Here is a 72089-nt window from a genome sequence, read left to right as displayed (position 1 = left end):
AACAAGTGGAAATTCCCGCTCCCCTCATCCAGCCAACAAAGCCATTAAGAACAGAGCTGGAGAAATAATGGGAAAACTTTAATGAATTGATCAACACGGAGGAGCAAAACATGGAGACACCAAGGAATCCAGCACAGACAATCACAGAAATGGTGATTGAAATAGTTGTCAATGCTCCAGAAACTAAGCACATTCCCATAGCTCCATCATTTGAAATTATACTAAAGATAGAGGAAATCCCTCCTCTAGATGTGTTTTACAGTCCGCAACACAAAGCTGTGGTCAGGAGACAGAGAAAGAAGCGAAAACTAGACAGCATGCTCTCACCTGAAGCAGAGCCGCTGGATGTCCTTTGGCAAGACCCTACCACTGATCTGACAAAGAACCTGACTAGATTATCCCAAATCGCAGGAGCTTATGCTTCTACTACTATTGACAAATCATTCGAAGTTCAACTATTGCTTAAATATAAAGAGGATAAAATCCTATTTTTGCAGCAACAGTTACAACAAGCCAGTGTTAGCTAGGAAGCAAAAGAAAAATTGGTAAAGTTACAACATGACTTCCAGCAAATGCAGTTGGCTTATCAAAGTAGTCTAGCTGAAAAAGAACAAAAAATATAGGCCACGTTAGAAATGCACAAAGATGACCCTAAAGTCATAGAATTTGTCACAGAAGCCCTTGCACTGAATGACCAACTCTTGCAACAGCAGGAAATGCTTTACCAAAGAATATCACATTGGAACTCTCACTCCGAAATGAGTGACAATATCACAAGTCAATTCATAGATTTGCGACTTGATTATGATTTAATTGATAAGAAAGTTTCTGACTATTTGGATTGGTAGGAATCAGAAGAAGGCAAGAAATCACGGTTGCCCAAGATCAATGAATCCCACAAAGAAATGTTGTTTAATAAATGGGATTCACAGATCAAAAAAGCAAAACAGGCAGCGGAAGAAGCAGCGCCAGCAGCAAGCAATATGATTGACTATGTCAATGAAAATCTGCACATAGCTAACCTAATATCATAAACCGCTCCAGGATTTCTCCCAAAAACGTAGCAACTGCAAACAAGTTGGAGACAGAAAGCTAAAGAAAGGGCAAAGCCAACCAAAAAGTTAACTAAGTTAAATTGGGACACTTACTGGAAATATTTGGTGAAACCACACAGTCAGTGTATGACTCTAAAGTGCCTTACAAATTCCGCCAAGAAGACAGCGACAACGCCTGTTGATTCTGTTTTCGTAGGACAATTAAAATTGGAGGTTGGCCAACCGACACTCCTGAAGCCAATGCTGGATACTTGCGACTTAAGAGAACAGATGCATAGTTGATCTTTAGATACAATTTCAATTTTATTTCAATTTATTTTTGCTTTAGATGAGGATGGTCATTTAAACCTCCTCCTATATTTTTTGTAATAACTATTTTTAGTCTTTAGTTAGTAGTATTTAACCCCTCTCATGTATTTAGAGAGGGGTCCAGAAATTTATCAAAAACAGTTCTTCAGAACATGCACTTTTGCCCCGCTAAGGAGGTTTTGATAAATGAATGGAACAAGATTTATTTATATCTGTGTTTAATGTCTGCTACTGAAATGCACTTCTGTACTCTTACTAGATAGTTAATTATGAGAAGATAAATCTATATTGCTTAAGCTCATGAGTAGGACTCATTATCAATGGTACTTTTATCTCTTAATTATTTATGCTTATGCATCAAATGATATGTTATTTTCAGTTGTTTATATATGAAGGCTTGAATGTTAAGTTATTATTTTTGCACTTTTGTACGGTGGTAACTATTCTTTTTATGCTGAGTGTGAATAACTTATTATGCGATATGCTTATCATAATTGTTTTGGCTAATTTGTTATACGAAACAATTTACTTTTAATGGATTATTTTCTCATAGCAATTGAATAATCTTTATTACCAATTGTTGTTGGAAACTATTTTAGATCGCATAAGTGAAGAGTTAATCCCAAGATAGTTTTTAGAATTAGATGTTTCCATTCATTAGAATAAAATTGCATGTATTAGATTAGATTTAGATTAAAATCATTCTCTTTAGAACCTTTTAGGAAGGAAAACATCATCCCTTAGCATCATCACAAACAAATTGGGAAACTGGTCCCATTATCCCCAGTCGGAGCCACTATCCCAAACGGAAAAGGAGCTGCTTTCAAGGTCTGGACCGGGTGGTTATCCCCCTTGTTGTAGACTTGATTTTCAGGGCTTCAACAAATAGACAGACTATCTTTCTGCAAGGAAAACACTGAAGCTTGTGTACTTGACTAAGCAAGACAAGGTGTTGTAAAAGGTTATTAGGGAGGCTCCAAAACAAATCTAAGGAAAAATTTTGGAGGGTGGTTGTAGTTGCTACAACACAAATATAAATTATAGGTGGAAAATCAAATATCGATATTTATTAGATTTCCATTAACGATTCATCTTCTCAAATTTAAACTCTAGATAAAAAATTATGATCATTAAAGTTTTGTTAGTCTAACCTACTTTTCCCCTAATTTCACTGGGCATTTTATGACCATAAGTAGAGGTCCTGAAATTATAGAAAAAAAATCAATTTTGGCTATTGTTGAAGCATGTGATGTATTAATCCAACTTTTAAATCTTTATACATACTTTATGTTAAACTAATTCCCTCAAATATGTTCTTGTTGGTGAGTTTTAATTGACTAATCATATAGAGAAGGTCACTAACTAAACTAATCAATTAAGCATTGTAGTATGTTGGTCAACTACAAATACCTCTTGAGTAAATATTTGATTTAGGCAACCTAAAATTTAGATTGGCCAAGTTATATGTCAATTGACCACAAAGATGAGTCAACCAAATGGTCAATTTCATTTATCGTTGAGTCGATTTGACCAAAGTAATATGTCATTCAATCATTAGTCAAGACAAGCAAACTGAGATGTTAGTTGAACATTAGTCAAGTAAACCAAAATAATATTGCAATCAACCATCAATCAAGTCAACCAAAATGATGCATTAATCAACTGTCGATTGGGTCATTTAGTCAACCACCAGTCTAGTCAACTGAACTAATACTCCATTCAATCATTTGTCAAGTTGACCAAAATAATATGTTAGTCTTCATTCAACCATCATTCACAGAAACCAAAATAATATGTCAAATGGTCATTAATCAGGTTAACAAAAATGATACACTAATTGGTGGTCAATCAAGTCAACCAAAATGATACATGAGTCGGTCAAAAATAAAAACCAACTAAAGCATCGACTCTGTCAGCTACTACTTTGGATTGACTAATGAAATGCACTAGTCATGTGCATAGTTAAGTTAGTCAACCACAAAATTAAATCGACTAAACAATGAATTTGATCTACCATTTAGTCAAAGTAACCAATAAAATATGATATTCGACTATATAGATGATTTGAAAATGTAGTTGAAATAGGCAATTATTGTAATAGTAAATTGACTAAATAGTCAATTCAGCTGACTAGTTAATCGATTCATTTGATCATACTTTTCCAATGTTTTTCGATTTCAACCCCACAATTTATAGTCTTTGGCCCACTGTAGGTCTAGTGTTTGAACCATTGATATCTAACACTAGTTTGTAACATACCCAAAACCCTATGCACACCATTGAGAGTGTGGGGTACTTCAAAAAACTCAATTTTTCAACTTCTTTTCACACCCACACCATTGTTTTCCTCTAGAAACTTGGCTCTAATATAAAATTTGTATTGAAATTCAAATTCATTTATTAGTCAACAAATTCAACCAGCATGTCAATGCTACACATGGTTCTTATATATGTCAATGATTCATCAAGTAATAGTCAACTACACTTTTTGATAACTACCATTTGACTACATAAATAGGTATATTTCACATTGATCATATTAATAATTTATTCCCACTCACTATGTAGTTGATTCTATTGTCCATCAAAATTGTATGTGGAAATGATATACATAGACTATACATAATACCAATTCTTCATATACCAATTTTGTTTAGCATTTTAATGGCCTTACCAAATATAATTCAGCTACCAAGATACTATGGAGCCTCAATAACATTGTTCACACATGTCTAATGTAATTACATGATATGTGAAAATAATTATGACCATAACAACAACATGATCATGCATAAAATAAAATTTACACTTTGTAATAATAGAACATTCAATACAAATAAAGTATAAATTTCATAGTTATCTAATGTAATTCATTGACTAGATATAAGCCTTAGATGGTCCACCCAGCCATATACCGCACTTCTCCAAATATCTCAGCAACAAATCGCTCCTGAAGTTGGGGATATAACTCCAAAAGGGAAAAGGTGCACTTTGATCCAACTAAAATCATGCAGATAGTACCAATCAAGTACTAGGCTGAGTACCAACTCCAGCAACTTCCCTACCTATAATATTACATGCCCCAGCCTACACAACCAAAGTTAGTGAACCCCTTCTTTCCCTCTGCGAGCTATATGGCTATGCCACTACTCTTCTTGGGATTTTAGCATAGACCATCCAAGAAGTCTCAAATTATTATAACTCCAGGAGTTCCCACTACCCTTAGGAGTCTTCTAGGCACCTATTGATGGGAAAAAATGTATCACCAACAGTAATGGGTTCTCCCTAATGTGAAGTCCCAATTAGACCTCACACCATTTGGAATAGGAGCCTCATCTGATATGTGGGACTGACTACGAACATGTTGGTTTTCCTCTTGGTGTTCAAATGAATACTTTGTCAATGCAAGGGAAAGTTTGAAATACCAAAGAATGGGGACAAAATCATCCCACAAATGAAAAACTTGCAAAACATAATTCAAGAATGTAACAACAACACAATAAGAATAAGTATGCCTCAAGAGGAGTGAGCTAAAACCATCTAAAACATATAGAAACAAAGTGCTAGAGATTAATTGCATATTAATTCACAATAGATTACTAGCATTAGCGTGGAATTAAAAGGAAAGATTCAGGAAAAAATGTGGCTGATAAGTTATGACTTAGTTCATAAACATATAACCCACATGAAATTACACATGCATACATGATTGGAGTATAGTTTATCCATTACAACCAGCAGAGGAATGGGCAAGAATCTATGCTGAAAATGAATAGATTCTCATTAATGTTATTACAATTCCAAGTACATGTTCCAAAATCCCATCAAAATCCAATAGTGGAATGGCGGCATCTCATGTCATCTCCAATACAACCAACTAGCCTGATCACAACTCAGCCTAATATCTTCCAAGAGCAATAGCACTCAAAGCTCTGAGTACTAATAGTTATCTCTATGCTAACTGGAGTCAAGTGCTAACCACCCCCCCCCCCATGCCTTAGAGGCATGAAAATACAATTATACAAATGGGGAAGTGACCTTTATAATTCCCCATGACTCATTGACTTCCTCATGACCTACTCAACTCCATTGAACTTTCTATGACCTTTAGTATTTTTTATTTTCCTAATTATGACAATAATATTTGTAACATAGCAAAGAGATACAAAGAGCTTAGATGATGTAGATCAGGAGGATAATATTTCATTTTGGAAGAGATCCTATGGTGTCTTAGCCAAACCTTAGGGCATTCTTCATGCTAGTTGAGCTAACCATCGATTGGTAATTACCATTTCATGTAACATTTCCCAAGATTTTGCATGTTTTAGGAGTTGATGGAGATTGTAGTGAACCTCTTTCTTTGTGTAGAGGTCTTCTACATTAATATTTTTTGTCCATGTAGCAAGATTTTACCCTTTTCTTCTTACAGAGTATCTTTGTAAGATTATTGCTCATATGCATATTGATTTCAAAGCTAGGCATGATAGAATTATCATGACCTTTCTTGATTTGATTGATCGACCCAAGACTGGTGCAAACCTTAAGACCACTTAGAAATATAGACTATTTGGTGTGTTTCACTAAGATACTTTTGTACTCTTCACTTTGTCCATTTGCAGATACCCTGTAGTATTTGCATTTCATGATACAAAAACTTACCCAAAATCCACACATACTACCACTTTGAAGACACAAATTCCATAAACATGTTTGGCACACTTTAGTGCAAACTCTTTATATCCCTTGATCGAGCTTGTAATGACCATAAAAAACCTTAAAGTGATACTTCTAAAGTTGCTTTACTATATTGTCTTCATGAAAATAAGTGATTTCATGTAAAATACTAGAATGTTGTACTTTGATAACAAATCATCTAAGGTTATAACAACATTTCACATTCTCCTTTAGGTAAAAGGTGCAATTAAGGTTTTACCTAGTTCATTCTGTTAGGGCCTAAATCTAGCTCAGGCTGAATAAGGTAGGATCTAGGGTAACATCAAACCACGCTTAAACTGGTAGCTAGCCCTACCAGGTCGGGAGAGGGCTCTCTCCTTGTCAATCTCAGAAAATATGGCCTATGAAGCTTGAGATAACTGATGTAATGACTGATTTTAGGCTAGGTATGTGTGCAAAAGAGCTTGATTGAATATAATGATGTTTTGTTGGCTCAAATGGAAAGGCAGATTTGGGTCTGGGAAATATGTCTCAGTTTTGCAGATATCTCTATGGGGCAAGGTAGGCAACAGATTTGGCACTTCAAATTGAATGAAATGGAGAGATTTAGATAGGTGAGGAGTTGAAGAGGGAAAGAAAACATCAGGGATACTCTTCAAACAGCTGAAAACATTAATAACTAATCAAACCCTAGGTAGAGCACTACAATTTCAATGGATTCTACCTTTATCCTTGTTTGTTTTAGTTAAGAAGAAGCAAGAGAAATAATGGCATACATAAACACATATAAAATTACAATTTACAGGAGGAAACACAATACCAAAGCAAGATGCCACATGAATCCCATAAAGTGTTGCAAACCCTAGTCTATTCCTTAGCCAAAACTGCTGAGATGAGTATACAATGAAGCTCCAAGCTTTCTCAAAAGTCCAACCATGCTAATGATTTAAAAAACATAAGATATAGGAAAACAAAAACTCATCCTAGACTCTAGGGGCCAAGCTCATGAGTTTAGGAGATGTTCCAACAAATTCTCAACTGAGAACTAAAAAGTAGGCAGTGGAACAACATGCCTCTAAAAACTAGGGAACTGATTCATTCAGTTGCAAACTACCTTTTCGTCGATGAATCTACCTCTATGAGTAAAAATTCAACATAATTACACCAATATCCATCAAATTACATTAAATTACATCATGAGTTTGACATTAAGAAGGATAAAAGTCAAACTGTCAAGAACCTAGGCGAAAAACAAAGTATTTTGGTCAAACTGAGCAAAATTTCTCCAATGCGTCGTGATGATTTCCCTATGCGTAATGCCTTTTTGCAGCTGCTTTTGGAGGCCTTCCTAGTGTCCACATCTGCTCCAAGTGTGCTTGTTGGAAAGGTATGCCTGTCTACTTTCTAGAACAAGTCGAATTTTTGACGTTAGCCTCCATTTTCCCATCCAAAACTGAGTTCTCCCAACACTGCTTCCTGTGTGTCCAAAAAGGGGCAGAAAGGTCATTTTGAGATGTTTTTGACCTTTTTGGAAGATCAAAACCTATCAAAATTTCTTGGCCATTTGTGGGCATGCATAATTTTCCATGAAAAATCTAAATATTCTAATTTTTCCTCAAAAGGAGGTCCCCATCAAAAGCGAGCGCCAGGTGGCGCGGCGCATTGGGCAGAAAAACCTGTGTTTTGGCCCAAAAATTTCAAAAATGCAAAAAGTGTCCCAAATTTTTTGAAATTTGGGTTGAGTGTTCTCCATCAAGTGTTGTGTTGGGCCAAGGAAGCCTCAACCAATATCTGAAGTCTATCTTGCTCCTTTCGCCTCCTCGATGCCCTCTTCAACTTTGCTTTCAAGCTTCTGATTCTTGCCTTGTAACTTTTATTTCTCACCATGCAATGATAGGCCATACGCCTCAACATTGTTTTATCCCTGTTGGCCTTCTCTAACAAATTTTCCAAGTGGATATTAGCTCTCTCAAGCCAAGACTCATGCTCAGCATTGATTTCTTGTTCAAGTGATGTGAGCTTCACCTTCCTCCTTTTGGCAGCTTGGCGGTTTTCTCGTATGTTTTGCAACTCCATAAAGGTTTTTTGATCCTCTAGTTGCTTGTTTCTTTGCTCCAAGTACTTTATTATCCACTTAGCTATTTCTAAGTTTAGGGACAAAGCATTGATGTCTGCCTGTTGCTCTTGGATGACCTCCTTGAGCTTTGAGCTTTGTGGGCCCAAATCAGTGTCATCATCCTGAATGAGAATGGAATTGGTCTCCTGCTCACTTGAAGGCCCCTCATCATGTAATGGCCTCTTGCCCTTGTCCTGAACCTACTCTGCTGATGGAGGAAGTGAGACCCCTTCCACCCCAGGTGGAGATAATACTCGCTTTGCTGCTGCAAACAACCCTCTAGTGCCCTTTTGATAGGTGACAAACACCGGCACACTAGCGGTTTGTGTCTCATGACCCTCCTGTTGATGTGAAGGTCCACCTGTCTCATGAAAAGCTTCTGGAGGTACCTGAGGAGCCATGAAGAACTCATGAGAAATGAAATCCTCCCATGAAATGTCCTGCAAACCAAGCTGATGCATGACCACAATTTTGATGAGTGCAAAATGATATATATTGTTATACTGCTGCTGAGGAGTTTTCTTTTGCACTAGGGTGGTCATCTTCTCAATATTTCGGCACATGAAGTAGGGGAGATTCATCATTCTCACCCTGGTAAAGTGCATCAACAATCTGATATGATAGGCATATAGGCAAGAAAACCGGCCCTCACAGCTGAAATACTTAATTATGAGTTTCATCAAGGGAGCATATGAGTCTTTCAGGTACCTGTTGTGGTCACCAACAACCCCCCTTCTTCACTTGACATTAGCAATAACGTCAAGCAAAGAGGGGACCCTGAACAAAAATCCCAAAAAATATTTTTCTAAAGTTTTTGTATTTCTCTCCCTAAGGCTTAAATCGCATCGCAAAGAAAGGCCGAAGCATTGCTCGAGCGCGAAAAGCAAGACTGCGAAGGAGCGATGCGAAGTTCATCGCGTCGCATACATCACACGCGCCCCTTTAAAAGAAGACCTTCGAGAAATGCCGATCGCCGATATGCGATATCGCAAATCGCAAGCATCGCGCTATACGACATAACCATTAAACAAAATTTGCGATATCTGCGATTTGCGATCTGCGATCTGAAAAGACTTATCACACGATAAACCCAGGATTAAGTGCGCGCCTTGAAGGAATTTAATGACCGCATGCTTGAGTATCTAGGAATGATTGCATTACATTTATCGAAGAGTCAAGTCATGATGAATGTCAGGGTTATGCATTCATTAGAGATTAATACTTTCACGTCAAATCTTTTCATTTCCCTTCTTCTTTGCGTAGACTGCAAGACACGCAACTAATATAAGTTTATATGCAGGAAACATTTGAGGGAAAGAGGAAAGCGCCAATCAGATAGTAAAGAGAGAATGCCTCCGCAAACGGATGCCGCATGCAGCAGAACTGCGGATTCCAGACTATCAGCCAACCGGCACTGATGAAATTAGACTATTCAGGACTCAGAGTCAAAGGCGCACAAAAGCAGCGTGTTCAGAAAAGATCCTGAAGCTCAGACTTGGTAAAGCAGAGAAAGAAGCGCATGAGAAGGAAGACACTTCAGGAAAACCTGGAACAAAGAACGGAAACAATTCTTAAAATAGGGGGATGTCCATACAGCACGACTCCTAACCCACTCAGTCATTCGCACGACCGGAAACCGAAAACAGCAACAGCAAAATCAGTTCGAGAAGAACCTGGGTTATGCTAAGTATACACGTGGCGAATACACCCAGCTAGAGAAAGGTTTTCGAAAATATCTTCTGGTCTGCCGGAAGGAAGTGCCAGCTCCTGTTATTTCCACTTTTATCTCCAGAGCGAAAGAAGAAAGCGGCCAGCCGACTCTTCCCAGGAAAACGTTGCACTGTTGACAGCACTAAAGAGAATATACAGAAACAGTCAGAAATTAGATTTTAAGTTTAGAAATAAAGTTTCTTTTAGTAAAAGGGCGGTCATTTGAAGCCGATTCCCTAATTTCATGTAATTAAGATTGATTAGTTAGTAGTATTTAACCCTTCTCATGGTTTTTGGAGAAGGGTCCGGAAATCTGTCAAAAAACTTATCCTCAGAACATGCACTTCTGCACCCTCAGAGGAGGTTTTTGATGAATAGATGGATCAAGATTTATTTATGTTTGCATTTTAATATCTGTTACTGATGTTGCACTTCTGTACTCTTAGCAGATGTTAGAACAAGTAGAAATAAATCATTATTACTTGAAGTTTATTGGTGAAGTTAGTCATAAATGGTACTTTTATCTCTTGACTAGATTCTGCTAGTATCCCTAAAGTGATATGTAGCTGAGTTCTTTATATGTTATTGTATGAATGTCTGCATTACCATTTGGCACTTCTGTACGGTGGGATCATTTAATCATGCTTAACATATAGAAGACTGATTATGCGATACGCTGTTCACAACTATTCTGCCTAACTTCTTATGCAGAATGGTTTATCTTTATTGGTTTATATTCTGATATCAGTTGAATGATCTTTATTACCAGCTGCTGTTAGAAATCTTTCTAGATCGCATAAACAAAAAAAAAAAACACCCCGGGTTAGCATAGATCAGATGTATTTCTCTTCATTAGATTACATTAGCATAGAGTTAGTTTAGCAGTTAGAATCGAGACTAGTTTAGAAAAACCTGTAGATTAATATCATCAGACTCTACGCACACACACACACCCATCACATTGGGAAACTGGTCCCATTACCCCCAGTCGGACCCGCTACTCCAAACGGGCAAGGAGCCGCCAACCAGGTTCCGGACCGGGTGGGTATCCCCCTTGTTGTTGACCCGACTTCGGGCCCCTCAACATTTTTGGCGCTAGAAGGAGGGCCTGAGCTATGAATGGCGCATAATTCAAAATTCAAATACCATTCTAAGAGCAAATCACCCTCACCAACTTCCCCGACTTCCCCGGTACGACTAAACTCGGAACTGGAAGTCGCTCGAACATCCACCGCTGTTATACATCCCGATACATCAGAACAACTTATTGTCGATCCCCCTGAAGTTCAAACCTTGATCCGTAAACTCCAGGGATTCTCTATTTTTAACCAGAAATCTGATAAATCTAAAGGCAGCTTGACTTCGCAATACAACCCTGCTCATCCCCTGACCCGATTGAAGAGTGAAAAGTTTGGCATTCAGCCAACTGAAATCCCTCTCCCCACTAGGAAAAGAGCAAGGAAAGCACTTCAAGAGTCTGACAGAGAGACTCTTTCATCCACCTCGTCCATTTCAACTCCCTCTTCGCGAAGTCAACCACCCACATCTCCACCTCAAATCACTCATCCATCTTCCGCAACCCTTCCTCCACAATCGTCAAAGATCGTAACATCTCTATCTTCTCAACCTCGAAGATCATCTTCTGCACTTTTATTAACCAGCAACTCAGCGATGGCACAATCTCCATGGAACAACCCTGGGGCGGTTTTAATGCCTCCACCCCTGAGTCCAATACCTGCCCATCCTGAGAAGTGGTTACCAAAGTTCAATCCAGAAACTGGAATGCTAGCTGAAGAACATATCAATAATTTCATGCTTTCTGTTAATCTCAATGGGGTCACCAACGAAGATTCCGTGGTCCGACTCTTCCCCTATACGATGCAAGGGACAGCCGGGTCATGGTACTTTTCGCTACCCTCCGGATCTATCACCAGCTGGGATATTTTTCAAAATCAATTTCTCACCAAATTCGGCGATGATAGATCGACAGCGACACTGATCAACGATCTGTCCAATCTTAAAGCTGAGGCTAGGGAACCCATTAAAGATTTTAACTTACGGTTCAACAAGATCCTCAATAAAATCCCCGCTGCTTCCCAGCCCAGCGAGGAAGTAAGATGCGAATGGTACATCACGGCCTTACCTTCAAACTTGGCCATCTTCGTAGATAGGGCAAGCAAGACAACCTTAGTCGAAAACTTGGCTGAGGCATTGGCAGTCGAAAGACGCGTAGTAGCCCTAGAAAAGAGATCTACAATCGAAGAGCGTAAATCTAAGAAAATCTCTTTCAAAGAAGAAACCAAGAAGAAGCAAACGAAGGATCCTTTCGACATGGAAGGATTACAAAAAGTCTTGAAAGCCATGTCTAATGAGATGATTGACATAAGAAAGCAAGTAGCATAATCGTCCCCAAGAAAGCCTTTTAGGAATTTCAAAAGAAATCCCCCTATGGAGACGAAGCCACCCAACATGGTCTCAAATGTGGAATCTGAAGAAGAAGAAGAAGAGAGCACCATCGAAACGCAGACCGACGACGAAGAAGTGGTGGAACTGCAAGGAATGTGGGATTTCATCCTCCCACAAGAGGAAGATCAAGAAGCACTTCTGGTTAGCACACGAAGCAGAAATCAACTTGATCCTCCCCAGACTACCCCAAAACAGAAGGGCGCAAGCCCTCCAGCGAAAGAAAAGGTCGCAACAAAGAAGACAACCCCTAAAGCGACCTCATTTAGTCCAGTCCAATCAGAGCAATCGCCTCCATCAAAGACACTAATAGTGTCGGATGAAATGGAGTATAACATCATCGACGACATGAAGAAGACTAGGGCTAATATCACCCTATACGAGTTGAGCAAATTGAAACACCAACAGAAGATCATGATGAAAGAGTTACACGCCGTACCTACTGCACCTCTACCTACAGCTATAGCTTCCCATAATATAGGAAGACCCCCAATCAACGCGATCAATAAAATCGATCCAAATGACATCGCTTTGATTGGAGGGAGGTCTAGATCTCACACTCCTCCTTTCCTCCTCACTTATGAGATCTTTAACAGAAACGTGCATAACTGCATGGTTGATTCTGGTGCTTCAACCAATATTCTACCCAAGTCAATATGTGCCAAACTTAATGTTCAACCGCAAAAATCCGCAGTGCGCATAGTTCAACTTGATCGATCACAAGTCGAAGTGATAGGCGAACTTAATCAAGTTAACATAAGACTGTCGTCCAACCCCAAGGTATGCCAGGTCATCGATATTCTAGTTGCTGACATCCCTGAATTTTATGGTCTAATTCTTAGCAGGGATTGGTCCGAGAAGCTCCACGGATACTTTTCGACTGACTGGTCACACATGTGGTTACCCTTCAACGGGAAGCCAAATAAAATAAAGGTTGAACGAGAACTGCACCAAAAGTACATAGTGACGGATTTGGAGGGAGAGAACGAAGCCATAGCATACAACAGCAGCATCATAGGCAACTACTCGATAGACTCTTTCCTTGGAAATTTCAATGCTCACATATCACCATATTTAGAAAATTCAGTCGTGTCCCAAGTAGAAAACTTTTCCCAGACTGATGATTCAAAATGTGTTAGTTTCTTAGATAACCCTGTAAATACTTCTTTATTTTGGAAATTATATTTTGATGGCTCTAAGTCCAATGAGGGAGCGGGAGCAGGATGCGTCTTGATTAGCCCGGACGGAAATAAGACCATGCTCACATGCAGGCTGGAGTTCGATTGCACGAACAACACAGCGGAATACGAAGCCTTGGTGCAAGGCCTATACAAAGCAATCGGCTGCAACGTCAAATATCTTCAAGTCTTTGGAGATTCCGAGATCGTCGTCAAATAGGTACGTAACACCATACACTGCCTGTCTAGTCATTTAAAGCACTATCAATCTTTAGTGCAAGATCTCACTGCGCATTTTACAGCATTCAATATTTCATCAATCCCAAGACTTCACAATGCAAGCGCAGACCTGCTAGCAAACGTAGCCTCCAGACTCATCCCCTCCGAAGACTTTAGTCCAGATAGGTTTTCCATAGAATTAATTTTTAAACCGTCTATCCCTGACAATGTTATGAAACCAGCTCAAGAAAAGATAGAAAAGATAGATCAACGCCTTAGAATTAAGCCTCTTCGAGGGGGAAACCTCCTTTACATTACATAAATGAACAATTCTTGGATGATACAAATGAAAATACCTCCTTTCTATATATAGGAGTCTAAGTGGTCCCAATACAATCAAAGCCTACATAACAATAATATTGTAGGGCACAACAGTAACAATGGTGGGCTTCTATGTGGCATAATAGTAACAATATGGGCACTACATGGGTACATCAATATAATAAGTGGGTTATACTAATAACAATAAGGGGTTACACTAGTAGTATAGGGGCCTAACATGCCCCTCTCCTTCAAAAAGCGTTGTCCTCAACGCTTGAGTAGTTCTTGATGCTTCTATATAAAATTCTTGTCCTCCCATGTGGAATATTCAGCGGGTAAGTTCTTCCACTTGATGAGATACTCTGAAATTGATCGATTTCGTAGCTGTCGGGTTCTTGTTTCTGTGACTGCTCCAGGTTCCAATATGATTTTTCCTTCCTCTTCAATTTCTGGCAATATTTCTTGAATTGGGATCTTTTGCAACTTTTGAATAAGTGGCCATACTTCTTCGTTCTTCTTCCATTCATCCGTTGCTTCGTTTATCCAATTTGGTTGGATAATATAAATAGCACAAAACAATGCTTCCACATCCTCATCCTTGAAGCGTCTTCCCATTCGGTAAGGTCTTCGTTTTTTAAGTGCATGTAGTATTGCCAACATTTCCTTCTCATAAATAGCTTGCTTGAGATGTAGCAGTAAAAATACCCAATCACTCACATCAAAACATTTTTCACTACGATGTTGATCTACCTGTTGTTTCATTTGATTTTGCACCGAAGTGGCGTTATCCTTTAAAAGTTGGAGAACTTGTTGTTGATGCTCGATATGATCTTTCTCTACTTGAACCTTTTTCTTCTTGATATGTCCTTCTATCTTTTGAGGAGTGGTAATTTCTTCCAGTCCTTTACAAGATATGGTCGGATTCATTTCTTGATGCTCGATGTGATCTTTCACTTCTTGAACATTTTTCTTCTTGATGTGTCCTTCTATCTTGATAGTTTGAGGAGTGGTAATTTCATCCATTGAATTAAAAGATATGGTTGGATTCATTTCTTCTTTCTCGATGTGATCTTTCACTTCTTGCACCTTTTTCTTCTTGATATGTCCTTCTATCTTGAGAGTTTGAGGAGTGGTAATTCTTGCCAATGCTTTACAAGATATGGTCTGATTCATTTCTTCTTTCTCTGGGGTGGTGTCCTGACGTATATCCTCTTCTTTTGATGTTTCTTGATCCTTTTCTTCCTCCACTTCATATTCTATGTAAAATAATTTCTTCTCAGCACACCTATGACCTTTAGTGCATTTTCTATCACAATTGTAACAAAGCCCTTTTTCTCTTTTTTCTTCCAATTGTTGTGGTGTAACCCTTGTAGGTTGTGGAAGGCTGGGAGAAACAACACTTCCATCTTTATAGTTGTGAGGGGTATGCTTCCTGGTTTCCATAATTTTGCTTTCCATTATGTCACAAATCCCTTTTACTCTTTCCAATTGTTGTGGTGTTCCTCTAAAGAAGGTGTTGCTCTTTATATCCTCATAATGTGCTATCATTTCCTCCGTGAAAATTGACCACGTAACAAGTTTTTTACGAGAACAAAGCCCTTTGTACCATAAAAATTGATCTGGTTCTAAATATGAAGATGCAATACATACCTTTTGTAACAGTTGTACACCATGTATATCAAAATATTGCTCCATCTGAAGTATCCAATTTACCGGATCCTTGCCATCAAACTTCCTCATCTTGCTTTTTCTTGATTTTAGGAGCTCTACCTTGAAACGACTATAACTCTGTACTTTTAGATCTTTAAGTTCTGAAATTGTGACCTGTAGTAGCCCTCTGTGTCCTCTTTCCAATGCCACAAGTCTGATCCAAATTGGATTCTCCAAGAAAAAGTTATGCACAATCTCCCGCAGTGACCTGATTATAGACTAGTTCAGTAGAGCGAACTTGTATGAAGTGCCACGTGTCACTGTTTCAACCTTTGACTCTCAAAAATATATAAAAAGAAACTACAGTCTGTCCTCTTTCTGTACCTTCTTACAAAATTTCAATCCGATGCTCAGAAAGAGAGTTATGATGATTTCCCCCAGGTCACCTGTTTTGAGTGTAATTCAGGAGTCTGCAAAAAGACCAACTTCCGCAGATAATATCTCCGAAAATATCGCGCGAAAAGATGTGAAATTCGGACCCAAGGTTCAGCGCCAATTCTTCTCAAATGGGTTTTTTTTGCGACTTCTGAAACGTCACAGAAAAAAAGTTATCGCGAAAATGTGACGATGACCTGTTTGGAGCAGCGAAACCCTAGAATCCAAAGCTCTGATACCAAATGTTATGAAACCAGCTCAAGAAAAGATAGAAAAGATAGATCAACGCCTTATAATTAAGCCTCTTCGAGGGGGCAACCTCCTTTACATTACATAAATGAACAATTCTTGGATGATACAAATGAAAATACCTCCTTTCTATATATAGGAGTCTAAGTGGTCCCAATACAATCAAAGCCTACATAACAATAATATTGTAGGGCACAACAGTAACAATGGTGGGCTTCTATGTGGCATAATAGTAACAATATGGGCACTACATGGGTACATCAATATAATAAGTGGGTTATACTAATAACAATAAGGGGTTACACTAGTAGTATAGGGGCCTAACAGACAACATCACCAACTGGAGAGTATTCAACGACGACCCAGACATCGTAAGTTTCCTTACCTCTGAAGGATCCTACTCAAACCAAATAATCGACGAGGACTGTCATGACCACCAAATACAACAAAATGGCACTGATAATGCTATACCCAAATCAGTGGTCAAATTAGAAGATTTGTATGACTTAAAAAGTCGGTTCAAAAGGTCAGCTAACGCCAAACTTTACAGTTCAACTCTGAACTACGAATCAGTGAACTTAGGAACCGAAGAGAAACCCCAAAACGTCAATCTAGGCCAAGGCCTGGCTCCTGAAGAAAAGTCAGCATACATCCGTCTTCTACGACAGTACAAAAACGTCTTTGCCTGGAACTACGATGAGCTGAAAACTTATAACACTTCTATCATTCAGCACACTATCCCTATGATTGACAACGAGAAACCCGTCCAACAAAAGCTCAGGAAAATCCACCCCAACCTGGAAAATTAGATAAAAACTGAGCTGAATAAGTTGTTGAGAGCCAGAATAATTTTCCCGGTCAGACATTCCAAATGGGTATCCAATATGGTACCTGTTAGGAAGAAAAACGAAGATATTAGAATCTGCATCGACTTCCGGAATCTCAACAAAGCCTGTCAGAAAGACAATTTTCCCCTCCCACCTATGGAGCAAATATTACAGGCTGTAGCAGGCTCAGAATTGATGTCTTTCCTAGATGGATTTTCAGGATATAATCAAGTGCTGGTACACCCAGACGATCAGCTAAAAACCACCTTCCGAACTAAATGGGGTACCTACACGTATCGGAAGATGCCGTTCGGTCTGATCAACGCCGGCGCTACTTTTCAAAGAGCTATAGACATTGCGTTCAAAGGGTTAGTCAATAAATCAGTAGTGATTTACCTGGATGATATAACTATGTACTCCAAGAACCGAAGCGACCATCTCAAAGATTTGAAGCAAATCTTTCAAAGATGTTTAAGGTATGGAATCTCGCTTAACCCGAAGAAATCTTTTTTCGCGTTGAGTGAAGGAAAATTGCTAGGGTTCATAGTGTCCAAATCGGGCATTCACATTGAACCTGATAGAATCAAAGAAATTTCCGAGATATCCATGCCCCATAACAAAAAGACCATGCAATCTTTCCTAGGACAGATCAATTTTGTGAAAAGATTTGTCCCAGATTTTTCACGTATTATTTCTCCTTTACAAAAAATGATAAAAAAGAATTCAAACTTTAAATGGGGTCTAGACGAGCACGAAGCATTTAACTTAATCAAACAAGCCATCATCAATGCTCCATCCCTAGCAACCCCAAATTTTTCAGAACCATTCATCTTATACACGTTTGCCTCAGAAAATTCTTATGCTGCGATCTTGACCCAGGCAAACCAAGAAAAGGCAGAAGCCCCAATCGCATTCTTTAGCTCAAACTTACAAGGTGTTGAGCTGAAATATTCGGACGTAGAGAAACAGGCGTATGCCGTTTTCAAAGCGGTCAAATATTTCAGACCCTTCTTGCTAAAGGCCCATACCAAGGTCATAGTACCATTCCCAGCGGTAAGAAACCTCCTGATTCAAAAAGACGTGGGTGAAAAGAGAGCGAATTGGATCACCGCCTTGCAAGAATACGACCTGGAAATCAAGCCGGCACACATCGTAAGAGGCCAAGGCTTCTGCAAGATGTTAGCCTGAGCATCGCAAATCCCCGAAGAATCGCCTGAAGAGGTACACACGTATGAGGTAAGCCTAAACGACGTAGAATCATTTTATGCTGACATCATTTATTTCCTGAAAAACGGATATGCTCCATTTCACCTGGATCACATCAAAAAGAGAGCCCTGAGGTTGAAAGCTAAACAATATCAGCTCGTAGATGATGTCTTGTTTAAAAGAAACTATGATTCTGTGCTTCTTAGATGTCTTGAGAAAACTGAAGCTGAAAAGGTTTTGCAGGAACTCCACGATGGACCAGCAGGTGGACAATATGCTGGAGAAGCCACCGCACACAAAATCTTACGTGCAGGATACTACTGGCCCACGTTGTTCAAAGACTCGTACAATCACGTAAGAAAATGCCAAGTCTGCCAAACGGCTGCAGGGAAACAAAAGAAGTCATCCATGCCACTGCAGCCGATTAACATCGAACAGCCGTTCAGCCAATGGGGCCTGGACATAATAGGTGAGATCGTTCCTCACTCCTCTAAACAGCATAGGTATATCCTCACTGCAACTGACTATTTTACTAAATGGGTAGAGGCAATTCCTCTCAAGACAGCTAATTCTGAAAACATTGTTGAATTCATAGATCAGTTCATCATTACTAGGTTTGGATTGCCAATGGCCTTAATATTTGATAACGCTTCATATTTTTCTGGAAATACCATGACTGAGTTCGCACTCAAAAGAGGGTTCAAACTAAAGTATTCTGCCAACTACTATCCGCAAGGTAATGGGTTGGCTGAATCAACGAACAAGAACCTAATCAGGATCATCAAAAAGACAGTCGACCAAAACCAAAAGAATTGGCACAAAGTGCTGGTAAACGCCTTATGGGCAGACAGAATTACCAAGAAAGCCTCTATCGGGACTTCTCCCTTTAATTTGGTTTACGGGAGAGAAGCAGTTCTTCCTACTCACTTACTCATTCCCTCCTTGTCCTTAGTGCAATACATTGATGAAGTACCTACTTCTCCCTTACAACTAAGGCAAATGGAAATAATCAAGTTAGAAGAACGACGAGAGCAGGCCAAGAAAACCCATGCTCACCACCAAGCGCAGATAAAATCCTCTTTTGATTCGAACATAATGACCAGAAAAAACTTTCAGATGGGTGATTTAGTTTTGAAGTGGGATAAGGCTCACGAAGAAAAGGGCAAACATACGAAATTCTAGAAGCTATGGCTTGGTCCTTTTCAAATCATAGAAGTCATAGGCCCATCGACTTTTGTGTTGCAGGACTTGACAGGCAGGAGAGATTCTCTGCCTGTAAACGGACAAATCCTCAAAATGTATTTCCCATAGAAGGTCATCCTTCTGTTTTTGTAGGATAATTTTAATTTTTTTTTTTTTACGTTAGTTTTCCATTTTTTTTTCATAAATAGGGTTGGTTGTGAACGATCATAAATAGTATTCATGAAGAAACATACCATTTCTCTATCAGATTTTGATTTCACTTGTATAAATAGCAAAAATTTTCGAAAAATCTGACTTTTATTATTGACAGGTAGAGTTAACTTTAGCCTGAATGTGATGTTAGTTTCAACTTTACAAAGAAATCTGGGATGAAAGTAACTTTTAGCAAAAAATTGTTTTATGCCAATGCAATGAAAAGTATCATCGATAGCAAAATAAGTATTCTCTGCAAAACTGCTGTTCTTAAACTCTATTATTGTCGTCCAGAGCTTTCTTAAGGAAAAACAATGACTTCCTCCCTGCTAAGGAGAATCGCAGCATCCAGAGAAACAATCCAAGAAAACACTATCTCTCAAAGAATAAGAGGTCTCATAGCGAGCCAGCTTATCATGACCACAGATATTATAACTTGCTGACTTTGCCACTACTGTCTATCAAAACAAGGCAACGACTCAAGATTGTTGCAATCAAAAGACAAGGGGTCTCATCACGAGCCAGCTTGTTCAGCAAAAGTGTAAATCAAGTGGATGACTGTGTCATAATTTGGCCACCAAACCAAGACATTGTTCTTTAGAGAATAAAAAATTAAAAAAAGAAAGAAAAAGTGTCAAAAGGGTTTTTCTCTGAAATGTTGTAAATAACCTCAAGCAGGAAAAAGGATCATTGCTGGATAACATGGTAACCCTGTCGAGGCTATGGACGCTTGCGGGCAGCAGAGGCTCTACCTACGACAAAGGAGCATACTTTACAAAGCCAGTACGCAAAGAAGACCTTATTTTGTCTTTGAAAAGACTGAGTAATGACTAGGTATGAATACAAGAAATAACCCAGAGGAAACAAACAATCAGAATGAAATAAGAAGTTATGACGAAGCATCATTGACAGGATAAAAGGTAATACTCTATCTGTCCATAACAAAATTTAGGCATAAGAAAACTTTTCTGTTTTGGAAGTGAAAATGCAATAGAACAAGCAGAGATAACTGGTTCTTCACAGTGAATCGCCATTGTTGTGGTCACCAACAACCCCCCTTCTTCACTTGACATTAGCAATAACGTCAAGCAAAGAGGGGACCTGAACAAAAATCCCAAAAAATATTTTTCTAAAGTTTTTGTATTTCTCTCCCTAAGGCTTAAATCGCATCGCAAAGAAAGGCCGAAGCATTGCTCGAGCGCGAAAAGCAAGACTGCGAAGGAGCGATGCGAAGTTCATCGCGTCGCATACATCACACGCGCCCCTTTAAAAGAAGACCTTCGAGAAATGCCGATCGCCGATATGCGATATCGCAAATCGCAAGCATCGCGCTATACGGCATAACCATTAAACAAAATTTGCGATATCTGCGATTTGCGATCTGCGATGGCAGCGATTTGCGATCTGCGATCTGAAAAGACTTATCACACGATAAACCCAGGATTAAGTGCGCGCCTTGAAGGAATTTAATGACCGCATGCTTGAGTATCTAGGAATGATTGCATTACATTTATCGAAGAGTCAAGTCATGATGAATGTCAGGGTTATGCATTCATTAGAGATTAATACTTTCACGTCAAATCTTTTCATTTCCCTTCTTCTTTGCGTAGACTGCAAGACACGCAACTAATATAAGTTTATATGCAGGAAACATTTGAGGGAAAGAGGAAAGCGCCAATCAGATAGTAAAGAGAGAATGCCTCCGCAAACGGATGCCGCATGCAGCAGAACCGCGGATTCCAGACTATAAGCCAACCGGCACTGATGAAATTAGACTATTCAGGACTCAGAGTCAAAGGCGCACAAAAGCAGCGTGTTCAGAAAAGATCCTGAAGCTCAGACTTGGTAAAGCAGAGAAAGAATCGCATGAGAAGGAAGACGCTTCAGGAAAACCTGGAACAAAGAACGGAAACAATTCTTAAAACAGGGGGATGTCCATATAGCACGACTCCTAACCCACTCAGTCATTCGCACAACCGGAAACCGAAAACAGCAACAGCAAAATCAGTTCGAGAAGAACCTGGGTTATGCTAAGTATACACGTGGCGAATACACCCAGCTAGAGAAAGGTTTTCGAAAATATCTTCTGGTCTGCCGGAAGGAAGTGCCAGCTCTTGTTATTTCCACTTTTATCTCCAGAGCGAAAGAAGAAAGCAGCCAGCCGACTCTTCCCAGGAAAACGTTGCACTGTTGACAGCACTAAAGAGAATATACAGAAACGGTCAGAAATTAGATTTTAAGTTTAGAAATAAAGTTGCTTTTAGTAAAAGGGTGGTCATTTGAAGCCGATTCCCTAATTTCATGTAATTAAGATTGATTAGTTAGTAGTATTTAACCCTTCTCATGGTTTTTGGAGAAGGGTCCGGAAATCTGTCAAAAAACTTATCCTCAGAACATGCACTTCTGCACCCTCAGAGGAGGTTTTTGATGAATAGATGGATCAAGATTTATTTATGTTTGCATTTTAATGTCTGTTACTGATGTTGCACTTCTGTACTCTTAGCAGATGTTAGAACAAGTAGAAATAAATCATTATTACTTGAAGTTTATTGGTGAAGTTAGTCATAAATGGTACTTTTATCTCTTGACTAGATTCTGCTAGTATCCCTAAAGTGATATGTAGCTGAGTTCTTTATATGTTATTGTATGAATGTCTGCATTACCATTTGGCACTTCTGTACGGTGGGATAATTTAATCATGCTTAACATATAGAAGACTGATTATGCGATATGATGTTCACAACTATTCTGCCTAACTTCTTATGCAGAATGGTTTATCTTTATTGGTTTATATTCTGATATCAGTTGAATGATCTTTATTACCAGCTGCTGTTAGAAATCTTTCTAGATCGCATAAACAAAAAAAAAAAACACCCCGGGTTAGCATAGATCAGATGTATTTCTCTTCATTAGATTACATTAGCATAGAGTTAGTTTAGCAGTTAAAATTGAGACTAGTTTAGAAAAACCTCTAGATTAATATCATCAGACTCTATGCACACACACACACCCATCACATTGGGAAACTGGTCCCATTACCCCCAGTCGGACCCGCTACTCCAAACGAGCAAGGAGCCGCCAACCAGGTTCCGGACCGGGTGGGTATCCCCCTTGTTGTTGACCCGACTTCGGGCCCCTCAACAGTACCGAAAGGGAAAAACTCTGTGGAGTTGTCTCAAATAACCGGGCTTGATGTATGGTTCATAATGTTCCCTGTCAATTTGTTGCCTTTTATTCTACTATTATCCGACATTAGGATGTTGGTTGCTAGAGAAATAGACTCCGTTGTCAAGGTGAATGTCACACCATCTAGAGTGGCTTGGCCATTATGTAGATGAAGCACAAACAACCTGGCCAACTCATGATGGTATTGGACTCTAGCAACCATCTCACAGAACTGATAACAGGATTGGTGTTGGAAGCACGTGATAGCAAGAGGGTAGGCCTGCAACTGGGCAAGTGAAGTAAGTTCCTCTCGTATATGTTTGCCACCCTTGTGAGGTCTCCTTGGTGCATGCATTTTTGCAGGAGAGTCAATGTGTGTCTCTTCATCTCAGTCATGTGAAGGATCAGATTCCATGTTTGCTAATGTTTGAGTTTTCTTTATGAGTATGAAAAGATTTATGGTGTTTTTAGTTTTTTGCCACCAAGGGTAAGAATGTATGAGGGACTTTGGAGGGAAAGGGTATGAGGGGTTTGGGGAATATTATGACAAGTTTTTTGGGAAATAGGGGGTTTAGGGAATAGTATGTGAGCTTAGGGACAACAATTAGGGTTTGGGGATGTTGTAGTTAGGATTTGGGAAAATGGAAATTGGGGATAGTGGTGAATGATTTTAGGAATATAGGAATTAGGGAATGAGTGGATGAAACTGAAAAATAAATGGAGTCAAAGAGTAAGGGAGTGATGAAATAGACTTGGTAGCAAAAACATAAATACAAACCCTAGGCAATTGTTTTTTAGCAAAATTGCAAAGAGGTAGGGTTTGAGATTTTACACACTAAACCACCATAAATTCTAAGAAGAACTCTTTCACTAGCAAGGGAAGAACTCTAGACTTACTTTCACACCATAGGATTGAGCAATTTTGGAAATTTGAGGGAGTTTATGGTGAAATCGGGCTTGCAACTCTATGCGTCGAGCCACAAACCCAACGCGTCGCGCCCTTTATATGCGTCGCGCCACAAACCCAATGCGTCGCACCCTTTATATGCGTCGCACCAGTGTATTTTTTACACTGTGGGGGGCGGCCTAATGCACCGCGCCTCTCACCCAATGTGCCGCGCCCATGAACTTGCACAGTTTTGTTGCAATTTTTCTCCCTTTGTTCAACACGGCCTTCTCTTGCTCAATCTTTCTTCTTTGAATGCAAATGAGCCTTTTGAATCATGAAAAATGATTTATATACAAGATCTTTTGATTTTTTCATTCATAAAACCCACTTTTGTAATGTTTGCATTGTGAATTACTTTTTCTACTCTATTTTCTAGGCAGTTTACTTTATCTGTGCCTTTGATGAACTGAATGACTTGATTTTTTGTTTGCCTTGTAGGGGATAGAGTAGCTGAAGCTTGACAAGGTGACCAGGGTTGCCACTAAAGCTTTTTACACATGAGAGAACTGAAATTACACCAATTTATACAATAAAAACCTAAAATACTATGTTTTTCCTCAAAACAAGGTTTTGAGGAAAAAAAAAACATTTCTGAGCAAGTGATATGAAATTGGTACTGAAACTTTATTCAACCTCCTCATGCACCTCTTGATCATTATTTGACATTTTGAAGAGCTTTTTGATGAAACCCTGGACCTAATGAAACTGAAACCCTAGAAATGACTCTTGCAAATTTAAAGACAAAAAGTGACTGCAGATGATCTTGATGAATGGAAATGGGCCAGCAGGTAAAGGACATGAGGGAAAATGTACAACAAGCCACTACCATCAGATGATCCATGCTCCTAATGGAATGCAGCTGACTGAGTGAGACACCTAATATGTAATGCAACAAGAGAATTTGATCTTTGACGGAGGGATGAAGATACCGACACTAACACATTCCTACCTTCTTCATAACTCCTGATAGTTGTGGCACAATACATTGTTTCAATGGTATTTTTCATTTAGTTAGAATCTGAGACATAACAAAACCTCCACAACTTGGTTCTATGGAATCACATTTCACCTTTGATTTTGTTAGATTTTTTCCTTTTGTGTACTCAATATCATCTTTTTCGTGCATTACTCTCGATTAACAAGTGATTGCAATAATTTCAAATATAACCTATAGATTAATCATTGCAGCCATTGAATATAACTTGATCACATCCCCGGGCTCTTTGTAGACCTCAAGCCTGTTGACAACATCAATAGACTCATAATCATCTGCATTTGAATTCATCTCAAACTTTGGAATATCCATATTCACTTTGGCATATGTAGTGTTTCCATCATCTTCAGTCTTTAAGATGCTCAGGATCATGCCACGCATGATGAAAATAGGAAATTTGGTCACAATTTGATTGGCATATCCACCATTTTGATCATATTAAACATCAAGATGCATCTAGTACAATCTATCATAATTTTCCCCAGTTTGAGCAGCAGTCCTGGGGTTGAGAATTGTATCATGCATGGTGCCACTTTTATGTGACATGATGGATCATAAAACAACAAGTCCATCTCTTGAGTTATGAGGTTTTTTATAGTTCTTCTTTGTACTTATGGTCTTAATTTGTCCTTGAAGGTATCCAAATTTTGACTAATATCACGTGCCTCCTTATGCATACACTTCTGCATGTGAATCTACTATAAGACCAAGATTTTTTTTCACATGGATGCAATACTGAAAGCATGTTTCCCCAAACTCTTGTATAGATTGAAATCTCATACCACCTTAATAATCATCCACTCTATTAATAATATGGCATTATGAATTACTATTTATGGAAAACATAATATGATTGGAGTCCCAATTCTTTACTTGAAATCGTGTGTTTTACTACATACTTACTTAATGGCACCATCATGATTTGAAATCGGAGTTTGAAATCATTCAAAACCTTTCTTTCGGTCTAAAACAATTTAATCATTTCCATCATTAACTGATTGGCAATATATACTATCATTGATGGTTTGACAAGAAAATAAATCTTCTCTTAAGTCTCAGACTTCCACGGGCTACCTTTCACAAGTGGAATTTGAGGCTAAAAACAGATCTTCTAGGATGCATTCTTCAATAATGACTTTGTCTATGATGTTGGTTTTATCAATTTCCAAGCACAAAACTGAACTAGTAAATACATCTTCATTGCTTAGAGGAATAATTTGAAAGTTGTCATAGCCATTCTTCTAATTTCAAATAGTATCTTCAATTATTTCTTCGTCATATTGCTATAGATATTCGATAAAGGCCATGATCTTGATGCCAAGAATGCAAACTAAATTTTGGAATCTTTCCCAAATTGAACCAATTCACGCATTATGGTCTACTACATACTTGATCTTCATTAAACCTAATCTAACACAAAAACCATAAAAAGAACCATGAACAATTTTGACTAAAGAAATCTGTTAGATTTCCTTGTATATATTTTGAGCTACCAATTCAGTTCCATATTCAACAAATTCATATGTATGGGTGTTTTCATAGGCGATCTGGGATAGGTGACCTCCCAAGAAGTCTTGGTTACCAGGTGCAAGCCCCGAAAGTGATGATTGACTCTATGTGATTCATTTCACTAGTTTCAATCCCACTTCTCCACCCCTATGAGCATCACCCGATGCAATGAGTGCTAAGTGAACTATTAAAAAATCATGAGAAATTAGTCAGTTACGACTACCTCTCATGGAAGTGGTCATACGTGAATGACTTACTTAACGCAGTTGAATCCCAAAATGATATCTAATATAATGCACTGCGTAAAACCCCCAATACTTAAATTCAAAAAGAGTGAAGGGATCTCTTCTTGAATGGTTCATGAGGCACAATACTTGTTAAGGTTTTGAAAATGGGGTAGCAAGCTAAGTGGGCTTGATTGTGGGGAAAACTCCACAGTTAAGCGCGCTTGAGCCAGAGGCAATCTGGGATGGGTGACCTCCCAAGAAGTCCTAGTTACCGGGTGCAAGCCCCAGAAGTGATGATTGATGCTATGTGATTCATTTCACTAGTTTTAATCCCACTTCTTCACCCCTGTGAGCATCACCTGATGCAATGAGTGCTAAGTGAACTATTCAAAAAACATGAGAAATTAGTCACTTACAACTACCTCTCATGGAAATGGTCATATGTGAATGACTTACTTAACGCAGTTGAATCCCAAATTGATATCTAATATAATGCACTGCGTAAAACCCCTAATACTTAAATTCAAAAAGAGTGAAGGGATCTCTTCTTGAATGGTTCATGAGGCACAATACTTGTTAAGGTTTTCAAAATGGGGTAGAAAGCTAAGTGGGATTGATTGTGGGGAAAACTCCACAATTAAGCGCGCTTGAGCCAGAGGCGATCTGGGATGGGTGACCTCCCGGGAAGTCCTAGTTACCGGGTGCAAGCCCCCGAAGTGATGATTGACGCTATGTGATTCATTTCACTAGTTTCAATCCCACTTCTTCACCCTTGTGAGCATCACCCGATGCAATGAGTGCTAAGTGAACTATTCAAAAATCATGAGAAATTAGTCAGTTACAACTACCCCTCATGGAAATGGTCATACGTGAATGACTTACTTAACGCAGTTGAATCCCAAAATGATATCTAATATAATGCACTGCGTAAAACCCCTAATACTTAAATTCAAAAAGAGGGAAGGGATCTCTTCTTGAATAGTTCATGAGGCACAATACTTGCTAAGGTTTTGCAACTGGGGTAGCAAGCTAAGTGGGCTTGATAGTGGGGAAGACTCCACAGTTAAGCGCTCTTGAGCCAAAGGCGATCTAGGATGGGTGACCTCCCAGGAAGTCCTGGTTATGGGTGCAAGCCCTGGAAGTGATGATTGACGCTATGTGATTCATTTCACTAGTTTCAATCCCACTTCTTCACCCTTGTGAGCATCACCCGATGCAATGAGTGCTAAGTGAACTATTCAAAAATCATGAGAAATTAGTCAGTTACAACTACCTCTCATGGAAATGGTCATACATGAATGACTTACTTAATGCAATTGAATCCCAAAATGATATCTAATCATATTTCTCCTACAAGCTCTAGAATTTGTGTGTACACCCTCCTAGTTCACCCATGTTATATCTTGTAACAAGGTCGGGGCCACTTGGCATGAAAGCATCATAATTGGGGAGGTCGCAAAGTGGTGAGGAAGAATGTGATGAGGTGAGTTATATCACAGTGAGGAAAACCAAGTTGTGATGAGAAAAGATACGGAGGTCACGGTCTATTGAGGGAGGTCATGATGTAAAAGATATGTTGTGCTTCAATGAAGGGAATACACACTCTATTGAAGGAGAGAATAATCTATCAAAGAAGTAAGCAATGTGATTAGGTAGCTTAAATTCACTAAAATAGATCATAATCTAATGAAACGAAGTGCAATTTGGATTTAAGGAGATCACTAGTTGATAAGAAATACACTATCAGCAGCGAGAAATCTAATGTTAGTGAGGGGAAAGAATGGTTCTTTGTTTTCCACCGATGCGTAAACACATTTCTTATTTGCAATGAGGCACCTCAAACATTTCTTCTTTGTTATAAGCGCTAAGAACCTCCCCTTAACACATGCTGATGCACTGAAAAGCTTCAATGGATTCTTCAAATGCTCCTTGAGCTTACGTGGACCAGTGGAAGGCACCCTTCTTTGTAAGGTCTATTAGCAAGGAATGCCCCAATGGGGAATTTTTGCACAAATCTACAAGATAATTTGAATTAATTGTGCCACGATTGATCTTTTTATCCACATTTACGCCATTGATAACCATCATCCAGAATGTCCACATCACTTTTTGTTTGGACAACAATGTGATGCTCCTTAATTTTTCTAAGTGAAGAAACTATTTCTTTCATATTCTCCTCCTTCCTTATTTTCACCTCTCACACATCATCATATTCATTTGCATTGTCTGCCCTACTAGATTGATCATCATTTTCACCTTCATCACTTGAACCAGATGATTGTTTAGCACTCATTTGTCCAACATCATATTCCCTCGCTGATGTTGAGGGATCTGACTATTTGATCTCATAAATAAACATAAAAAAACTAAATAGATCCATCAATTTTACCATCCATATTTTCATTCTTATCATCAAACCCATATGTTACATAACTCCCATCTTGATCAAAGAGATATGGCTACACAGTATTAGTCATGTGTCTACCAGATTAGGGTTTTGGATTATGATTGTGATCACCTTTGTAAACAATTTTAGTCACTTGCCCATCATGGGATCGTTCAACCTTTTTATTTATAGGACACTTAGGATGGGTAAATTTATAACAGTTGTGAGGGTACTCACTACCCTTAACCTGCTTTTTCCCATACTTGCGCCAATTGCGGCCATCATCAAAAGGCCTTTCTATAACAGGATAAACCAATGGTAAAGGTGTTTATTTGGGAGTAGATTTTGAAACCAATTCAGGACACCCAATTTTTGTATTACTTTCTAGTTGCATTGGCATCTTATGTTGACGTGAAACTATATAAGTATTGACATATGCTCCTGCAATATATTCCATCTAAAGTCGCATCATTTTCATACTTGTTTAATACATCAAAGGTGGGCAAGATTATGCTAGAAGGGCTTGGGCATGCACTTGTGCCAATACTTGCTTATGAGATATACCCAATGGCCCCTTGTGAGGATGCATCCTTGTGTGACATCATTAGATTTATCTCCAAATCAATACTACAACCAAGTGGAATTTCACATAACGCCTACAACCTTGCATAAAATGTTATGAAATCAGCTCAAGAAAAGATAGAAAAGATAGATCAACACCTTAGAATTTAGCCTCTTCGAGGGGGCAACCTCCTTTACATTACATAAATGAAAAATTCTTGGATGATTCAAATGAAAAAACCTCCTTTCTATATATAGGAGTCTAAGGAGTCACAATATAATCCAGCCGACCTAACAATAATAATATAAAGCCACAAAAATAACAATAGAGGGATTCTATGGGGCACAGAAATAACAACATGGGGGTAATAGGGGCACAACAATATAAATAAGGGGTATAACTACAATAGTAATGGGGTAATCACTAGTATTATAGGGACCCAACATGCCCCTCTCCTTCAAAAAAGTGTTGTCCTCAACGCTTGAGCAGTTCTGGATACTTCTGCATAAAATTCTCATCCTCCCATGTGGAATCTTCAGCGGATAAGTTCTTCCACTTGATAAGATACTCTGAAATTGATCGATTTCGTAGCTGTCGAGTTCTTGTTTCTGTGACTGCTTCTGGTTCCAATATAATTTTTCCTTCCTCGTCAAGTTCTGGCAATATTGTTTGAACTGGGAGCTTGTCACCTATAACCTTCTTTAAACATGAAACATGGAAAACTGGGTGCAATCGAGAAGCTGCAGGAAGCTCCAATTTGTATGCCATAGTACCAATCTTTTGCAACACCTTGTACGGACCATAATACTTTGGTGATAATTTATTATCCTTCTTAGCTTGCTTTAGGGACATTTGCTTATATGGTTGTAGCCGTAGGAATACCCAATCACCTACATCAAAACTTCTTTCACTGCGATGTTGATCTATCTGTTGTTTCATTCTATTTTGTGCCAACACGAGGTTATCCTTTAAGAGTTGGAGGACTTGTTGTTGATGTTCGATGTGATGTTCCACTGCCTGAACCTTAGAATTTTCTCTTAAATATGATGTGATGGATGGTGGTTGATACCCATAAAGTGCCATAAATGGGGTCATTTTTGTTGCTGTATGGAAGGAAGTGTTATACCACCATTCAGCCAGAGGCAACCATTTGACCCATTGTGTCTGTTTATCAGATACAAAGCAACGAAGATATCCTTCCAAACATTTGTTTACTATCTCAGTTTGCCCATCAGATTGAGGATGATAAGATGAGCTATGAGCTAACTGAGTACCAAGACAAGAAAATAATTCTGTCCAAAAATTTCCAGTGAAAATGGGATCTCTGTCACTTACAATAATCTTTGGGTTTCCATGTAGCTTTTGAATTGTTTCCATAAATGCAGTAGAAACTGTACTGGCTTTAAATGGATGTGATAATGCACAAAAGTGTGCATACTTGGTAAGTCTGTCAACTACCACCATGATGACACTCTTTCCCTCAGACTTGGGTAAACCTGTGATAAAATCCATTGAAACCTCCTCCCAACGTTGGCTTGGAATGGATAAAGGTTGTAATAGACCCGGTGTCTTAATTGTTTCAACTTTATTTTGTTGGCAAACCAAACATTCCGCCACAAACTTTTGAATATCTGATTTAAGGCCATCCCAAAAAATTTCCTTCTTAACCCTGTGGTAAGTTTTTAAAAATCCTGAGTGCCCTCCTAAGGGAGAAGTGTGCAATTCCATAAGAATCTTTTGTTTTAGCTGGGAATTCTTACAGAGGTATAAGCGATCTTTGTACCATAACGAATCATTTTGCCAGCTAAATGTATCAGACGTACTGGAATCTTGTTGTAGCTTTCGAATAAGTGCCCACACTTCTTCATCATTCTTCCATTCCTCCCTTGCTTGTTTATCCAATCTGGTTGGATAATAGAAATGGCGCACAACAATGCTTCCACATCCTCATCCTTTCTTGAGAGTGCATCTGCCACCACATTTTGCTTCCCTTTTTTGTAGATGATTTCAAAGTCATAACCCAACATCTTTGTGACCCACTTTTGTTGCTCTTCAGAGGATAATCTTTGTTCTAAAAAGTATTTAAGGCTATCATGATCCGTTTTTACCTTGAAGTGTCTTCCCATTAGGTAGGGTCGCCATTTCTTAAGTGCATGGAGTATTGCCAACATTTCCTTCTCATAAATAGCTTTGCTTAAAAACTTTCCCTTGATTGGACGACTTTCAAAAGCAATGGGTCTTTCATCTTGCATTAGAACAGCACCAATTCCATTTCCTGAAGCATCACATTCCACAATAAAGGTTTTTGTGAAGTCCGGTGTAGCTAAGACCGGTGCTTGGCACATTGCCTCTTTAAGATGTTCAAAGGCCTTTGTTGCTTCCGGAGTCCATGAAAATGCATCTTTCTTCAATAATGTTGTTAGAGGTGCTGCTATTCTCCCATAATTCTTAACAAACTTGCGATAATACCCTGTCAACCCAAGAAATCCTCGCAGATGCTTTATGGATGTGGGGATTTTCCATTCCTTAATGGCTTTAATTTTGCTAGGGTCTACCTTAACTCCTTCATGAGATACAATATGACCCAAATATTCCACCTCCTGGACTCCAAAAAAACATTTGGATCTTTTTGCATATAATTGTTTCTCCTCCAATAGTTGTAGCACCTTGTCAACATGTTCAACATGATCCTTCCAAGACTTGTTGTAGATTAGTATATCATCAAAAAATACTAACACAAATTTTCTAAGGAATGGTTTGAAAATTGAATTCATCAAACCTTGAAATGTTGAAGGTGCATTGGTAAGGCCAAAAGGCATGACCAAAAATTCATAATGACCCTCATGAGTTCTAAATGCCGTTTTCGGAATGTCTTCAATCTTCATTCTGATTTGATGATATCCCGAACGAAGATCCAACTTGGTGAAGTAAATTGATCCATGCAATTCATCCAGTAATTCATCAATGACAGGAATGGGGAACTTATCTTTAATAGTGAGCTTGTTGAGCTCCCTATAATCCGGACACATGCGCCATGATCCATCCTTCTTGTGCACCAATACTACTGGAGCAGAGAAAGAACTTTGACTTGGTTGAATTATACCAGCCTCTAGCATTTCTGCAACCATACGTTCAATTTCACTTTTTTGGACATAGGGATATCTGTACGGCCTGATGTTTGGAGGAACACTTCCTGGAATCAGATGAATAGCATGATCATGATCACGCATAGGTGGGAGACCTTTGGGAGTCTCAAATACCTTGGAATGATTGTCCAGGACTTTTTGGAGATCTGGAGAAATAGATGATTCCAATGTGGAAACATCTAGCGAACATAATTGTGCAATTACACCTCTTTGCTCCTTTTTTAGAAGCTTTGTCATACCATTAGAGCTGATTATCTTTCCTGGTTTCCCTGCAATACCCCTTAATTCAACTTCCTTTCCTTCCGTAGAAAATTTGATGAAAAGTTCTTGAAAATTAAAAGCTATTGTACCCAAGGATTGTAGCCATTGGACTCCTAGTACAACATCAGCACCTCCCATTGGAATGGAAAGCATTGGGCTAGTCAATACATATTCTCCCATGGATAGCTTGATATTATGGCACTTTCCAGAGCAATTTATTGTTCCTCCATTTGCAATCATCACTTGACACTCTGGTGCTGGATATAGGAAGCAATTCAATTCTTTTGCTACCCTACAATGAATAAAATTGTGGGTGCTTCCTGAATCAATCAACACTATTACCTTTTTCTTCTTGATTTGTCCTTCTATCTTGATGGTTTGAGGAGTGGTAATTCCCACCAATGCATTACAAGATATGGTCGGATTTATTTGTTCTTCATCTAGGCTTTGTTCCTGGAGTATATCTTCTTCTTTGACCTTTCTTGCTCCTTTTCTTCTTCCTCTTCACAATCTATGTAGAATAATTTCTTCTCAGCACACTTATGACCTTTAGTGTATTTGCTATCACAACTGTAACAAAGCCCTTTTGCTCTTTTTTCTTCCAATTGTTGTGGTGTCAACCTTATAGGTTGTGGAAGACTAGGGGCAACAACACTTCCATCTTTATAGTTGTGAGTGGTATGCTTCCTGGTTGCCATAATTTTGCTTTCCATTTTTCTTGCTAACCTGAATGCCTTCTCTAATGAATCAGGTTCCCAAAGGCGAACATCATGTTGGATATTATCCTTTAAAGACCCTATGAACACATCAATCCTATGCTCCTCTGGAATATCTTTTACCCTTATGTTCAATTTTTGGAACTCCTCAATGTGCTCCATTACTGAACCCTTTTGTTTGAGACTTATCAATTGGCTAAAAAAAGTGTTGCTTTTTGTATCTTCATAATGTGCTATCAATTCTTCCGTAAAAATTGCCCAAGTGATAAATTTTTTACGAGAGAAAAGCCATTGATACCATACAAACTGATTTGGTTCCAAATATACAGTTGCCATACGTACCTTTTGTGTGTTTTGCACATTATTGAGATCGAAGAACTGCTCCATCTGTAATATCCATGTGGCGGGATCCTTGCCATCAAACTTCCTCATATCGATTTTTGGAATATGGTGGGTCTTCGATCCAACATTAGAGTCTATGGAATCATGATTAACATTACTTTTGTTCACATCATGAGTTTCCTTTACAACCTTTTCACCATTAGTAAGTATTTCTTGTAGAAAATTTGTCATATCTGTCTTCAAATCTGCCATGTCTGTCTTCAAATTTGTCTTCAAATCTACCATGTCTCTCTTCAAATCTGTCTTCGAATCATTTATCTTAGCTTCCATGCCCTTTATCTTAGATTCCACACCATTTATCTTATATTTTACACCATTTATCTTAGATTCCACACCGTTTATCTTAGCTTCTGTTAGCTTTTGTGAGCGTGACATTTGTTGCACTTGTTCTTGTAATTTTGATATATCATGTAGCATTTCTTCCTCTTCTTCATGAGTCATGCTAGAGCTTTCAGGTTCCTTACTAGGTGTTTGCATTTTCTTTCCTCGGGGCATCAGTTACCAATAATAATGCTTTACTATGCCCTTTGAATTCCGTTAAACCAAGCTTACGCAAAAATTTAAAAAAAAACCTACACACCTTTTTTCACTTTATAGAAGCCTGATATTGAATCTGATGTATCTCTGTAATTTCGGATCATCTAGTTCTGAAATTATGATCTGTAGTAGCCTTCTGCGTCCTCTTTCCAATGCCACAAGTCTAACCCAAATTAGATTCTCCAAGGAAGATTTATGTGAAATCTCCCACAATGACTTGCTTATATACTAGTTCAGTAGAGTGAACTTGTACGACGTGCCACGAGTCACTGTTTCAACCTTTGGATCTGAAACCTGCACATAAGAAACTAAAATCCGTCCTCTTTCTGTAACTTCTTATGAAATTTCAATCCAATCCTCAGAGAGAAAGTTATGACTATTTTCCCCAGGTCACCTGTTTTGAATGTAATTTAGGAGTCTGCAAAAAGACCAAATTCCTCAAATCATATCTCCGCAAATATCGCGTGAAAAGCTCTGAAATTCGGACCCAAGGTTCAGCGTGATCTCTTCTCAAATGGGTTTTTTTTTGCGACTTTTGAAACGTCACAGAAAAAAAGTTATAGCGAAAATGCCACGATGACCTGTTTGGAGCAGCGAAACCCTAGAATCCAAAGCTCCGATACCAAATGTTATGAAACCAACTCAAGAAAAGATAGAAAAGATAGATCAACGCCTTAGAATTCAGCCTCTTCGAGGGGGAAACCTCCTTTACATTACATAAATGAACAATTCTTGGATGATTCAAATGACAAAACCTCCTTTCTATATATAGGAGTCTAAGGAGTCACAATATAATCCAGCCGACCTAACAATAATAATATACAGCCACAAAAATAACAATAGAGGGATTCTATGGGGCACAGAAATAAAAACATGGGGGTAATAGGGGCACAAAAATATAAATAAGGGGTATAACTACAACAGTAATGGGGTAATCACTAGTATTATAGGGACCCAACATAAAATGAAACACAGTCCTTTCAAACACCAAGGAGAACTCTTATAATGATTGATGCAGAATGTATCTATCAACACCATTGTTAAAATAAAATAAAGTATGAATGAAGCCAAGTAGGTCCATGTTGTTTATATAGAGAATATAAAGTCTCCCACATGTAACATAAAGAACAATGGGCTAGCCAGTGCAAGGATTTATCTTGCCAAGGAAATCAACAATAACAATATATTTTCATTGAATCACTGATGGACCATGATTTATCTTCCAATTATATAGACTTAGTAGTATCAACTCTCCATTAATAACTACTTCTAATTTTGGTAATCCTTCTAGTCCCATTATAGTCTCGTACAAAGCCTAGATATATAAAAACATGAATGAGTATAGTTCTCACAATTCACTAAATATAAAGCACTCTTCACCTGTGGTAGACAGAAATGTAGGGAGCCTTGAAATAGGGCTGGGAAAAAAAAAACTTTGCAATATGCCACAAACCATGATGTATTCAAAGAATGAGAACCATGATGAGGCAAGGTAAGCACAGAAAATGTGCTTCGTGCAAATATAAGTAGTTATAGCCTTTAATGATAGTTAGGTTATTAAGGATTTTTCCCTAGTCCAATGATGAGAATAACAATTAAAACATTTGAAAGAAAGGAGGACCCAAAATTTAGGTGTGCAGGAAAAACAAATTGTGAGATATTGTAGCAGCTAGAACAGCGCCACTCAAGCCACACACTAGGGCATTTTACCCAACCAATTTCCTCTCCAAGCTCCATACATATGCAAGACAATCAAGGAGAATTTTAAATAGAATTCCACCAAGGAATTTAACATAGGTTTACCAAGTTATAGGCTCAATGGCAATTGAAGCTCACTTACCCTCAAATCTGTAACATGATCCAGTAATGAAATTGTAAGGTACCAAGGAGAAGTGATTGTTGAACGAGCAAGGATTTAATGAGAGAATTATGGGAACGAAACTTTTGTATGAAATATTTTCTCCAAGTGTCACATGAGGAACTCACTCCCATTACCTGGGAACTCATATAAGCCACTTGTCCCTCACCTTTTCGACATAGACTTATGTCTTCATAACTTTGGGTTATGCTCATAATTCAATTTTGGAATTTCATATTATTTTCATGACTTATGAACCATGTCATGGTTCCAATCCCTCACCACCCCATCTTCTGGAGTCCTAGCCCCCATCTCTCATGCCCAATTTACTTTGCAATACTAGTGTATTTTATTAACTTGAGTGTGATTTACATATCACATTATTAGGCTTGTTGGCCTTAATCACATAGGCCCTATGGCCTCATAACATATAAACACATGCATGTGGGCCTTAAAATAAGTATATACACGTGAGAATATAGTCCCAATATAACATGGCTCAATCGTCTAATAAAAATATGTATAAATTTTGGGGGTGTCGCACACATTTTTGGTTCAAGACGCCTTTGCCTTTGGGTAGACTTATTTGAAGTTGATAGTGTGTAGACTCAGTTTGCATATAACTTACATTATTTTTGTAATCTAGTTGTTAGATCCAATCAAAATATCCAATTTATAGTTTGATATGTTTAACTATACCTTTGTTGAAGTCAATTGTAGCATATGATAATAGAAGTGAGTATACCCTTCCCCTCTTGAATTGTATATCTCTTTATTTAAATTTTCCATATATTTTCAAGGATTATATAAGGCCTTAGCATTGAATGGAATTAGGAACCTCTATCACATTATCATATTAGTGTTGATTGACTAGCACATATGGACAAGATGGAAGGTTGATAGTTAGAAGTGTTTGTTTTGGATGCCCTCATAGGATGGCAAGGCACACCATGGACATATTGGAACCTTTGCTTAGATTTGGTGCACTATGAAACTTGGTATCTCACCTTGGAAGGAAACTTAGCAAGAAAAGGTGAAGATAATTGTTGTAAGTAACTTCAGTTGAAACATGTAGTACACATGACGAGAAAGATTGGCATAGAGAACTTGACTAGTTTTGGTGCTTGGACTACATGTAGACTAAAGGACAGGTAGTCACAATGAATGACATAATTGCCTCTGGACGTAAGAATCCATTGAGTACAATCATGGGATTCACTTATTAGGAATACATCCATCAAACAACGCATCCATTGGCACATTTTAATGCACTTGGGAAAAATTGGATGCAATTGGCGATAGTTGGAGGTACTTGGTCATAGTTGGATGCACTTTGGTGGAATTGGATGGACTTAACACAGTTGGGCATAATATTGAGAACACTTGTTGTACTTAGATGTCCATCATACAAGTCACCAAGGGAAACAAATTACAGGATGGAATTTAGGTCCATCTTAGAGTGAAGGGGATTTCAAGTGCAAGGTAAGTCTCATATTAAAGGAGGATACCTCAAAAGTGCTAAGGAGAGAAGTCACTGTTCCTTCACCAAGAGTGTAAAGGATATTTTCAACTATTTTAAGATTAGGGCTACACATAATAGGGTGAATTACACTGGTTGAGTAAGAATAAGAAGAAGAATATAGGGCCTATAGGAGGTAGTGTTTGGCCATATAATTGTCTTATTTTTCTACTTGATTCTTTAATTATTATATTGTGTTGTTATCCTTTTGATCTATATTCATTTCTTCTTGCTTGCTATAATATGAACCTTGATAAAATTTGTTTATCCACACAACCTTGTTATTTTAGAATATAAAGGTGTCATATTCATGATCTAGCTATCAATTTGTCGAAGCATATTTTGTGATGAACAAGGATCGTGAAGCTTGAGATAAACCAGTTTCACCATGGATAATTTTGGCTAAAAGACAAGATTTGAGAAAAATTTGTTTCTATAATAAGGTGTTCATTGAAATAGTGGCCCTTGGCCTTTTCATCGAACTATAAGATATTTTTTGAATTCGAAAGAACATCCTAAGAATCCTTGATTCTCAGGATGTTCCTTATTTTGTAATATTAATCTATAATCTTCTTTGTAATATAAAAGGTGTGACATGTCTCTAACTCAATTGTTGGAAAATTATTGAGTTTAAGGCAAAATAAAGAACTATGTTCTGATTGTACTTGTTTTTGAGATATTTTTAATGAAAAGAGCTATCAATTAAATCCAGTTTCCATTATTTGTAATTTGACCTGAGTCCTTTTTAAGATAGGCTAACTCTTGGGTAGTTGGGCCCTCTCCCGTGGATGAGGTGTTATCTCAAATATGTAAATAGATTAGTTTTCTTTTGCGTTGTTACTTTCTGACCATTTTTTGTTTCGTCACTTGAATGGTTAATAGTTATTTCAAGTTTGATTATATCCCATATTATTCTTTGATAACAATATAGTTATTTCATATTTATTTCATTTGTTGTTCCTTTAATTTCTTATTGTTGATCCTTAAAATATGATTTTATGTTCCTTAGCAACGATTTTTTATTTATTCCTATGATGGTTGGATAGTTAAATGAGTGTTAGATTATTGGAATAGAATTTAATATTTCTTGTGTTGTTCCTTAATTTAATTCATATGTTGAGTTTTCATCTAGATTAGTACTATTGATTAGTATTTAATTTCATATATTCATTAGAATTTCATTTCTATACATGTGGTTTTGATTTAACTATAGATAGAATCTACTTTCATCCTTGTCATGTATTTTCGAAGTTTTACTCTTCTTACTCATTAGGTTTTGTTGGATCTAAATTGATTGAAGAGTATGCATAGATAAATTTGTCTTCAGCAAGTAGTTTATTAAAGAATCATAGGAGATCTCATATAGAACCTGTGTTAGCCTCTGGTAGTTTCCTACATAGATTTTGTTGATTTCCTTGAAATAAAAAGATGTTTCCTAGGTTGATAAATTAATGTTTAGGTAATTAGTTGTTTATTTTGAGAAATTAAAATCCCCAACATTTTGGCGTTGTTGTCGAGGAGGTTTTCAAAAGATCACTACCATACTAATATCTAGTTGTAGATGCATACCTGACTCTTAGAGGGTTGGATATTAAAGATAAAAGGTAAGAACTTGCGCACACACCATGAATAACATGTGGTGAATTTTTCCCTCAATAGGTAGTTTCAGGAGATCTAGTATGCATGACTAGAAGAGGAAATAGAGGTAAACATTTGAAAGAAATGAATCCAAAAACCACCCCTGTGGGTGACAAATCCCAAGGCCACGTGAGCCTTGGAAGACATGCCTTTATAGACAAAATAAGATGAACAGTAGAATCTCAAGCTTCAAGAACCTGACCAGTATCCATAAAAGGATATACTCTTGTCATTACTTGTGTGGAAAATTCATTACTTGTGTGGAAAATTCTATGCTATGGCATAAGCTGAGATTCATGACAGAATTACAGGATCAACAACAAAAAAAGAGGAGAGCTTTCAATATTCATCAACGGGACATCCTGACATTCATAACAAAAGTGACAGACACTCTTATAACTTGTGAGAAGGAGGAGGTAAAACAAGAAATCCAAATTTTCAAAAATATGAACAATATCCTCCCACAACACCAATATCAAAAGAAGGAGTTATGGTTCCTGGTTTAGGTAGTATTGTGAGACCTATACATACTCATACTCCTAAATCAAAACAAGGCCCTAGACATAAACATCACCATATCAATCCTCATCAACTAATGCCTCCTAACTTTGGGATCCCATAAGGGTATTGAAAAATATTCAACCAAATGGTAGGATAGGTAAATCACTAGCCATAACAACCTCAACAATAGAATTTCCTATTTTTAATCCTCAAGCCAATGCACCTATGAGGGTTGTCCCATTGCAAGGCCTTCCAAATGCATAATTGTTTGAATTTAATGTATTATGTATTGGGTATGATTATACCATTGATCCACAAATTTTGAAGCTTTTCCCCTCCACGTTGAAGGGAGAATCAGTGCAATGGTTTATGGGATTAGAAAAAGGTACTATTTATCCTTGGGATGAAATGAAAGAAGCTTTTCTAAAACAAATACTAGGACTACTGTATGTCTGGGGATTTGAGAGATGAAATTTTTAAGATGATTTACAAAGAGGATGAGAGCTTGGAGGAATACATAGAAAGGTTCCAATACAACCTGCAGAGATCACCATATACCAATCTTCCTCAAGAGGTATTGAAATCTACCCTTATTAGGGGTATGGGATATATCTCAAAGGGAGAATATGATGACATTATTAATTTTTGTATCAGGTGTTCCCAAGGAAGCACAGGGAGAAAGCATGGGATATAAGATACCCTAGGGAGAACTAGTAGAAATGTTGGTGGGGGAGTCACTCACGCAAAAAATGGTACTTTATTAAAATAATTTAAAATTGATAGTCTGATTACCCTAACTAAACAGTTAAATGTGTTGCAGGTAAAGCAAAAACAGTAAGAGATGGAGCAAGCACTGGCAATCTTTTTTCCTAATTGTCATCATAAACATGGTTGCAAAGAATCCCCATTAGATGCAATTGAAATATATGTGATATGTGCAAAAGACCATCCTACTGATTAGTGCCCATCTTTGTTAGGAATAAAAGTTATCTACAAAGAGGTTGGAGTGTAAATTCACCCTATGTACCTCTACCTCAACGATGACAATGGCAATCTCGTCCTCCAAGTATGATCCACGATCCTTCTACATTTTTTACTAATCAATATAATCAACATCAATATCCTAGACATTATTGGAAAAATCAACAATACCCTGGACCATCTTGGAAAAATAAACAATACTATGGATCCCCTTAGCAGAACCAGCAATATTTTGGACCACCTCGGCAAAATCCATAATATACACAATATCCTTCCCAATGGGTGAATTGGATCACTCAAGGGCCATTCTAGCCTAAAAATTGGAAATTCCATCCTCATCAAAGTAATAAATCATTAGGACCATTACCCCAATCACAACAACAACTCCAATTACCCCTGAATGTTCCATCTCTGTTACATCTTCAATTACCCGCACATCCCAATCCCAACCCAAATAAAAGACTCATTCAAGTCACTGAAGTCTTAGAAATATATGATTATTGTCTTCCCCCTTTGGAATGTGATTAATTACAATTAAGATCGGAGAGGACGGTTTTTACAAAAAAATCTCCAATAATTTCTTAGCAAACTAAAAACAAAAATAAAGAGCAAACTCAAACCCAGCCTAAAAAAAATTCATCAGTTGCAACCTATGGTGGATAATAATCATATTTTCCATCAATATCAAGTCCACCTATTGAACCCACTAATCACTAAAACTTCAATAAGGGTGCAGTTGTTTCTCCTCCATTCCCATAAAGGTTATCTTTAGTAAACAAACCAGTATACCCTGAATTGTACCTTGTATGGGAACTGTGAAATCTGTGTGGTAAAATTCCTCTTTTGTAGACTATTAAAGATGTACTCATTTATGTAAATACTATTAAAGAATTATTTGTTAATAATATTTGCAGGAAGCCTAAATACCCTCCAACTATCCATGTAATTGGGAAACTATCTGATTTAATATTAGGAAAACAAATTTTTTTCAAGTATGAAGACCCTAGGAATCCCATAGTCATTGTACAAGTGCAGGGTATCAGTTTTCCAAATACTTCGGTAGATTTGGGATTTGTTATTAATATCATAACATTAAAGGTTTTCATTGTTCTTGGATTACATAAGTTAAGACCCCCCCCCCCCATATCTTGGAATTAACCAACAGATCTGTAATTACACCAGAAGGAAATCTTGAAGACATAATCATGTCGATGGATTCATGGGAGCACCCGACCAATTTTCTGGTTCTTAATCTTGAAGACAAGTTGGAAGGAAAACCCCTCATATTGGGAAGACCTTGGATTCTCACTACTGACGCCTATATTGGATGTTGAACTGGGAATATGACAATTACATGGGGAACAACCATAAAAAGTCTTACTATTTGCCCCTTGCTAAACCCAGTATAGAGTCTGGCAATATAATAGGAACCCTAGAAATTACTTGATGCCAATTTCATATATCCTATATCAGTTAACCAATGGGTTTAACTTCTTATTTCCATCCCTAAGAAGAATGGGAAGTGGCACTTTTTTGTAGATTACAAAGAATTGAATAAAGCTACTCAAAAAGACCACTTCCCCCTTCCATTAATCGATCAAGTTCTTGACACTATGTCTAGAAAGAAATACTTTTCTTTTCTGGATGGATTCAATGGATATAACTAGATCCCAATTGCTCCAGAAGACCAAGACATAACTATATTCACGTGTCTATGGGGAACATTTGCCTATTGAGTTCTCCCATTTGGTGTTTGTAATGTACCCACAATGTTTCAGCAAGCAACCTTAGGTATATTCTCTGATTTAGTTAATGACGGGCATGAAATTTATATGGATGATTTAACACCCTATGGCGATGAATTTGAAGAAGCCTTGAACAAACAAGAGAAAGTCCTCATCAGATATATATTGACTAAGATATGTCTCAGCCATGAAAAGTTTCATATGTTAATGACATAGGGTGTATTCTTAGGACATTTTATCTCTACTACAAGTATTCAAGTGGACCTCGAAAAAATTGAGGTAATTCTTAGAATCCATACTCCAAAGACATAAAAAGAGGTATGTAGTTTCCATGGCTATGTTTCTTATTATCAGAGGTTTGTAGCACATTTTTCACAAATTCCAACACCTCTATATGTATTAATAGGAAATTTGGAGTTTGTATGGAATGACAAATGTGATGATGCTTTTGCAAAATTAAATAAATTAGTTTCAACAACATGAATATTAAGAGATCATAATGGGAAACTTCAATTTCCTAAACCCTTTGATGCATCAGACACAACCATAGGTGTAGTACTTGGGCGAGAAGAAAACAAGAAACCCTATGTTATCTATTACATTAGAAAAAATCTGATGTTAATAGAATTAAATTATATAGTGACAGAAAAGGAGTTTATAGTTGTCATTTATGGCATGAATATTTTTTTCCATTATATCACTAGCTATCCTATTTTGTTATATACTAATCATTATGCTATCAAGTATTTAGAAAATAAACTGATTACTAATGTTAGAGTGACCCGGTGCATGCTTTTGTTGTAGGAGTTCGACATCACCATCAAGGTTAGGCCAGGGAAGGAGAACCTCATTGCAAACTTCATATCTAGAATTCCACCTAAGGATGACTCATCTCCTGTAGAAGATTAATTTCCAGATGAGAATTTATTTGTGGTATCCATTAGAACACCATGGTACCATGATGTTGCCAACTATCTTACGGTCGGAAAATTACCTTCGCATTTGTCTCCTTGAGAGGAAAGATAGACCATTCAAGTAGTTCTCGGTTTTCCTAGATAGATGGTTATCTTTTTTATATAGGATCAGATATTTAGATCCTTAAGTATTTTCGCGACGAACCATGTGGAGTTCATTTTGCTGATAGAAGAATAGGGCATAAAGTATTGCAAATGGGTTACTTTTGGCCAATAATATTTAAAGACGCCAAGAAATATGTTCAGGGATGCGATAGTTTCCAAATAATGGGGCATCTTATTCAATCTGACGAAATGCCTCTTCAAACACGCCTAGTACTGGAACCATTTTAAAAATGTGTTATGGATTTTTTGGGCCCTATTAATCCTCCCTGCAATAAAAAAACTTACATTATGGTATGTACCGACTACATTACCAAATGGGTAGAGTAAAAATCTCTCTCAAGAGGCAGTGTGAGACTTCTTGTTCAATTTTTTTTTTCAATATGGCTTTCCTTGAAAAATTGTCACTGGTGGAGGACCACAATTGACTACTCATAAGATTTCAGCAACAATGCAGAAATATGGAATTAAGCACAAAATTCCCTCACTGTACCATTTGCAAGTGAACGACCAGGTTGAAAGCACAAACAAAGTGTTGGAAAATATTCTAACAAAAACAGTGGATATTAATTGCCAAGATTAGGCTTACAAGGTTCCTAAAGCCCAATGGGATTATCACACTACTTCACATAATACCACAAGTTTCTCGCCTTATCACCTTGTGTATGGTAAAAATCCCTTTTTTCAAATTGATTTTGAGATTAAGACTCTTAGAACATCCCTCAAAGTTGGATTGGATCTCTCAAAGGCACAGAAATAGAACTTGGAGCAACTAAATGAATTGGATGAAATGTGTCTGGATTCCCTACAATAGACATCAATAGTTCAGTAGTAGAGGGACAAATGGCATGATTGTTTCATCAAAAATAAAACCTTCCAAAAAGGTGACTAGGCATTATTGTATGATTCCATATTCAAATATTTCCCGAGTAAACCTCAAACTAGATGGTTAGGCCCTTGTGAGGTCGATGGAATATTTGATAATGGAAATTTACACCTTACTACTATAGATGAATATGGTGTCTCTTTCCTTGCAAATGGTCATGGGCTGCACTTATACCATCATCTAGTCGTGAAGGATTCCTTTCTTAACAAAATCATAGATGATGCATACTTCAAAATCATAAGTGGTCAGGGGGATGCCCCCACACCTGCGACTGGGTAACATTCTTTTTTATTTTTATTAGTTAAAAAAAAGGTAGTACTCTTTATTTCTTTTTTTATTGTTTTGTTTACTTTTATTTTTATTATTTTCATGTAGATATTTATTTTTTATATATAACTTGTTATATTTTAAGTCATAGTTGTCACAACCTCAAGTCGCAGTTGCTAAAACTCTACATTATGGTTTCTATTCCTTCATTTAAATACAAAAATACTTGTTTCTTTCATATATTCATCGACCAGGACTTGTTAGGTATAATGATCTCTTAATCTCGCACTATTTTTAAATGATTATGATTGATTGAAAAATCCTACCTTTTCCTCTCACCACAGATGTCACCATCTTCGGGGGGTGAATTTTGGAGAACCTTGATATTCCAGCTTTTATGAGTTGAATTCTCTGAGTATGAATTATCTTATTACTACATTTTCCAAGCAATTTGTGTATATCCTTCTAAAAATAGCACTAGCAGTATAAATTTCTATGGTGGACCATTCCTATTAGTCTTTCCGTAAAATTTAATGCTAACATTGGCATTTATGACTATAAAGGACCTTTGTGTCATTCTCTGAAACACTCCATTCTATTACAAATTAAACTAGGTATGGGAAGAGGACCATGGTGAAAGATGTGTTTATGAACCCAACTTAGGAAGTGAGGAAATGTTCTTAATAAATAAAATCTTGCACCACCCATAAATCTCAAATACGAATGTATATAAAAAAAATATTTAACAGGAATTTGGGAGTACAAGAAAACCCATTAGGGTACTAAATAGACCTACTAACAGTGGGGGCATGCTTATATGGTACTAAGGAAAACTCTTCAAGGTATTGAATAGACCTGCTCACAACGGGGATATGTCAGGTAAAAGAGATATAAAATTTATAGTAGCACAATATTACTCAACTTGGGAAGTGCCCTACTCACATTTGGACACTATTGGCCCTACAATCAAAACTAAAGAAAATAAACTTCATATTTTGGCTTTTGGAGAATGGCTCGATTTTTCCTATAGACATTATGCTTTAGCACTTTCTTTTATTTCAAATATATGGATACTATAGGAAGTGGGCCTTTAGAACTTATTTCTCCTTCTCTATATACAAAAGGTTTATCACAATTTTTGTATGACAAAGGGAAAAACCTTTTATTAAACTAGTAATGTTTTCCTCACCCCCAATTATATCATTTCGTATACTTGCATTTTTCCTCTATTTACACCATAATTCGTGGCTTCTTAATCATCATAATGTCACTATAATTATCGATGGGTTTTTAAGTTGATCAATGGTTAATATAAGTATTGAATATATAAAAGGAAATGTGTCATTATCACTTTGGTCCTATCATAATAATGATGACATTTTGGCGGTGATCACATCACTGTCTTATGTGGTAAATCTATATGGAGCTATGAATTCTATCTTTGAATTATTATTTGAATAGACTGATGAAATGGACCCCTTTCTCTCAGCAACATTTGATTTAACTAGTGCTTGAGGATGGTCGTTAAACCAATTGGGGGGCAAGGGGGTGTGATGTCATAGTCCTCTTTGTCACCTTGTTGTACCGATTTGTATGCTTCACCATCATTCAAGCATACCTCAACCATGTTATGAAGAGCCAAGAAAATAGCAATATCAACTTTGGTATTTTTTGGAGTTTGTTAGTCACCTTCAAGCAACAGATTTAGTCACAATCATAATATGGGGGGTCAATCAATATGATATGAGATGATCCAACTATGAGCTATAGAGGAAGCATGTATAATTTTATATTGTGCCCAATGGGTGCGCTACTTCAAAATAATATAAGTCTTTGATGAGTATATTTCACTGGAATTCATGCAAAATCTAAACAACATAATGAAAGTGGTGAAAAATTTGTAGGTCCAAGTGACTGAGGAAGTCGTATTTGAAGTCACGGGATTATCAGCATAGGGAGAAAAATGGTATGAACCACATACCTCACTACAATATGCAGTTTAGTTTTTCCTAGAAGAAGGCGAAGAATTAGTGAAAAAGGGAAAGGTTATAATACTAATTCACTTCCAAATCCATGGAAGGAGGTAGTGGAGATAATCCAAGGATAAATAACGCGTGATTGGATATTTGATGTAGTTTGGGCTCACCACCTAAAATTGATGGAACACTTAAAACGAAATATATCTCTTCAAATATCCCTTTATTTTTAATTATATTATGCATGAGAATGCACATAGATTCAAACGAGCTAAAGAGCCCTCTATAGTTGTGATCCATCATGGACGGATTAAGCTCCTAGTTATAAGAAGCTTATAGTAGAGCCAACAAACTTGAGAAAATTTATTGGGATAAATGAAGAACCGTGGGATGGACAAAATCATAACGAGGAAATCCCTCTCTAGAATACCTTGGAAAACCCAGAGATAACAGTTGAAAAAGAAAACCCTGAGATTAAAGGTGAAACTGAGATTACAATTGAGAAAGAAAACCCTGAGGTTACAGTTGAAAGAGAAAATTTTGTAACTCATGTTGAAGAAAATGATAGGGAGAATTTGATTGATCAGTTGTCACCTAAGCAATCGAACCCTCCCCCAAATGAGGAAGAAGTTGAAAGACAAAATCATGTAAGGAAATACGAAAAAAAAATTGATGCACCAAAATTTTTCAACCTGAAACCCTTTATGGCTTGTAGGGCTCCAACTTGTAACTATTATTTATTTTTAATGGAACAATACTTGATGCTTAAAGTTCAAGTTATGTAGCATGGTCTTCCTTATGATTTCACAAACATCCTAGGGTTTATATCAATATTTCATAAGAAAAGTGAAACTACAAAATACCTTTTGTGCGAGTTGTGCATGCATAACTTCTTGTTGGAAGAGTAAAGATATGATAACATTATGCCCTTTGTTGGAGATGTTCAACTCCAAGCTCATATATCCTTTTCTCAGAATCAAATCAAATGTCAGAAGGATTGCAATACCTTTGAGCAAGATGAGAAGAATTGTGAATTATGGGTCAAAGGAGAACCTGAAAATGCATTTTGTACATTCTACAAGCACGACATATTTTCCAAACAATTGAATGTTCCTTCTACACTTAAATTTATTCAGATGAGAGTACTAATATCAGGAATTGAATAACTGAAAGACATCTCAAAAGACACAATTAGGGGAGCCAATTTAAGATGGACAACATCGTTAGGAGAAATTAAGCATAAGGAGCCTTTTAGCCTTCATGATTTTCAACAAGCCCTTTCCAAGATCAATTGTTATACTACTATTGTGATGGAAGTAGGTGCCAATTGGATGGGTTGCAGATATTGTTTTCATATGATATGGTTTCCACTGACACATTATCAGTTTGATTATGAGCTCTCCGCACAAGGTGAGTGTCTGGATTTTCAAGAGATAAATCATAGTGCTGGATTCAGGTTCTAAGGAGAAGAAACCTATGAAGCCTAGTCGCTCATTCATCTACATGTCAATTGTATTTTTTCTCAATAGGAAATAATTGCATGAGGACATGCAATCAGGTTAGTTGGGGGGTGATGTCTGGCCATATAATTGTCTTATTTTTCTACTTGATTCTTTAATTCTTATATTTTGTTACTATAGTTTTTATCTATATTCATGTATTCTTGCTCGTTATAATATGAACCTTGGTGAAATATTTTTATCCACAAAACCTTGCTGTTTTAGAGGATAAAGATGTCTTATTCATGATCTATCTAACGGTTTGTCAAATAAGATTTTGTGATGACCATGGATAGTGAAGCTCGAGGTAAACCAATTTCACCATAGATAACTTTTGGTAAAATACTAGATATGAGTGGAAGTTGTTTCTACAATAAGGCATTCATTACAACAGTGGTCCTTGACCTTTTCATTGAACTAGAAGATCTTTCTTTGAATTGGAAAGAACATCCTAAGCATCCATGATTCTCAGGATGTTCGTTATTTTGTAATATTAATCTGTAATATTCTTTGTAATATAAAAGGTGCAATATACCTTTGACACAGTTGTTGGACAATGAATAACTGTGCTCTGATTATACTTATTTTGTAGATATTTTTAATGAAAAGAGCCATCAGTCAAATCTAGTTTCCATTTATTCATAATTTGATCTGAGTCCTTTTTAAGACAAGCTGACTCTTGGGAAGTTAGGCGCGATTCTCTAGACGAGGTGCTATGTCAAATATGTAAATAGATTAGTTTGATTGTGTGTTGTTACTTTCTAACCAATTGTTGTTTCTTCACTTGAATGGTTAATAGTTATTTTGAGTTTGATTATATACTATATTCTCTTATAACAATCTAGTTATTGTGTCTTTCTTTCATTTGTTGTTCCTTAGACATATACCTATTGTTCATTTAATTTATTATTGTTGTTCCTTAAAATAGGATTTGTTGTTACTTAGCAACGGTTTTTAATTTATTCCTGCAATGGTTGGATAGATTAATGTGTTAGATTATTGGAATAGGATTGAATATTTCTTATTTTGTTCCTTAGTTAAGCTCATAGGTTGAGTTTTCACTAGAGTAGTATTATTGATTAATATTTATATTCAGATATTCGTTAGACTTTCATTTTTGTACGTGTGGTTTTTTAACTAGAGATAGAATCTACTTTCAACCTTGTCATTTGTTTTATGGGTTTTACTATTCTTACTCATTAGGTTTTGTTGGATCTAAATTGCTTTAAGAGTATGAATAGATAAATTTGTATTCGGCAAGTAGTTTGTTAAAGGATCATAAGAGATCTCATATAGAACCGGTGTTAGCCTATGGTAGTTCCCTACATAGATTTTGTTGATTACCTTGAAATAAAAAGATGTTTCCAGGAAAGATAAATTAATTTTTATTTAGTTGTTTATTTTGAGCAAAATAAAGCCCCAATAGGTAGGCCTACAACTTCTTCAGGGTTTCAATTGTGCAATTCTACTGGGTAGTAGGAAGAAGGAAATATTAAGTTAGATTCAATATACATCTATAATAGTTAATTGCAAGTAGAATACTACAACTTCCTTTTTGTATATATGTGACATTCTTCATAAAATAAAGTTGTCGCCTACACATGTGCATTATGGACTCTATATGATTATTGGATGTTATTGTTCCTTGATTTGTTTTATGTTGGTTAATAATTAAAATATTGGTTAAGTGATAAGTATTGTTGGGATGTTTTAAAGGCCATGGATGGACATGTGCCTAGTGTTGAATGAACTTGGTTGAGTAGGAAATAGTTGGATTTGATAGACTGTAGCTTAAGGAAAAGTTATGGGTAGGCCTTAGTTGAAGAGGCATAGTTTGGTTTTAGTAGGCACATGCCATTCAAGCCGTAACAATTGAGGGAAGGAAATGTTAAACAACCTTACTATGTTGAAATATACTTGGAAGAAACTCAAGTTTGCAATGAAAATTTTGAGTAGACTATAGTCCTATGAAATATGTTGTCAAATCTAATTTGGATATTGTTTTGGTGTGTTCACTACTATTACTGCTATGAAAGGTGGTATGATAACACATTTCTTTATAATTAACTTAAGGAAAACCCAGACATTGGGATGAGTTTCTCAATAGTCATGAGAGTGTTTTGAAAACTATAAATGCACACTTAGTTTCTTGTGCAACAAGAACTCAAGAAAAATTATCCACATAGAATAGTGAGTTCTCTTGTTTTTCAATTATGTTATAGGGTTTAATTATCAAGATGAACCAAGTCTTTGACACTTGGGTAGGATTTTCAAATATGCCTAAAAGATCAACCAATTTCTACATTGTGACATGGAAAGGACAAAGAAAGAATTATGGAAGACCAAGATGGAAGCTATGGCCATATACTAGGAGTATTGCAATCAACATATCTCACTTTTACTAAGAAACATGAGGTGAAGTTGGATCATACTAGTGCATGGGTTTAAGCTTGAGCTTAAAAGTTGTGAAATTTGATAAATCAAGTAGAGACCTAGATGTTGCCTAAGTTGGGATCGTTGACAAAGAAGGATGCCTAAGATAATAGAAACATTAAAAAAAGGAAGTAGTTGAAATTTATTAAGTCTAAATATAAGAATGTTTCTTGTTTTCTTTGTTACCAAAATAATTTCTCCATGAACTGTCGTTTGAAGAAGAAATTAGAAAATTTCTGAGAAGTTACTCCAAGTGCAACCAATTTTGAAGGTAAATTTAGAATCCTTAGAAGGGTCACAAGCGCAATATACTTCAAAGTAAACTTTGAGGTTCCATGTGCCTTGACAACAAGTACTCGTGGTGAACAAGATTATCATAGAGAAGGTGAAAAGTCTTGAGTATGATAATCTTGTTCATCATGAGTAGTTTAAGCACGCAAGTCATAAGGTAATGGGGAAGGTGCCTTAGAAATTTATATTTTGGAGATAAATTAATAATATGAAGGTGAAGGTGGTGATATTTCCTTAGTTCAAAAAATAATACTACAAGATGACCAAATTATGGATGGAAATGACTATTTTGAGCTTAAAATTATGCATTTTCATGGAATAGACATGACTATGGGATTGATCACTTGACTAGTTCAATGCATGAGAGGACCTCATGTATAAAATCATGGAAGATGCATTAATAGGTTTGGATGGTGCAAAACTTAGATATTTTGATGTTCATAATGAAGTTTGGATTACAATTATAATAGGTAGTGTTATCACTCAGGTTGTCCCTCAGGTTGGAGTAAAGGGATACGGCCGAAGTAACCACAGACCAACTTTGGACTGCAGATTCTAGCCCACCTGCAGTCAGAGAGGGCTCTCTCTTTGTGATTTATCTTTGTTGATGATGATTTTAGGCTAGCTATTGAGTTCAGGGGTTTTTGTTTGTGTTTTGCTGGGAATATTGATGTTTTTAGGTAAAGAGGCGTGCATAGTGTGAAAGTTTCAAACCATTGGGCATGGAGTCAAGAAGTAGGACTGCTGGTGCATTTTCTTGGTCACAAGAGGAATAAGGAGCAAGGTAGCTGCACATGGAGCAATTTTTCAGGTTTAAAGGATGGAAAGAATGCCAAGGAAAGAGAGGCATTTAAGAATCTCTCATTCAGCTTAGCAGAGAAAAGGGGAATGAGTTCTATCTAGGGGCAGTAAAGAATCCCTAGATAACTGTCAAACACATGTGAATTAGAGTAAATATGAGCCACAGGGAATTCATATTCATGTCTAGTTCAGTTCAGATGAAGAAACATAAAGAAACAATACAAATTGAGCCTAGAGTGCAGTTAAACAAGTTCTAAGCTAATCTTTCTTTCTGCTATTTAGATGGTGAAACGATGAAAACAGAGGTAAGAAGCACTTATTGAGTCATGTTGCAGCACAAGAATTCCACATTCACTTCCTCAGATCATTAGACACAGAGCAGACAGTCATTCCTCCAATCTCTTCAGCAATATTTGATCAAGTGAAACATATCAGGTATACAGTGCGAGTCTCTAGTGAAAATTATCAATCGACCAACCCTTAAAACAATACAGAGGGTGGTATATATAGAAAAAATTCTCCAAAATTGTTTATTACAGCTTTGACCTAAATAGGTCTGAAAGTAAAAGATTACTTTAACCTAAACCTATCAGGAATAAATGCAAGAAAATATCTATGGGTTGTACTGAGGGCAGCCGTATCAAAACTGAATTAATGCGTTGTCCTCGGTGGCTTGGTGCAGTGCTTCTGAAATAACTGCGCATGGACTTCTGATCCATTGTAGTTCGGTAGCTTTAAGTGCTTTAACTGTGATTTGAGAGCTGGGATGGGCTTACCCCATCTGATTTGACTTTGCTGGAGGCCATTCAATGTTGACCTGCTTTGGGAACTAAAGATTTCCATTAAAAATTTAACTGATACTCTTTGCCGCTTCATCTTTCCTCTGATACTCTTTGACAAATGAATCGGGTTGGTCCTCTCCTTCGCTGTTGGTCAAATCAAAATTTAATGGCCGTTGTTCGGCCCTCTTTTTCCTTTAGAACTGTCTTTTGATCCTTTCTGCATGCCTCGCGAAGAAAAACGGGTCATTCGGTGCCTTTTGGGCTTGCTGGGGGCTGCACAATGAGGGGCTTTCCACTTCGGCCCATTTCCCGTAGCCATGCGCGATTAGCGCTAAGCGCTAATCGCGCATGGCTACAGGAAATGGGCGACTTCCATGCCTCAGAATTTGAATCCGGGCTTCCTAAGCACGATTTTTGCCTCTTGCACCAAAAACTGATGATGACATCAGCATGACGTCAGCGGGTGGGACCATGGTACGGCGGATGACGTGGCAGGATGACGTCAGCAGGGTGACGTCAGCATGTACGGTGGATGACGTGGCAGGGACACGGTGGCAGCGACGTGGCAAGGGTGACTCGGTAGGAGGCCGACGTGTGCAGATGATGTGGTAGTGTCCTGGTGCAGTCGTCAGGGGGAGGGACAGAAGGCGGTTTGTGGTTTTCATTGGACCGCCTTCTGTATGAGGGCGGTAATTGTCAGAGCAGCTCCGATGCAATCACAGGCGGACGCGCGTCCTTCTGTACGACGGAAAAACCGCCAAGCCATTGGGCGCTAAAGGTCGGGCGACGGGATGGCTCCGAAATCGCCGAGAGCCGTCGGATCTGGGAGTGGCGGATCGGAGGGTTGACGGGAGACGGAGCTGGCGGCAGGTTTATACGGGGGATCTGCGCGAATATTCAGATCTTCATAAACGCCGCAGGGAGGGTTAAACTTTGGTTTTGTGGGTTTTATGGGTTTGTACAAGCGGGGAGAACCAAACTTAATGTTTTATTAAAACCTTTAAACACTATCTTTGTGCAAATGATTGCGGAGGGGTAAAGTTACTGGGTTTTGAGGACAGCGAGGTGGGTAAAGGTTCTTGGTCTAACCAGAGGTTTAGACCAATCCTAGTTTTATAACACGAATGGGTTCATAATAGTCCCAGGTGGACTACTATGTCCCAGGACTGAAAAAATACATAGCTATAGTGCTACAAGGTGGGATATGTACATAGGGGAGTTATTAACATAGATTTAGTAGGGGAAGGGGAAAACAGATGGGGATTTACATAATAGAGTCAGTAGTTAATATGAAGATGATGAGAAAGCGCTAAGGTAAGGAACCTTAGGCTAATTTGGGGGAATATAACTTTGTAAAAGAAGAATGGAAATCCTTGAGTGAGGCAGATCTTCACCAAGGCCAATGTTATGGAACATGATGAGACTAAGAGGCTCAAGCAGATCTTGACCTCTTTGGGAAAATTAATGAGTGATTTGGGGAATAAGAAGAAAGGGGAGTTAGTTATGTCCAGTTTGAGTTCCTCTTGATGAAAAACTGCATCATGACTGTGATCTTGAAAAGATATAACACTTAGAAACACAAAATTGATCATGGATCATCATTCTGCTACCTCAAAAACTACCTACCCAGCCTACTTTCCTAACATTTTTTCTTCCTTTTGGTTTGGGTGCACTTAGACTTGCAAAACCAGCTTTACAATTTTTCTTTTGATTGCCTTCCTATCTAAATCTACACTTGTTTCTGCCAAGGGCCCAGATTAAACAATTGGGCTCCTTTGACTCTCTACCTATCTACAAATCTGCCAATATTAAGCTGTTTGGACAGATATCATTCTCTATATTTTAAAATAGGAAATTGAAACCTATGGAGATCAAGGTTAAGTTGTTTGGCCCTCCCTTTTGTAGAACATTCTTTTTTAAAAATGGTTAAGTCATCAAAATTGGAATGCAGCAGTGGAATTTGGACTAGCACACTTCATGGCTTCTTCTTTGGTCTCTTTTGGAAATATGGAACATTGCAGCATGCAAAGTATGACATATTTGGCATGTAAAATGTCAATCATGAAAAATGAACACCTGTCGCAATAGGAGGCTAACAGGTAGTAGTAGTGGTGTTGGATTTATGTTACAATTGAAATAGGAGGTAGCATTAGCAACAAGGAGATTCAAGAGTTATTGCTGGAAAAAGTTGGGAAAAGGAACTTACTCCAAGGAAAAGTTTTATAGTTGGCACTCACCTAGCAATTTTGGAATTGAGAATGTAGATAAATTGAAGGAGTCAATTGCAAATGGACCAATGGGTCTAGAAAATACATGTGGAGGATAGAAGTTTCTTGAGGATGCTTCCAAGGATGGAAATGACTTTTAATGGCGGGAGGGGAGATGTAAGGCCTTAGCCTTAAATGGCTTCAAACATCTTTGGCACATGATCACTTTAGTAGTAATTGATTGGAACGGGTGTGTTACCCGAAAAGTGTCTATTTAGAAGTGCTCTATCCCACTAAGGTGTGACAGCTGCCTTATAAACAAACAAGGAAAAATTACTTTTGTATTTCCTTTATGAACTATAGATAGAGAGGAATAGAAAGAACCAACCTGTGTCCTGCGCTAATCCTTTGATCCAATCCCTCTCTTCTTTGATAGCCTCCAGCTACCTGCTCCCTTACTTGCCCAGCTTCACCAAGTACCTGTAAGATCACAGAAGAGGAACACTATACAAAGACATGGATCTATATTCATAAACAACTTAGGATCATATTTAAGTTTACCATACAAATGTAACAAGCATCAATGATACAAAAGCATGGAGGAAAAACTCAAATAATTTTTATTGATAAACAAGAATAGATTCAGGAGGAGTTACAACCGATGGTTCCTGACCCAACATCAACCTCCCAGCAAAGAAGCCCCTCTTCACCTCCAACAAAGCATAGATCACCCAATACTCTGATGTTTGTCTCAAAACCAACAGCAATTCCTTACAATGTGCAAAATTCCAGCCTATGGATCTCTGGGATGAGGGATCCATATATAGATATGTGTAAGGAGGATGAGTCAGCTTGTGATTTGATTAGTGTCTTCTCTCTGTCAGTTCTTGCTTCCACTTGGAGACTGAAGGCCTCTTACTCATCCTTGGTCGAATTCAGTGAGGCAAGTGTCACAGGAGAAGATTCTGGAAGCTTCCATTGTCTCTCCACCTCACGGAATGACACTGCCATTTGTCATTTCTCGCCCAACGCACCCTCACAGTGTATTTAGGTGCATTGCAATGCACCTAGCCAGTGTATTTAGGTGCAATGCAACGCACCTAGCCAGTGGAGCAGCTGAAATGATCCTGTTTTGACTTATTCTAAGCAGTTTCAGGTGGAGAACTTCTGGGAGAAGTTGTAATCTGTTGACCTTGTTCCTTTAGGGGTTAGAACAACACTTTTAGGGACTTAGGAGCCCTTGGTTTATGGACATTTCATGCTTGGATTTGTAAGGCACAAAAATGTCTATAACAGTTGCCCCCTAAAGTATGAGGCCGTTAACCTTTTGGTGTCGGGTGAAATGCTTTATTATGAGGATCCGAAGTTCTTTCAATGCTGGGAGGAGACCTGTAATAAGATACAATACAATACATTATCTTCATACTGTTTTTTTCATGATCTAGCTGAGGCGGGCATTCCCATACTCAGCTTTATAAATTCATTTTCATGTACATAGGACAGACAATCGTCTGAGTGTAGACTGATGATCCTGATAGAGCCATCATCCTTTTGGTAGGATGATTGTCTATGCTGCAGTGCTTGTACATTTAATGTCTTTATTTCCTTGAATATATATCGCAGCCCGGATGGATGAAACTAGATCCGGGGTCTTCAATCTCGTCCGATCTTCACTCGAAGTACAAGTCGATCCATGTGAGAAATGTTTTGAAGTCGAACATGGAAAGACATCGCTTGATTACCAGTCAATGATGTAAACTGTTAACAAGCGCGAGAGGAATCACCGATAATGATAATGATAATGACCCTTAAGGTACTACAGTACAATTCACGTGGTGTGAATAAAGGACTTGGCATCGAACACCACGCAAAATCTTTCGGTCGAAGGCCATTGATGTAAACATGTCGTCAGAAGTGAGAAACTTGCCATTAAGGTATGCAAGCTTCAAATTACTGAATAGGGTGTTCCTAGACCAACTTCTTGGATAATGAGCTGATGTCGACAAGAAGTGATCCGTCAAAGGAGGGTCTTAATGAATCCCACATCAATGACACGGAACGGAGAAAATGATTTTGATGGAGGTGAAAACGATATGATGATATACGGTTCAGGGTGGCGGTCATGAAAGAATGGAGTATAATGTATGGTAGTGGGTGAGACACAGGTGGCTTCTCTGGATGACTTCTCTTGAACATGTCGGCGACACTGATGTGATGGATTGGTAGCATTAACCCCAAATGTGGATGGTATGGTGTGACCATGGCGATGTGACCGGTGAATGAAACAACCCAACCCGACTCGGACACGGAGTGGAAGTGTCATGTTCAAGAGAGACTTGCTACCAATAAAGATTCTTTGAGTTTTCTTCCCAATTTTTCCCCAGTCATTGCTGACCAGTACCTCTTTATTTTTTTCAAGCTTGAGGAGGATAACATATTCTTGTTCTATAATTTGCCCTTCGGGCAAACCCATCGCTATGTTTTAACGAGCCTAGCGATAGTGAAACTCGTTCTCGTCTAAAGACAAGTTTGTCGCTATTAATCTTTTTAACGAGTTTAACGACAAAGATAACTCGGTCCTTTTCAATTCTAGAGAGTCTAAAAAGGTACGTAAAGGTAACTCCAAAATTCCTTTTTCGTCATCTAATCCCTTAAGTCCGAAAAAGTATAAAACAATACAGAAGGGATGAATTTTCGATAGTTTTAACGAGCCGAACAAAACAAGCGCTCGATCTTTTTGTGCAATAATCCCTCAGGTCCAAAAAGATTAAAATCTAGAGGAGGGATAGCACTTCCTGTCCCTTTAACGAGCTGGAAGGCCAAGGACTCAGCAATCTTTTCATATTTTACGAGTCAGTTGAAAAGAGCTTAAAGAAGACTCGTCTTTTGAGGAACGAGTGATAAAACGGGTAGCAGCTGATTCCAGTTAAGGTTTGGAATTTTCCAATCACGGCAGTGTCACAAGGATGGCTAGTGAAATCACTCTTCGCAGCTGTTCCTCAAAATGGGTAAACAATCAAGTGGAGGTGAATGATCGGCCAATGAAAAAGTGGAGGTGATGGTGCAAACACGACCAAGGCATTAATGGCTGAAGTACTACATTCACGGTGGTTATTTACGGGGAATAGTTCATTTTTTAATGAGCTTAAACGCGGGTGGAAACATTTGCTCATGTCTTATGTTTATTTTTTAACGAGCTTGAACTATGTGCTAAAACTACTTGATTAATCCAGTCGTATGATAAGAATGTCTCATATAAAACGGCAATTTTTAGAGTTTTGCCCCACATCCTTTCTTTATGCAAGTTAGGAAACGACTAATCCAAAAAACAGATAAATAATCGCTCTTTGCTTGCATTCCAAAAGGTTTGCATGCCCCCAGGTATAAAACAGAGTTTCAAGGTTACCTCTACTTCTCTCCGCCAAAACATTTGTTTTACCGAGAGAGGCCTACCTCCTACAGGTTACCCAAATATTGTTCTATTCACAGCGCAAACAAAACACTTCTTTGGCAATGTCTACTGAAATAAAAAAAGGTGAACGGATGGTATAGTGTGACCATCCCTGACATAACTTTGACAAGAGGATCTTGTTCTAGTCCAACTCCCTCTTCCAATCACGGACGGGAGTACGGAGGTCATATTCTCTCGCGGAAACCTACCTTATACCTGAAGTTCTCCTGCCGAAGCAGACCAGGATGCATGCCCCTTGGGTTTCAGTCATATCCCTCCGAATTACTCGCGCTCATCGGAAGGACGGACTGGAGATTGAGACGTTTCTTGCGTGAAAAGACCATTCAGGGATGGTATATGACTACTTGCTATGTGTGATCCGGGAAATGAAAGTTGGTCTACGAGCTTGACCACTCTTCCTTCGTGCGGAAAACACATTACTCTAAAGAGTGAGGAGACAATGGCTCCCATGCAATAAATATAGTCTCATCCAAGGAGTAGATTGTAATCCAGGGGTCCTTGAACTACCATTACGTTCATGTGAATTATTTTCCTTCTCAATGTTACGGGCACATCGGGAGGATCCCTAACGGCCGACTCGTTCCTTTATCAAAGCCTGTCAGATTTCTCATTTCAGGCAAAAGCGATGGTGAACCAAGCGCTTTCCAAGTAGTTGAGGAAAGGATACTCACATAAGCCCCCTCATCTATGATGGTACCAGCCATAACCATTCTATATATTTGAACGATAATTCGGAATGGTACGCTTGCTGGTAAATGGGGTCTGCCTAGTTGATTCCAGTCGAAGGAGACAACTAGGTTGCTTGGAGGTGGGACCGAATAGACGACCAGGTACGGCTTTGACGAACTTCCTTCCTGTGGTAAAGGAACGGGTAAATTGCCCCCTTGTTCATCGGAGTCTGTGTTTATGAAGAGAATTTGGACGGTGTCATCCTTGTTCTCTTCAGTGATTGTATCATCTGAAGATGAAACCTCTGAAGGCAAGACCAGGTCAACTGCCGCCTCGACCTTTTGACTTTCGTCTGGTATGGATCCAGATGGTTTATCTTCAATGATAGGTGCTTCAGCCGACCACCTGAGCGGGCCAGCCAGATTTTCAACTAGTGACGGACTCGGCAAGAGTTTTTTATATCCAGGAGGAAGTCGTAACGGTGAAACCGGACGATCATCCAAAACTCTTTTAGCTTCGTCTAAGAAGGGACAACGGTGGACGGCATGATCGCCTTCGCACAGTTTACAAGGAAATCTACATTTCCCTTTTTGTCCTGGGGCTTCACTTTCACTAGTTGATGGTGTGCTTTCAACATGATCATCAGAGGTTGACGACACCGGGTTGTGCAAACGAGGAGACCAGTCCCTTAAGATCCGAGGGATGCAAGGACAATCTCTGTGAAATTTGTCTCCTTTGCAAATGACACATGGCGATTTAGGCCTGGTCGGTGCAGTGTGTGGATTTTCGTTAGACGTCACTCGTTTTCCTCCATTCGCCTTTGGCTCCTTCTTCTTCCTCTCTTTCTTCTTCTTTTCCTTCTTCTCCTTAGGAACTTGACTTTTGGCTTTACCAGCCCCATCAAGCGAAGAGGAAGGAGGAGAGGAAGAATTAGAGGAAGTAGAAGGTTGGTGGGAAACTCTGGACTCGTCTAATTGCTGATTCGATTGTTCAGGAATAATGGTGTTCTGAACGACAGAGGTTGAGAAGAGCCATACAGGCAAACCAATTGTCAGTCTTGGAAGCGACAATGTGGCCATATGGGGTGCACCAACATCTCCCCAAGAGGAGAAGGGACTAGGATTCCCTCCAAGGGGAATTCCTTGGTTGGTAGACTCCATTTTCTCAACCCAAGATCAACGTAGGAAAGGGTAATGAATATTCTGTTTAAAATAAATTTTTATACGCTTTGACACAACTTGTTTTTTCAGTTTTTAAGAGTCGAGAAAAAACAAAATATGACTCTAGTCTCCTTCGATTTTTAATGAGCCTGAAGTGACAAGTGCTCAAATGGACCTTTTCCATTAAGGAGTCTGAAAAGGAACGAAAGGGACTGCTCTGGAGATCTAGGTAGAGGGAGTACCAAACCAATCGCAAAACTGCATAATACTTTTTACGGTACGGCAGTCAATCTTCCCGAATGTTGTGTTCAGTGCATTGCGATCGATAGGGCGGCAGACACGGCTTCCTATGGATAAAGGATTTAAGCCTATAGGGGTCTCCCAAAATATACTCGACGGTACGTGGGAGCACAAGTCCGTACTAGCACTTATCGTCTCAAAGTGGAGGAATCACCCAACCATCAATGAGGACAACAATTACCAGGCTTTACGACACCGGAATACGTCTCTAGCCTAGACCTCTAAATGTTGTGTGTTAAGTTCCAAAGCGTTGTTAGATTCATTGAATTTATTTTAAGTTGATCTTGCTTATGAAGTTTGCCTTTTGGGTTCACCACGAGATGTAGATGTAATTCCTAAAATGCAATCTAAAGATGATAAACAAACTTTTATCTCTTTTGTGCAATGAAAATCCTAGCTACTAGAGGAAAAGAAAGACACAATCTTTTCACAAAGAGCAAAGAGCACACTGTAAATGCACATTCCTAAATCAAGCCAAACAGACTGTCAATATGCAAATGCACATGCATGTATTTGTTTTCGACTTTCTTAGTATTGATGCTAAAAAGAAAGTTGATGTACAAATCTGAATTTGCTTTCAAGCGAAAAACACAAACAAGCTTCTTTTCGAAATCAAAAGATAGAGACGATTACGACACCTTGCGATTTTGAAATGAACACTTGTTCTTGACACTAGAAAATCACAAATTCAAACCAAGGCAATAGTAACAGTATAATCGACCATCAACATCAACCAAACTTTCTCCTATGATCGAAATCGACACTTACGACAGATCCAAATCAAAGGACGACAGTACGACTATTCTACTTTTGCAATGGAAAACTGTAAACGACACAACAAACACACAAAAACATCTACAGTTCTTTTGTACAAAGGAGGCGGAATAACAACAAGGAAAATGGGTTTTAAACAGACACATATACTGATCACGGGCAGCAAAATTCAGAGATAGAACTGGAGAAAATGAAGCACAAGAACCACAGCTGCACAGGGCTAGTCTGATTAGCGCACCTGTAACACAGAGAAACTGCACTGCAACGCAGGTTGCCCTTTCGGGAAGTGCGCTGAAATTCAGGATCTCTTAAGAGTACCTGCGCTGGGCCAGAAACAAGAATCTGTCCGGGTTCTGGGTCACAGTTTGCAGTTCAGTCTTTGGTTTTTGGCCAAGTAAAAGCAATCAGTAATGCACAATCAGGGGTAGATCTAAGGAGGGTCTAAGAGCTATCACAAGGGCAATTAGATGGTTTGTGAATCAGCTGTTCAAATCATAAACAGATCCAGTGAGTGGATTGAAGCAGCAAATGTCTACTTTGCATTTGTTATGGCAAATGCAGTTCGAATGCTACTTATAAGTTTATGAAACAAACAACAAAGAATGATACACAAACAAACTAATTAGACTTCCCCAGTGGAGTCGCCATTTTGTTACCGGGAAAAGTGTCTATTTAGAACTTATCTATCCCACTAAGGTGTGACAGCTGCCTTAGAAACAAACAGAGAAAAACTACTTTTGTATTTCCTTTATGAACTATAGATAGAGAGGAATAGAAAGAACCAACATGTGTCTTGCGCTAATCCTTTGATCCAATCCCTCTCTTCTTTGACAGCCTCCAGCTACCTGCTCCCTTACTTGCCCAGCTTCACCAAGTACCTGTAAGATCACAGAAGAGGAACACTATACAAAGACATGGATCTATATTCATAAACAACTTAGGATCAGATTTAAGTTAACCATACAAATGTAACAAGCATCAATGATACAAAAGCATGGAGGAAAAACTCAAATAATTTTTATTGATAAACAAGAATAGATCCAGGAGGAGTTACAACCAATGGTTCCTGACCCAGCATCAACCTCCCAGCAAAGAAGCCCCTCTTCACCTCCAACAAAGCATAGATCACCCAATACTCTGATGTTTGTCTCAAAACCAACAGCAATTCCTTACAATGTGCAAAATTCCAACCTCTGGATCTTTGGGATGAGGGATCCATATATAGATATGTGTAAGGAGGATGAGTCAGCTTGTGATTTGATTAGTGTCTTCTCTCTATCAATTATTGCTTCCACTTGGAGACTGAAGACCTCTTACTCATCCTTGGTCGAATTCAGTGAGGCAAGTGTCACAGGAGAAGATTCTGGAAGCTTCCATTGTCTCTCCACGACGCGGAATGACACTGCCATTTGTCATTTCTCGCCCAACGCACCCTCACAGTGTATTTAGGTGCATTGCAATGCACCTAGCCAGTGTATTTAGGTGCAATGCAACGCACCTATCCAGTGGAGCAGCTAAAATGATCCTGTTTTGACTTATTCTGAGCAGTTTCATGTGGAGAACTTCTGGGAGAAGCTGTAATCTGTTGACCTTGTTCCTTTAGGGGTTAGAACAACACTTTTAGGGACTTAGGAGCCCTTGGTTTATGGACATTTCATGCTTGGAGTTGTAAGGCACAAAAATGTCTATAACAGGGTGGAAAAGATGAAAGGTTAATGGGTGCCCTTTGATAGGTGCATCATGGATATTTTGGGAGCCCTTGCTAAGATTGGGTAAAACGTAGACCTTGGAAGCTCACATTATTTTTTCAAACTAAGAGAAACTTGGAATGGAACTTGGTAAGGAAAGGGAAAGAGATGTTTCATGGAACATGTCATCTACAAGCATGTAGTACTTGAGATGAACACGATTTTCATATAGAGATTGATTGACTTGCATTCTTGGACTACATGTAGACCAAAGGAGTTGATTGGCCCACACTCAGATGTTGCAATAGATCGTAGAAGTGTCTTTAGGAATAAGCATCCACGAAGCATAATCATGGAATGAATTCATTGGGAAAACATCCATTGGGGACACATCTACTTAGCACACTTGGATGCATTTGGACATGGTTAGGGCATTTGTGCACAATTGGACACACTTGGGAAGAATTCAATGTACTTGGAAGCATTATCGAGCACACTCATTGTACACAAAAAATTGGTCGACAAGTTGCCAAAATAAGTGAGTTGGAAAATGATACTTGGATCCACATTAAAGTGAAGATGCTTGCAAATGCAAGGCAAGTCTCATATTAAATAAGGACACCTCAAAAGTGCTATGGTAAAAAATGATTGATCATTCTTCTTTTTTTTGCTGAAGCAAGAGTAGTACCTTCTATTTCATTAATATGGAAAATAAATTACATAGAATACAAGAGCCCACGAGGAACTGTGGGGCAAGGGCATCAAGCTAAAGGTCGAAACCTTGAACCCTACTAACAAAACCTCAAAACTTTCAAAAGACAGAAAATGTTAAGAACGTTCGATCATCCCACCGAAATCCAACAGATGAGATTCAATTCGGGCTGGCGCCAAGCACCCACTTTACATTTAATATCGGGCCCGAAGAGAAAAAGGGTGCCAATCTGAAAGGATATCGGGTCCACCTGGGGAAATAACCCACGAACCTATTGAACATGCTCAAGTCATCGATTCCCACCATGAAATGAAACAATTACGGGATATATTCCTCGTCCAGACTTGCATCTTTAATCTCAACCGTCCAATCTCCTCTCCTGATCCAACGGTCGTGGAAGATATCGCGGTACCTAGAAGCGTGACACTTAACCCCCTGGACCCACATACATGCACGATCATTCCTGATCGTAGATCCACCTTGTTTAATCCGACGGCCAAGGCTCATATCGCACGGGTCTAAAGCACTAAACATTAGCGCTCGATGAGGGCATTTTTCAGTCCCTCCCCTCGGCCACATGTAGCTTAATGAATGGAATCGCTCCCATTTCGTCAAAACTGCTTCCAGCCTAAAATGCATGCGATATACCATATACCGCCCCGAGAGCGGTAATGTGTCCATTGAAAGCGAACCAGGGGTATTATGACAGCTGAGAAAGCCTGGATTTTGGCCCCTCGCACTAATTCTGTTATGCCTACCATCTAGCCAACCATCCGTTGACCCGAGTCTATATTTATCTAGGATGCAAAGGCCGACAGTGATCTACCTTCCACTAGGACTAGACTGTGAAAAAGGCAGCGAAACCAAATGAAACCTAGTCATCTCGACCCCGCCTCCATAGCTCTGTTTCGGAACACCATCCTATCTTCATCAGCTTGGTCATGACAATACGCCTTTAATTGATTCTGACGCACCTCTTTCCATTCCATTATGACCCTGCTCTCGGTACAAATCACTTCTTGATTGGCCAGAATATCTGCCAATTTATTGGTCGTTCTTCGCACATGATTAAAACTAACTGTGTGAAGGCACTGGAGGTGAAGTTGAATCCATTGAAAAACCTAGATAAGCCACCAGTGTTTAGAGACTTTTTCCGACGTCGTGCCATAGCTAATTCTCTTGATCGAGTTAATAATTAGCTCAGAATCAGCTTCGACAATCACATTTTGGCGATTATCCTACTTCATGAAATCTAGACATTGTTCCATAGCCATTAGTTCCGCCAAATTGTTAGTGGCTCTTCCTAAATGGCAATGGAAGATGAAAAGAATGCTTCCATTTTCATCCCTTAACACCCCTCCAAAGCCAACAGTTCTCGGGTTGCCTTTTGAAGCCCCATCAATATTGTATTTCAAAAAACCCTGAGGGGGAGGGTGCCAGAAATCCTGATTAGTATCCATCTTCATTACCTTCCTATCTAGTTCCTGAGGAATGAGCCCCTACATACCTAGCTGACGAAGAATCCGCAATTCGGCCTCTGAAGGAGGGTTCTTAGGGGGGTTCCGCACAGTAGTGCCAACCATCTCCTTAATCTAGCTTAAGATCTGCTCAAAAAGGCATTGGGAGGGACTTTTTTCATTCTTGAAGATTCTTTTGTTCCTTTCTTTCTAGACATTCCATATAATGAAGCCTAGCATAAGAGCCCAAGCAGTGCCCAGAAATTCATAATCTGAAAAGTTACGTCTCCAATTGGTTAGGGTATTGATAATACTCCCTTGGTCCCTATCAGTATGTTGGAAAATAGAAGCAAAAGAATCCCACAACCAGGAGGTGAAACTGCAATTATTAAGAAGGTGCTCCATTGTTTCCTCCTAGGCTTCACAGAGCTAGCATCTGGAAGGCCCCAGAACACCCCTCTTCCTTATGTTATCCCAAGTCAAAATTTTCTTATGATAAACCAGCCACATGAAAAGTTTGATCTTCATCCAGCCTTGATGCCTCCATAGGTTCGTCCAAATCCTGTCGGTACATGGAAGTCCAACTCAAGGAGTATGCGTTTTTCCTCCTTAAGATTAAAGGAACCCTCATTATTATTGCCCCATATAAGTTGGTTATGCCCTCCTGTCACTAATATCTTCCTTTGTTCCAACAAATTCATAAGCTCATTTTCTTTTTCTTTCAAGGGGTTGTCATCCCTGTAATCAATATTACTTTAGGTTCTCCATTTTCCTGCACTGTTGGTTTGATCCCAAAAATCTTTTACCTTAGATAGCCCTTTGGTTTCTATCTCATTCTTGAGATCCAAAAAGTCCTCTGTTAACAGTATAGGTTCTTGCTGCCATTTATCCTCCCAAAATAAAGCCAGATTTCCTTCTCTGATTTCCCAGAAGCTGTTTTTTTGTACTAATCCTCTGTTCTCCCAGGCCTTATTCCAGATGTGTGAGCCCTTTATACTTCCAGACATTCTTATGTGATCACTATTTTGCCAAGTGCTGGCATATTTTTCTTTCCAGATACTAGCCCACTGAGCCTTTGGATCTTTGACCCAGCGCCACCATAATTTTGCCCCTAAAACCTTGCTAAGAATCTCCAAATCATCCAATCCAAGTCCCCCATGGTTTTTAGGTTTGCAGATTTTATCCCAGGCAACCAAGGCCCATTTCTTTCTTTCCTCCCCCTTACCCCAAAGAAAGTCTCTTTGTATGGATCTGAATTGTTGCAAGACTCCTTTTGGTGTTGGGAGTGCTGATAGCATGAAAACTGGGATTGATTGAAGAACAACCTTTGTGAGCACCAACCTACCAGCCAAGTTTAAAGATCTAATAGTCCATTTCCTGATTTTATCCTGCATCTTATTAATCACTAGCTCCCAAATGCTCTTGTGCAAAGGTTTAGCAGTTAGAGGAACTCCCAAATATTTTGATGGGAGGATCTCCCTTTGAAAACCCAGACTTCTGGAGATATTCCTTTGAATAGCAATATTAGTATTAAAGAAAAAAATCTTATATTTGGAGAGATTAACTTCCATACCTGAAGCCATGGCAAAGTCACGCATGATTTGCTTATACGCAAGATCTTCTTTGACCGTGGGGATTCCCTGCAGCATGGTATCATCAAAAAATTGTTGATGAGTCAAGGCCTGTCCATTATCAGAAAGTTGGAGACCTTTGATCTCACCAAATTCTTTTGCATGCTTGATAGATTGACTCAGTCCTTCCATCATGAGGATGAAGAGAAAGGGAGAGAGTGGGTCTCCCTACCTGAGGCCTCTTGAAGGAATAAAAGTCTTCAAGGGAGAACCATTAACCAAAATTGAAAAGCTAGAAGAAGTAACCAGGGCCATAACCCATCTAACCCAGTTGTGATCAAACCCAAAAGCAATAAGAACTTTCCTGATATAGGTCCAATTCAACTTATCATAAGCTTTGGCTATGTCCAATTGCATGATCATTCCAGCCTTCCTATTGCTAGTCAGAGAGTGCACCACCTCATGTGCTTGAATGATGTTATTGAGAATTTGTCTACCTTCCACATATCCAGATTGTTCCACAGAAACTAGGGTAGGAAGAAGATGTTTGAGTCTATTGGCCACAACCTTGGATATTATCTTGTAAACCACATTGCACAAAGCTATGGGTCTAAACCTGTCAAAGAGTTTGAGCTAAGTCTTTTTTAGGGATTAAGGAGATAAAGGAGGTATTGAGTGCCTTCAAAATAGTTCTATTCATCTTGGAATCTTCTGTTACATTCAAAATATCCTGTTTGACTATATTCCAACAAGCTTTAAAGAAATCCACATTGAAACCATCAGGGCCTGGCACCTTACCATTCTGCATTTCTTTGAGGACCTCACTAACCTCCTCTTCAGTCACTGGCCTATTAAGGTTGAAATTGTCCTCTCTAGACACCAGCCTAGGTATATGTCTTGTTAAGTCCCTGATGGAATGTTCTCTATCTGAAATGGTTTCCTTTGCTATACCTCGAAAGTGCTGAACTAGCACAGCTTCTATTTCTTTGTGAGAATTGAGAATATTACCTCCTTCATCCTTGATCGAAGAAATCCTCTTATGAGCTCTATTCGCCATAGTGGATCTATGGAAAAATCTAGTATTACACTTTCCTTCTTTTAGCCATTGAACTCTATATTTTTGTCTCCAAAATATTTCCTCTTGTTTACATAAATTCTCCCAGTCTTGATGATATTTGGTAACTTGATCACTTCTGACTTTATCAAAGCCATCCGTGATAAGGGCTTGGTTGAGTTCCTGCATTTTACCTTCAATAGATTTTTTTGCTTCAAAAATATTGCCATATTCGTTCTTGTTCCAAGAGCCTGAGCTTGATGTGTTTTAGTATTTTTTGAAGAAGGAACATTCTTGTGCCCTGAATATTCAAATCTTCTGACCACCAGTTGGCAATGTTGCTGATGAAATCTGGGTGGGAGAGCTAGATATTCTCAAATCTAAAAGGTCTATTCCTGGGGGTACCAATACATTGAACCTCTAGTTGAACCAATCAGTGATCTGAGCCTCCAAAGGGGAGAACTCTTGCTATCATTTCCTTGTCAATGAGAATATGGTCATCTGAGATTATGAATCTGTCTAATTTTGAGGCCACCTGAGACTCTCCTCCTCTTTTATTGTTCCAAGTAAAGAGACCATCACTCATTACAATGTCCACTAGCTTCATATTATCTATAAAAGTTTGAAATGCCAAAGAGTCTTTGCTTAGAATTCTGGTTTCCCCTTTTTTCTCCGAAAGTGATTTGCTCATGTTGAAATCACCTCCCAAGATCCATGGTATTCCTGCATGTCTATCTCTAAGATCCTCCAGATAATCTAGAAACCTGAGTTTATCATCCATTCTTTGGGGGCCATACACATTCGTGACTAGGTAGGTTTCCTTATCTCCCACGGGCTGAATGACCACTGATAAATAATCCCTAGATGCCTCAGCATCTGTTATGCCCATTTTTTTGGGATTCCAAAGAGTGAGAATGCCTCCTGTTGTATTCTCTGCTTTGACTTCCAGAAACTCAAATCGATTGAGCCATTTGCTATGAACTTCTTTTATTTTTTGAATGTAACATTTAGTTTCCTGGATGAAGATCACATCCGGAGCTACTTGTTTCATTCTATTACTAAGTAATATTTGTTTTCTTTTACTGCCTAGACCCTTGATATTCCAAGAAGTGAACTTCATTATTAAAGGTTTGTAAAGGAGTGGCTGGTTAGGTCTTTCATCTTACCTAAATCTATAATTAGCTTTCCACATTCCATCAATAGCTCGTTCTGCTTTTTACTGCCTCTTTTCTTTCCTAGGTTTCTGGGTGCTAATCCTGGTGTGGTTTTCATAGTTTTCACACCTTCGTTGCCCTGCCTTTCATTGTTTCTTTGCCTCTCCAGCCCTTTGGTCTGATTTTTCCATATAAACAGCTCCTGAAATCTATTGAACTCCTCTAGAGGTAACAAGTCTACCCCCTCCATGGTTCCTTGTTTCAAGAATCCTTCCAGATCTAGGTTCTCTTTATCAAGAATCTCTTGTAGTTCGTGGTCCTCCATTTCCATCTCACTCTGGGTCATTTCCTAGTCCATCTCCAGTTCTGCATCACTCATCATAGTTTCTTTCTGTTTATTAATATCTTGTGTTTTTTCACCATCTTCTTCTTTCTCCTCCTCCACTGGACTTCCTCCCTTTGCCTGATCTGCTTTTGTTATCACTTCTTCTTCTTCTAGTACTTGGAACCTGTTCTGACTGGCCTGTTGCCCTTCTGTTTGATGTAGCTTTGGCCCCCTTTTTCCTCCTTTTCCTTTATGTACCACTTTGTGAAAGCTTTCAGTATCTTTCATTGTGTTAGCTTTACTCTTGTTCTCTATTTTACTGAGAGGGCAGTCTCTGAATAGGTGCCCATGCTCATGGCATTTGCGACATCTGAATGGAATATGTTCATAATCTACTGTTTGCACCCATTCTTCATCAAACACTTCCAAGATTACCTCATCTGGTAGAGCTCCAGAGAGATCCATCTCCACACATATTCTTGTAAAGGAAGTATATTTTCCCCTTCTGTTGGCCTCTGAAGCTTTGAAAAAATGCCCTAACTTATTTCCTATGGCAGATAAGGATTCTGTTTGCTAATAATCAAGAGGTAGAGAGTAGAGTCTTACCCAAACCGGGACCAAGGTAAAAGTCTCATGCTCCGGGACAAAATTCATAATCCATGGTCGCATATAGAGGCCTACTACTGCATAAAAGTAGGGCCCTCCTTCAAACACTCTGTCCTTATCTTCAATATTTGCAAAGACCACAGTGAAGAATCCCTTTGACCCAAGATGTAGGTCTATGCTTCCTTTTCGTTTCCAGTGGTATTTAATCCAAGTTTTTAAAGCTTTTTCAGTGGGCCATAAACCCATGAATTTACAAATGATTGCATATGTCTGCATGTGGTCCCTGTGCGCCTGCAGAGCAGGATCATTTAAAACTACTCTAGGTGTGATCGCAGCTTTGGGTTTACATGGTCCCTTTTGTGCTTTGTCTTTTGTTCCCTATTCCTTGTCTTCTTCCTCATTTTCCTTAGTGCTATTATTCTCCCTTGATTTAGTACCATCTTGCTCCTCTTCACTGTTCCTTTTCCTTCCTTCTGAAGGACCTCTATCATTTTCTATTGGTTTTTTACCTCTGCTGGCCACAGCCTGCTTGTAGGAGGGAGTGGAGCTCCCTCCTTTGCATCCTTCCATGGAGAAAAACCTCTGCAAAAGCCAGTAAACCTAGCTATTCACTCATGCTCCTCCCACCACCTCCGATCAACCCACTCTAGATCTTTGTCTTAGAAGTGATTGATTATTCACTAAGAGTGTAAAAGAGTTTTATAATTGTGCTAAGTTCATGGTTAGTCACAATAATGAAAATTTCATTTCCTAAGTGAGAAAAAGAAGAAGACATGTAAGAGGCATGCCTATAGTTTCTTCTTGGGTTAGGCTATGAAATTCTATTAGATAATAAGCACAAGGAAATATTTCCTTGTATTTATTGTACACATGTAATAGTTATAGGTAGGAAGTGGTAACTCCCTTATTGCATATCCATGATATTATTCATCTAATAAAGTTAATACACCTACCTTGAGTGCCACCTGCAAATTGTGTTGTGGGCTCTTTATCATTATTGGATGTTATTTTTCATTACTTTGCTTTACATTGTCTAAGTATTGAAATATTGGTTAAGCATTAAAATATTGTTGGGATGTTTTAAAGGTCAGAATTAGACACATGCCTACTATTGATTGAGCTTGGTTGAGTAGGACTTAGTTGCATTTGACAAATTGTACCTTAAAGTAAAGTTATATGAAAACCTTAAATGAAGAGGCATAGTCTGGCTGTAGTAGGTGTAGGCTAGCTAAACCCCTATTTTTGGACAATCATCCCCGAAAAAATTCAATTCGGGAAAACCAGTGCAGCAAATAGAGGGTTTGTATTATTAAGTAGATTTCGTGAATACAACTAGGGTTCTAGAAATGGCTTACCCAAAAGAGAATATCCTTGGTAGTAGTACCTCTATCCGAAGATAGGTATTCCAACAAATCAACAACCGGATGATCAAAACCCACAACAACTGTGGTTGTTCCCTATGTTGGACAATGAAAGCTGCTCCAAGCACTGCTCAGGAACTGCGTCACTCCTCCAAGAGCTGCATCACCCTATCCCGGCTCAAAATATACTAATTTTCTCCCAGTCTACCCCACATAATTTCCCCAGTGCTACCTCTGAATCCCTTCACGACTTTTGCGTCAGCCTCTATGGCTTCTGTGTCAACCTCTACGGTCCTCTGCGTCAACTCCTACAGCCATTGCGTCAACTCCTATGGCCTCTGCATCAGCCCTTCTAGGGCCTGCGTTGTCTCTCCCAGAACTTCACTACCTCTTTGTTATGTATTCTTCAGCCTCGGATGGAAATCCCTTGCTGAACTGCCCCTCACTATAACTGATCACTAACTCAATTTCCTCAGCAAACCTTGCCGGAGAAAATCGAATTCTTGATCTCTATGGTGTACCTCCAACTGACCCTCAAGCCTCCTCTTATACTTTTCCTATTGACAAATCAATGGCCAATATTAAGTCCCTAATCAATGGTTAAGATTATAACTCGCTTGATCCTTGTCACTTAGAACTTTCTCACCCATTTCTTATTAATACAC

At 38.4% G+C, this 72089-nt stretch overlaps 1 pseudogene; it reads right to left on the bottom strand.

Annotated features, from left to right (window-relative positions):
* Positions 1 to 28707: 28707 nt before the first annotated feature.
* Positions 28708 to 67981, bottom strand: LOC149175206 (putative WRKY transcription factor 20; annotated as a pseudogene).
* Positions 67982 to 72089: the final 4108 nt, after the last annotated feature.

The sequence above is a fragment of the Pinus tabuliformis genome, chromosome 4_1 (assembly GCF_031772625.1).
Source record: "Pinus tabuliformis cultivar Carrire ecotype Pingquan chromosome 4_1, CPIR1, whole genome shotgun sequence".
NCBI lineage: Eukaryota > Viridiplantae > Streptophyta > Pinopsida > Pinales > Pinaceae > Pinus > Pinus tabuliformis.
This window is presented reverse-complemented; position numbering and strand designations above follow the sequence as displayed.